At 43.5% G+C, this 72,089-nt stretch overlaps 2 protein-coding genes and 1 long non-coding RNA gene across 4 annotated transcripts; all 3 read left to right on the forward strand.

Annotated features, from left to right (window-relative positions):
- Positions 1-5,623: 5,623 nt before the first annotated feature.
- On the forward strand, positions 5,624-13,720 carry snip1 (Smad nuclear interacting protein). Of its 2 annotated transcripts, XR_005946108.1 has the most exons (4): positions 5,624-5,900; positions 7,832-8,439; positions 10,990-12,303; positions 12,912-13,720. XR_005946108.1 is itself a non-coding variant. In XM_041213537.1 (3 exons), exons 1-3 carry the CDS (start codon positions 5,688-5,690, stop codon positions 11,246-11,248), a joined length of 1,080 nt encoding a protein of 359 aa, XP_041069471.1. In that variant the 5' UTR covers positions 5,624-5,687; the 3' UTR covers positions 11,249-13,720. The 2 variants fall into 2 exon arrangements, 1 of the variants encoding a protein (XP_041069471.1); XM_041213537.1 differs by having other exon boundaries at positions 10,990-13,720.
- Positions 13,721-15,300: 1,580 nt separating this feature from the next.
- meaf6 (MYST/Esa1-associated factor 6) lies at positions 15,301-27,724 on the forward strand. Its single transcript, XM_041213314.1, has 7 exons — positions 15,301-15,477; positions 20,892-21,007; positions 22,415-22,502; positions 22,599-22,644; positions 23,252-23,447; positions 25,853-25,886; positions 26,823-27,724. Exons 1-7 carry the CDS (start codon positions 15,388-15,390, stop codon positions 26,829-26,831), a joined length of 579 nt encoding a protein of 192 aa, XP_041069248.1. The 5' UTR covers positions 15,301-15,387; the 3' UTR covers positions 26,832-27,724.
- Positions 27,725-42,184: 14,460 nt separating this feature from the next.
- Positions 42,185-53,693, forward strand: LOC121291415. Its single transcript, XR_005945998.1, has 3 exons — positions 42,185-42,312; positions 51,296-51,386; positions 53,641-53,693. It is a non-coding gene; the product is annotated as an uncharacterized LOC121291415 (long non-coding RNA).
- The last annotated feature ends 18,396 nt before the right edge of the window (positions 53,694-72,089 follow it).

The following is a 72,089-nucleotide window of genomic DNA, read 5'->3' on the forward strand; positions in this document are numbered from 1 at the left end:
CCCAAAGAAGTGAGCATGGAGACGAAGGCGGCTGAAGGAGAGTTCAGCATTGTGCTGAGCCTGAAATTCATTGAGATTAGGGCACAAGGGTATGAAACTAAGTCCTTTGCTGAGCACTGAATGTTCAGCATCAGAGAGGGGAAGGTCAGGGGGTATGGTGAATACACAGCCGGGGCTGGGATTGGAAAACGGGATGGGGACAGAGGGACAGGCAGAGCTGGAGGGTACTGGATGGGCATTGATGTCGATGAGTTGTTGGAGCTTGCGTTCTTTTGCACCTGAAAGAAAGAGACAAAGTTTCTTGTTGAGGCGTCGGATGAGACGAAAAATATAATGAAACTGGGGGCACGGGCAGCTTAGAAAAAGGGTGCGGCGGTGCTGCTGGAGGGAGAGGTTGAGGGTGTTCATATGGCTGCGCATGGCACTGATTGTGGATCTTAGGATGCGAAGAGAACAGCAGTCCAAGGAGCGCTGTATGTCTCGGAGATACCTGTAATCCTTGGTGGGTTGGAAACATGAGGGATGGAACTTCAATTGAAATCCATGTGGGGTAAGTCGGAGATGGAGACAGTCACTGAGGAAGGAAATTTGGCTGTGAAAGTGAGGTTTAGCAAACACCTTGTCAAACATCAGGAGAGAAATGGAAAGCAATGAAGGTGAACAAGGCAAAATAGAGAGACCGAAATCCTATAGGAGAGAAGAGCAATACTTCTTCAAGGTAGGACCTAACCCAGCCCTGTTGACCCTGCAAAGTCCTCCTCACTAACATCTGGGGCTTGTGCCAAAACTGGGAGAGCTCTCCCACAGACTAGTCAAGCAACAGCCTGACATAATCATACTCTTGGAATCATACCTTACAGACAATGTCCCAGACACCACCATCACCATCCCTAGGTATATCCTGTCCCACCCATCAGACTCACCCACCAGAGGTGGCGGCACAGTGGTATTCAGTCAGGAGGGAGTTGCCTTGGGAATTCTCAACACTGATTCTGGGCCCTATGAAGTCACAAAAATGGGCAAGGAAACATTACCACATAGTTCCCCACCATCAACCCCTGCCGTCGCCACTCCTCCATACTCCTCAAGATGAATTCTGCTTGGAGGAAGCACTGTGGGTGGCAAGAACACAGAATGTATGCTGGGTGGATTTTAATGTCCATCACCAAGAATAGCTTAGTAGCACCACTAATCTTGGACGTTTACAGCACAGGAGGCCATTCGGCCCATTGTGTCCATGCCGGTCAACAAAGATCTGACTAATCCCATTTTCCAGCGCTTGGCCCATAGCCCTGGAGGCTATGGCACCGCAAGTGAATATCTAAATACTGAATGAGCTGGCCGAATCCTAATAGACATAGCTGCTAGTGTCGGTCTGTGTCAGTTGGTAAGGGAACAAACAAGAGGGAAAAACCTACTTGACCTCATCCTCACCAATCTACCTGTCACAGATGCATCTGTTCATGACAATATTGGTAGGAGTGACCACCGCACAGTCCTGAGGAGACAAAGTCCCATTTTGACATTGAGGATATCCTCCATCATATTGTGTGGCCCTACAACCATGCTAAATGGGGTAGATTTCAAACAGATCTAGCAACTCAAAACTAGGCAAACATGAAGCACTGTGGCCCATCAGCAGCAGCAGAATTGTATACAACTACAACCTGTAACCTCATGGCCCGGTATATCCCCCACTCTACCATTACCATCAGGCTGGGAGATCAACTCTGACTCAATGAAGAGTGCAGGAGAGCATGCCAGGAGCAGCACCATGCATACTCAAACTGAGGTGTCAACATGGTGAAGCTATAATTCAGGACTACTTGTATGCCAAACAGCAGAAGCAGCATGCGATAAACAGAGCTAAGTGATCCACAGCCAATGGATCAGACCTGAGCTCTGCAGTCCTGCCACATTGTGAATGGTGATGGATAATTAAACAACTAACACGAGGAGGAGGCTTCACAAATAACCCCAAACCTTAATGATGGGGGAGCCCAGCACATCAGTGCAAAAGATAAGGCTGAAGCATTTGTAACAATCTTCAGGCAATGTGTCGAGTGGACGATCAATCTCGGCCTCCTCCTGCCATCCCCAGCATCACAGATGCCAGTCTTCAGCCAATTTTATTCACTCCATGTGCTATCAAGAAATGGCTGCAAGCAATAGATACTGCAAAGGCTATGGGTCCTGACAACATTCCAGCAATTGTACTGAAGACTCGTGCTCCAGAACTAGCTGCACCCTTAGCAGAGCTGTTCCAGTCCAGCTACAACACTGACATCTACCTGGCAACGTGGAAACCTGCCCAAGTATGTCCTTTCCACAAAAAGCAGGAAAGCCCATCTGGCCAATTACCGCCCCATCAGTCTACTCTCGATCATCAACAAAGTGGTCGACAGTGTTATGAGTGGCACTTACTCAGCAATATCCTGCTCACTGATGCCCAGTTTGGGTTCTGCCAGGGCCACTGAGCTCCTGACCTCATTACAGACTTGGTCCAAATATAAACAAAAGAGCTGAACTCAAGAGGTGAGCTGAGAGTGACTGTCCTTGACATCAAGGCAGCATTGGACCAAGTGTGGCATCAAGGACCCTGAGCAAAACTGGAGTTAATGGGAATCAGGGGGAAAACTCTCCACTGGTTGGAACCATATCTAGGAAGATGGTTGTGGTTGCTGGAAGTCATCATCTCAGTCCCAGGACATCATTGCAGGAATAGGCCCAACTATCTTCAACCACTTCATCAATAACCTTCCCTTCATCATAAGGTTAGAAGTGGGGATGTTCGCTGATGATTGCACAATGTTCAGTACCATTTGTAACTCCTCACAGCCTGAAGCTGTCCATGTCCAAATGCAATAAAATCTGGACAACATTTAGGCTTAGGCTGATTAGTGGCAAATAACATTTGCACCACACAAGTGCCAGGCAATGACCATCTCCAACAAGAGAGAATCCAACTGAATCCCCCACTATCAACATCCTGCGGGTTAGCACTGACCAGAAACTGAATTGAACCAGCCATATAAATACTGTGGCTACAAGCAAGTCAGAGGCTGGGAATTCTATGAAGAGTAACCTCTTGACTCCCCAAAGCCTGTCCCCATCTACGAGTGTGATGGAATACTCTTCCACATGCCTGGATGAGTGCAGCTCCAACACTTGAGAAGCTCGACACCATCCAGGACAAAGCAGCCCACATGATTAGCACCCCATCCGCCACCTCAAACATCCATTCCCTCCACCACAGATGCACATTGGGAGCAGTCTGTACCATCCACAAGGGACATGGCAGCAACTCACCAAACAGCACCTTACAAATCAGCGAGCTCTACCTATCTAGAAGGACAAGGGCACCATCTGCAGGTTCCCCTCCAAGCCACACACCATCCTGACTTGGAACTATATCACCATTCTTTAATTCTCACTGGATCAAAATCCCTTGAAAGAATAAAAAGATCCAGGCAGCAGGTAGTTGAGGGAGTTGTTCTGCCTTCCTCTTCCACCGCTTTGTCCGCACAAAGGTGTTCGTGGATACGGGCCACACAGTGTCCACCAGTAGGCTTCAGGTCTTTCGTGACTAGAGTGCATCATCACCCCCAGAATGTCATCTTGGTTGGCTAAGTTTCCTTTAAAGTTTTTGTATTTATCGCAGTCTATTATTGTAAAAGGGGCACTGAATTCCTCTTTATTGGGAACCTTTGGTTGGATTAGAATTATCCAGTTATCCAATTAGAATTAGAATTGGTTTGGAAGAATAACAAAAAGAAATGGGCTGAAACTGTGATGGTTGGGTGAGGAGTTACATGCTTGTAATGTGTAAATCTGTAAATAAATGCTTATAAAAGAAAAAAGAAGACTGCTTCTTCTAAATCTTTTATTCATCTAATCAGACATTTCTAAAAGGGGCACACACAAGTGAACCATAATGAAAAAACAAAAGTTTAAAGGAAACTTAAATTAAATTAAAATGGCATTCCTCGCATTGATGATGCATTCCAGTCATCCATTGCCCACCAGTCACGGAAGGCTTCAAGCGTACCGGCAGACACCACGTGCACCCTCTCCAGGGCCACCCAGGCACGGACATAGCACAAATGAGGCAGGCAATCCCCTTGACCACCTGTTTCCTGGTCCTGTTAATGACCACCTTGGCCAGGTCCAGAAGCAGTCGAATGCGGAGGTCTTCTGATATACCACTGCTCTCTGCACCAAGTGGTCAAAGATCAGCAGAGTGGGATTGAAATGCAGTCAAAAATTGAGGAGCATTCCCTTCAAGTAATTTAAGAGGGGCTATTAGCTCTCACACTCTACACAAGCATGAAACACGGACTCCTTCAGATTGCAGAAATTACAGGTGGCTTGGGAATCCGTGAATCAACTTCAAAATCTATTGCATGGGGCTGTCTGGGGAGAAGGCTCCCACGTAATGAGACCCCCGCTGGGTATCGTCTCCTCCACCAGACAGCAGGATGGAATCCCACAGCACAGACAAAAGATGATGTTAGGGGAGAGTGTGCAGGAGCAGCCTATACAGCAAACCCCTCCATGCAGATCAAAATGGCAGGGAGGGAATTTTTGAGAGACAGTTTACGTTGCGAGATGCTGGCACTCCAACTGCCTCTTCTACTTCTGTCATGAACAACATTCTCTTGGTGCAGCCCAATTCTATAGCTCACAAAAGGTGCCAGTGCTAACCCTGAGGCCACACAGTAGGGAATCACCTTGGTCGAGATGTAAAACACAGGTGACCTCTTGCATAGAGAAATAGAGAACAATTTGCATTTATAGCAACAAGAACATTGGAAGAGACATTTTAGTCCAAAAATATATTTTATTCATAACATTTCTAAAAGTACATGACTTTAACAGCTGAAATGTGACATTAAATAAAACATGATATAGTTTAATATATTTCATTACAGCATGTGGCACTCAGGATGTCTCACTACACTTAGGGTTGCCAACCCTCCAGGATTGGCCTGGAGTCTCCAGGAATTGAAGATCAAGCTCCAGGACACAGGTGTGTGTAACCCTAGGGGCATTCAGAAAGATTGTTTTTTGATGTCATTTTATTTCAACATTTCTCTTTACCGGATAAAAATATTGAAAATGGGGGGGGGGGAGGTGGGCGGGGTGTGAGGGTCTGTTGTTTGGCTGACAGTCAAGCATCATCCAATTGGGTAGTGAGTCCTTTTGCTTTCCAACTGGTGCGGGAAGGCAGTCGGTCACCAGGGTGGCCAGCAAGGCATATGATGAAACTTCCAGGAATACATTGAGTCACAGTTGGCAACCCTACACATGTTTACATTGACAGTGAACATGTCATGCCAAACATTCCAGGGGGTTTGACAAGGTTTCCAGCCTCTCTCTCTCAGTGTGAAGCACCTGGGGCAGTAGTTGAGTCTCAAGTCTCTCCACAAGTTGCCCTGGAGCTCAGAAAGTGCTAGTTTACGGCGCTCGGCCACCAGCAGCTCTTCACCAACGAGCTTCGGGCAAAGCAGCAACATTGAAAGAGAAGGTGATGCAGCCAATGGAGAGGGACGAGCTCATTGGACTCTTGGCCACTTGGAGCCAGGCCTGACCTCTCACCTTCGCTGCCCTCGGAAGTGTTCTTTCGCCCCGCCCCCGGTCCCCAGTGTTGTTCCGGTTCAGTGTCTGGGCTGTTCACTGCCGGAAAGATGGAGGCTCCGGGCCGCCGTAGGCCCCAGCACAGCCCCGAGCCTGAGCCTGAGCGTCACCGACTGAGGATCAAAAGGGAGGGGGCGGCCTCCAAGCACCGGCCCTCGAGTTCGGGCTCCTCCGGGGGCAGCGTGTCTCCACCCGGGCACTGGCAGAGCCGCTCCCCTGGCCGGAGGAAGCAGCGTTCGCGGCCGGAGGGCAAGTGGAAGCGGGTGAGTGACCAAGTAAATAATAAATAATCAAAAGTAATAGAACAGTCTACATTTCAGAGCCAGGAACAACCCATGGCCCAAATCACAGCAGCTCCTGAATTCAGTCACCTTAGAACCATGAAAGGTTTTAACCCTCACAAGTGTCATTGCTAAAGAAAAGGAATGAAATTTCCATCCATTAGTAAGGATTTAACACCAGGAATGAGGGGGATTTGGTGCAATGAGGAGGGCGGTGAAGGATTATAGAGAGTTTTGTTCAAGTGAATGAGAAACTGTTAATAGCAGTGGATGAGACAGGAACCATAGGAGACAGATTTAAGATACAAAAACAAAAATACCTGGAAAAAGTCAGCAGGTCTGGCAGCATCTGCGGAGGGGAATACAGTTAACGTTTCGAGTCCGAATGACCCTTCAACAGAACTAAGTAAAATTAGAAAAGAGGTGAAATGTAAGCTGGTTTAGGGGTGGGGGGGGGGGGGGTGGCGCAGTGTGGTGGGACAAGTAGGGCTGGATAGAGGGCCAGTGATAGGTGGCGATAACCAAAAGATGTCACAGACAAAAGGACAAAGAGGTGTTGACGGTGGTGATATTAGCATAAGGAATGTGATAATAGGTGACATTAAGGGTAGGAAGCAGGACGAGCAAGGTACAGATAGCCCTAGTGGGGGTGGGGTGGGGTGAAGGAATCAAAAAAGGTTAAAAGGTAGAAATAAAACAATGGATGGAATTACATTTCAAAATAATGGAAATGGGTGGGAAAAGAAAAATCTATATAAATTAGCATTACCCAGACCTCCCTGTCACGTGCCATTTCAACACTCCACCCTGCTCTCATGCCCACATGGCAGTCCTTAGCCTGCTGCATTGTTCCAGTGAAGCTCAACGCAAACTGGAGGAACAGCACCTCATCTTCCGACTAGGCACTTTACAGCCTTCCGGACTGAATATTGAGTTCAACAATTTTAGATCATGACCTCTCTCCTCCATCCCCACCCCCTTTCCGACTCCCCCCCCCTTTTTTTGTCCAATAATTTATATAGATTTTTCTTTTCCCTCCTATTTCCATTATTTTGACATGTATTTCCGTCCATTGTTTTATCTCTACCTTTTAGCCTTTTTTGATTCCTTCACCACACCCCACCCCCACTAGGGCTATCTGTACCTTGCTCGTCCTGCTTTCTATCCTTAATTAGCACATTCCTTAGATAATATCACCACCTTCAACACCTCTTTGTCCTTTTGTCTGTGACATCTTTTGGTTATCTCCACCTATCCCTCTATCCAGCTCTACTTGTCCCACCCCCGCTTAAACCAGATTATATTTCACCACTCTTCTATTTTTACTTAGTTCTGTTGAAGGGTCATTCGGACTCGAAACGTTAACTGTGTTCCTCTGCGCAGATGCTGCCAGACCTGCTGAGCTTTTCCAGCTATTTTTGAGATAATTAAGATGATTGGCAAAAGAACCAGAGGCCAGATGAGAATTTACTTTACCCGGTGAGATGTCGTGATCTGCAATGGACTGCCTGAAAGTGTGGGGTGGGTGGGGGCAGAAGCAGACTTGATAGTTATTTTATAAGGGGGATTGAATAAAAGGAAAAAAAATGCAGCACTATGATCAAAGATTAGAGCAACACTTTCAATAGGTCAAATGGCCTCCTGTAAAATTTTATCTTTATTCCTTTTATGAAATATCAAATGATCAGCCTGGAAGTGAGTTTAATTCTGTTCTGGAGCCAATAAATTTATCACGATGGCTAAACTTAATTATTTTATAGTGGTATTCCGGTTCATATATCTCAGAAATAAATGAGTTTGCTGATGAAACCATACTCTCCAACAGTTGAGTTATGAGGATTTTAGACCAATGGTCTTTTAACTCCTGGCTGTGATTTGGCTTGCAAAGTTAAGATTTTTCTCATTGTGTTCAGGAACGGCATGACCATCCACGACGGGACCATGCTGAGAGACGCCACCGAGACCGCTCTGAGGGAGATGAACACCGACGCAAGAAGAACGGTGACCGAGAGCGACACAAAGAGTGGTCGGATCGGGGGCGGGCCCACAGCAAAAGGAATGGCGGGTCTCACGCAGAAGCTGGCATAAGTGGCCGTGACAGGGAGGCTCAATTGCTCAGCGCCCAGCAGGCTGAGAGAGAGTATTACAACGAGAGAAGGCGTCAGAACCGCAATCAGTGCCAGATGCTCAGTGATGAGAATCATGAGTCTGAGTCGAATGACAGTCAAGCTAACAGCGGCAATCCAGCCCAGGTGAAAGAGGAGCCAAATTTTGAGTTATCTGGTGCCCTTGTGGAAGATACTAACACCTTTCGTGGGGTGGTGATAAAATACAATGAACCTCCTGAATCTCGGATCCCAAGGAAACGATGGCGTCTTTACCCGTTCAAGAATGACGAGCCTCTTCCAGTCATGCATATTCATCGTCAGAGTGCCTATCTCTTGGGTCGGCAGCGTAGGGTAGTGGATATCCCAATTGACCATCCTTCCTGCTCCAAGCAACATGCAGTGCTGCAGTACAGGTTGGTGTTTAGAAAGATGTTATTGTAATCTTCTTGTAGTTTTTTTGATATACACCTAAAACAATTAAAGGAGCTAAACTTGAGAAGCCTATTCTTAAAGTTCTATGCATTACTTTTAAGTATAATCTTTTAAGTATAAGCTTTATAATGGATTGACAGAAATTAATAACTCCTAGTGGTGTTGTACCATCATTTTGAAATTGATGGAAAGTGACGTCCAGTGTTGACGGACATGAAAGTAATTCAGAAATTGGGTTCCACTCTGACCACCAACTGTGGTGAAGCCAGGAAGTGTGAAACCACCTTTGTTAAACAATCTTCTGCCACTTTAGTATTGCTGAAAAAAGAGACATGCTGTGTAAGCTTTCGCCTTGTACTCATCAGGACAGATCGCAAGATAACCAACAGTAAAGGAAACAACAATTTGTACTGCATGAGAAGAGAGTGCTGATTTTCTGGCAAGTGGAATCTGAACAGCACACGCTTCTCATGCAGTATAAATTGTTGCTCCTTTTGCTGTTGGTAATCTTGCGATCAGTCCTGATCACTGCAAGACGAAAAGCTTAGACAGCATGTCTCTTTTATTTTGGCAATCCTACACCACTTGAGCTCTGTATTAACCTGGTATAACTCAAGCTGATTCAAATCCCATTGGATTTCCTGGCTCTTCCTTTGCATTTCTCCTGCCCTTGCGTTATTGGCGTCCTTTTATCCCCTTCCTACATTTTCTCTCTCTCCCAATATGCATAACAGTAAGTGTAGAGATTATAAAATTATTTTTCTTTTCCTCAGTGGACAGTGGTTAACATAGTACAGGCTTCCCAGGGATGCCAGATAATCTTGAGTGCTTTTTTTAAACAAACATCAAGTTAAAAACAGAGCTGGTGTTTACAGTGATACTTCCCTGCCTGAGCAATAACTCTAAAGGACTTGATGTTTCCTGGGACAGGGAAGTTGAATTTTCTGGGGAACAGCTAACTAGATATTCTGGTGCTGGTGGAACTTGTCGTAAAAACCCAAATGTCCTTTAGGGAAGGAAATCTGCCACCTTTACCTGGTCTACATGTGATTCCAGACCCACAGCAATGCAGTTGACTCTTAATTGCCCTCTGAAATGGCCTCGCAAGCCACTCAGTTCATGTGTAATGAGGGTTGGGTAACAAATGCTGACGATGCCAGCGACGCCCACACCCCATGAAAGAATAAAGAAGTTAAAGAAGGAACTTGAGTTTCCAAAGAAGCTTTCCATGACCTCAGGACATCGCAAAGCGTTTCACAGCCAATGGAGTTGTTTGAAGTGTCGTCACTGTTGTATTTTTGGAAATGTGGCAACCAATTTTTGGGCACAGCTTTTATAAATACGTTTGAGGTGGGGGCAATATTTATGGAAAAGTTTGTCTTGGGGTAGTCAACAGGTGGGAAGTACTTTGCCTTAGTCGGTTTTACAAACTTTGGGTTTGACGGGTCAAATGGTTTTGTCTGATTCCACACGTGAGTCCTATCAGTGTATTTGTTTCAGCAGTCTTGCCATTTTCTGTCTCTCAATCCCTATTTAAACATTGCTGCTACCCCTTGGCTGCTTTTTGAGGGATAGCATCAGGGTGTGTGCACGATCGTGGGTTTTGTTTTTAACATGCTTGGACCTCCCCAACCCCAGTCAATGAATTCAGCGAGGTTAATGAGTAGTTTTGCATAAGTCTTCATGTTAAGAGAGGCTTTGCCATGATTAATTTTATAAAAACTCCAATGCTTCTAGTTCTTACTATTAATTACTCCAGATGTTATTTTTCAGTCATAGTCATTATGGAGCAGAGGGTGGCCATTCAGCCTGCCAGGTCCATGCCAGCTCTCTGTAGAGCAATCTAATTAGTCCCCCACTCTATCCCTGTAGCCCTGCAAGTTTACTTCCCCCAATTGCCATTCAATACTCCCAAAGTGAATGGCCTTCTCATCCTGTGTAGGTCTATTTTGTCGAGAGTAATTTTAGAGGGTGTTTGAGGCATCTCCTCTGCTGCAGAAGTATTTTTGCCCCATTTGCACTTTTTATCTCATTCTGCTGCATTTGGGGTTCTTGTCCCAGCCAAGAAGACAATGATGTAAGCTTACCTGCAAGCAGATGCACAACAACAGTTCATGGTTAGTTTACTGCAGGTTCTTTTCTCCTTCCCTTCCCCATGTCCTTGCCTCCTTCCTTGTGTGTCCCAATGCACTGCCTCCCTGAGCAATTTTGAAAAATGTAGGAGTTTATTGTATCCATATCCGATGTCTGGGCATCCACTATTGATACTGTTAGATGAGGGGCCTGGGGGGCTCATAGAGAATCTTTAGAATACCATTCAGTGGTCAATGGTGAAGCATCTGTCTGCATGTCTCTGACCCTTTCTAGTGAGGTAACTTTTCATTGCAGCTGTTGACTTGTTTAACTTCCCTTGTTGCGTAAAACGTCTGTATAATTCTTCACATATTAATGAGGCTGGAGCAGAAATGCAAAGCTTGTAATGTTCAGGATATGGTGTACCACATAACTGGCTGTCCATTTTCTCCCCATAGACTTGTGGAGTTCACACGGAGTGATGGCACACCAGGCAGGAGGGTGAGGCCATATATCATCGACCTGGGTTCTGCCAACGGCACGTACCTTAACAATCAGCGCATTGAATCGCAGCGATACTACGAACTCAGAGAAAAGGATCTGCTGAAATTTGGTTTCAGCAGCAGGGAGTATGTCATTCTGCACGATTGCTCAGATACTGCTGAGGTGGATGCAAAAGAAGGGCAACATGAGGAGGATGAGGGAGTTGAAAGTTAATGTAAAACCTTCCCCAGTGTTCCTTTTGAAATTGGCACTGCAGTTTTACTTTCCTTTTCAAACATGCAGGTAAATAGTTATGCTAGAATTCCGAGGACCAGGGGACAGCTGACCAGTTTCATATTTTTCTGTCCAGGCCAAGTCAATCGATAGCACATCTTGACTCTCTCCCAAATTGTCGGTGTTCCATTCTAAGCCAATGCGACAATTCAAAGAACAAAATGTGGCCTGGCAAACAGGATTGAACAGTATAATCCCTCCAGACCAAATGTTTAGTGTTTTGTTTTGCAATTGAATTTCAGGTTTCATAACCTGGCCTGTTTGCCTCCAGTCTTGTGCTCAGGAAGAGGCCTGCTAAAACCACGGAGTTTACTCAAGTGAATTTACCAGAGCAGCTACTAGACTGTAGCATTGTCAATGATGTCAGAGAATGTGATGCTTTTAATTATATTTTTGATTCTTTTTTGGCTCTAAGTTATTAGGTAAAGGATATAAACTTCATAAACAAACTATTCTACTGGACTCTTTGGTCTGGGGATGTCACCAAACAACAGCATTTTGTTGCTTCAGCTCCTTTCATTTTCTGGTTGGCTTTTACAGAGTTTGAGAAATTGTATTGAAGCCTTGAAATACTTTCTTTTCCTGAGGCCGATTGTGGACAAGTTGTGTGTGTTTCCTAATTCAAAACCTGTCTTCTATACACGAGTTCTGGCAATGGACCTTTCAGAATCCCTCTTGTATTTGTATGGTGGATTAAGAAAATGTTAAAAACAGCCAAGAATTTGTCATTTTTGCCTAAAAATATTTTTCGGTGAATCCTTTTATGAAAAAAATATAGGATTTTTTTCCCACCTAGGAGGAGTTTCTGCCTCTGAGTTTGATTTCTTTTCATTCCTCTTTTGGTTAAAAAGGAGAAGATAGTGATGATCTTGTTTCCTGACAGTGCACTCCAAACAATTACCTTTTGCCCCGGCCAGCTATGAGTTGATGTTTTGTGTCACCATATGCAGCAGGAAGCAAGAGGACCGTCAACAAAATGCAATGAACCCCCATAGGTAGGTATATCTGAGTGTTTATCTTCAGGTTTGATTTGGATCCAGTCACAAATGCAGCTGTATATATTAGTGAAGGCAACACTCAAATGGCAGCAGCTGGTGGAAACTTTAGTTAGGAATATCCAATCTAAAATGGGATTTCAGACCTCTATTTTTCCCTGTACCTACATGATGGATGTGCTTGCCACTGAAAGTTATCCCTCTCTTCCTTTATGGAACCAATTAAATTCCTGGGATGTTACTGGTTCAAATCCAACTCATTACGATAGAAAAGTTGATCGGAAGCTTGGCTTGGGATTGTTTGTTCGTTAGTTTAAATCCCTACACTACCTGCCACTAAGATTAAAAGTGTCAATTTGTAGCCCTGTTGGATTCTTTGAACTGTCAGCATGATCTGATCCTGGTCTCTTAATATTTAGGAGTCTGTTGTTGGATTTAAGCAAGAAATATTTGGAGTAATTGTATTCTGCAAAAACATGTGTACACGTTATATTCCTGACTCTACTGGTTCGGACATGGATATTCCAACAGCACTTGTTTAAATTTTTAGCAGCTGTACAGAAGGTCATGGAACTGAAACAATAATCTTAATGCTTCTCTCTCCACAGATGCTGCCTGACATGCTGAATGTTTTTCAGCCTTTTCTGTTTTTGAGTAACTTTTGTGTCATGGATGGATTTTCCAGTTAAGATGCCTGAATGTCGTAGACAAGCAGCTGCATCTAACACTACCTCCATAACAGCTTGGAGTGAAGATAGCAATTTAAAGGGGACAGGGAAGAGAACTGGTGTCAGGCAGCTTGCTTGATTTGTGCGTCACGCTGACTTGCTCCATTGATGGAGGTCTGGACCATTCAGCTCACCTGACTTGAAAGAGTTTGATGTTGAGCAGCCTGCATGAGAGGGGTAGAGAATGCAGTTGTACTTGTTAAATATGGCAACCATGGAGTTTTATTTTAGAACAGGAAAGCGGGTAAGATTTTTTTTTTTAAAGCTTTAGTGTAATTGCGCACACCTAACATGTGCAGGCCTTGAAAACAACCAGTCAGGAAAAAAAACCTGACTATTTATTTTCTACTTACAAAATTGTTTTCTTAACAAATGCATCTGGTAAAATGTTAATAGATTTTCATACCAAAGGGCTCAAGTTTACCCGTTCCCCAATGCAGTCATCCAGCAAAGAAGTGAAGCCAGGTTGTTGCTGAGCAACAGGAGAGCGATAATGAACAGTGACACACGCCTACCTTTCAACATGTTTTGTTATTAAATGAAAATCTGTTTTAAAATACTGCTCAAAATTATATTTTGTTGTATAAAGAAAACTGGCGTTCTTGTAGATTGTAATGTTGAATTTGTTACAATCGCTCTTATGTTTTTGGCAGTCTGTGTCATTTTTAGTAAAGTAGATTTCAACAATATTTTTCATGTGTTGGAGTGCCTTTGTTCCACAATCAAATATGATATTACATGCCTCTGGGGGAAAAAGGCTCACTTTGAAAATAAACTTAATCATCCATCTGATTTCCTGTGGCATTGATAACAGTCTGTGGCAGAAACATGGCAGTAATGCTGTAGCTGCTAAGATGGAGCCGAGAATAAGCTACTTTGTCCTTTTAAAGTACTGATTGGGTACGTGTCACGGGGATGTGTCCTAAGTGGACACATCCTAAAATAGTTTAGAGGCTAATTGTTGGAAGTTTCTGTTGATTGGCAGCTATTTACAAACCCTCAATGTAAAATAGTGCTTTGTCTACTAACTTGATTTTTAAAATGTTTTCCTTTGTGTATTTTACAAATAATTGTGTTGGTTCCATAAAAGTCCCAGTGACCATGTATTAAGACTAAATAATATTGGTCATTTATCCATCATATTGATGCACATGGTGCACTTTCCAACACATAACAGGATAATGAAATTGCGTGGTCTGAATATTTTTCTCTTCAAGCCAGGGAAAAGAGCTGACCAACAAATATAACTAAAGTAATAAAATGTTTCAGTGTATTTATAAATGCGAATTATAGCAGTTCCAACTTGCTTATTCAAAATAAAATACTTGCACTATAACTTTTTTATTTGAGAAAGCTGGCCGAAAATTTTTGTTGCTACTGAATGTACAGTTGTCAATAGAATCAGAATTACCTGGAAAAACTCAGCAGGTCTGGCCGCATCGGCGGAGAAGAAAAGAGTTGACGTTTCGAGTCCTCATGACCCTTCAGCAGAACTGGTTGAATCCAAGGAGAGGGGTGAAATATAAGGAGGGGGGGAGAGAGAGAAGTGGAGGGCTGTGGTGTGGTTGTAGAGACAAGCACACCACCCCCCTCCACTTATCTTCCCAGCCCCCCACCCCCCCCCCAAACCAGCTTATATTTCACCCCTCTCCTTGGATTCAACCAGTTCTGCTGAAGGGTCATGAGGACTCGAAACGTCAACTCCTTTCTTCTCCGCCGATGCTGCCAGACCACCTGAGTTTTTCCAGGTAATTCTGTTTTTGTTTTGGATTGCCAGCATCCGCAGTTTTTTGTTTTTGTCAATAGAATCATACTGTTAGGAGAGAGATTTAAACTCATTTGTCTATTATCAACCCATGGTTATATTGTAGAGGTATTATTTAAGCGCAGACCTTCTCCTTAGTCTGCTCAAACTCTACATCACTCATGAATCCTCTCACAACACAGACTACCTTGGATGAAGTCATTGAAGATTTTGTGTAACTGACCATACAATGCTCTGTTGGTGTTGGGTGTAATGTACCCTCCAGACCTGAAGGTGGCGGTGTTGCTATTAAGTGCCCTCCAGCCCGCGAGGTGACGGCGTGTTGGGTGTAATACACTCTCCAGTCCTCTAGGTGGCGGTGTTTTGGTATAATTTGCCCTCCAGTCCACTAGGTGGCGGTGTGTTGGGTATAATACACTCCAGTCCTCTAGGTGGCGGTGTATTATGTGTAATGCATCCTCCAATCCCGCAGGTGGCGTTCCTCTCCGCAGCGCCCCCTAGTGGTCGGAGGTCCACGGAGGCTCCGCCCCTCCCGCCTGCGGCCTGAAGAAGCGGTTTGAACTCCGGCGCTTCTCGCTCGCCGCCTCCAATATGGCGATGCATAACAAGGCGCAGACCCCACAGATTCCGGACACTCGGCGGGAGCTGGCCGAGCTGGTGAAGAGGAAGCAGGAGCTGGCGGTACGTGAGTGCCGGGAGGAGGGGAGTTTCTGTGGCTCGGAAAACAGGGAGTCGGCGGGAAGTTTTTGGAAAGAGGCGGGAGCCTGTGGCAGTGGCCGGGCCCGTGCAGGCGAAAACAGGAAAGGCCGGTGAGAGCCTGGGCCTGAGGGGAGGAATAAGCATTGACCCCCTGCGGTGAGCGGGCGGCCCGGGCCTGGGGCATTGCTTAAAGGGGATGTCAGCACTGTCGGCCGGTCTAGGGTCTTAGACCTTGTTTACATGGGGCTGGATTGCCGCCTCTTGGCCACATGCTGATCACCCTGAGGCAGAATGAATCTAGAGACCACTCCAGCCCCCAACCCTTCGGCTAATGTACAGTGGGCTAGGACCATGGAGTTGGCATTCTGCTCTCTCACTGCTGCCAGTGTGACTGGTACTCTGGGCAGACACTGGGGCATCACCACTCCCCCCAACAACATCAACACATTGATGGACTTGTGTAACATTGGAGGGGAACCAGACTGAATTGCAGGGGTGATGTTCACATACTTGTTATTCAATCCCCTACCCAGGAACACTGTACATGTTGGCATTATCTGTGTTAATATTGTTGTTATTGTCATCTTATTACCCAAAAGGGCTTTGTCTTTCGGGGTTTTCTTGAGCCGAGTGGATCTAGCCCCTCTCCCTAGCCCCATAATTGCCACCCTGGCTTACTAAATTCATCAATAAACCCGTGGAGTCCTGCAGAACCTCCTCAGCCCCATTGCTGGAAGATTGTCAGAACTCAAAGCCTTTGCAGTATTCAGTAAGAGAACCGCCAGGGTTTAGTGCATTAAATTGAGGACAGATTGCATAAACCAGGTTTATATTCCCTTCAGTATAGAAGATAGATCAAATTGAGATGTTTTAAAATAATTAACAAATTTGTTAGCATAGGGAGGGACAAGTGATGGAGTCCGAAACAAGTGGGCAACCTTAAAGTAACATAACATAAACCTTAAAGTTAAAATTTGGCCACTTAAGAGGGAAATTAAGAAGCATTTTGTTCACAGAAGTTGGTGTCTTTCCCAAATTGCTGTGGACTCTGTGTCAATTGAAACTTTCAAGATGAGATTCATAAGTTTGTGTAAGGTAAGGGTATCCAGGAATATAGAGCCAAGTTGGGTAAATGAGGTTGAGGCACAGATAAGGCATGATCTAACCGAGTGGTAGAGCAGACTCCAGGGGCTGAATGACCTACTCCTGCTCCTATGTCTTTTGGGCAAACATTCGTTGCTTAACTCCCCACATGACTCCCCCATGCCTGTCCACCATCTGCAAGGCATAAGCCAGGAGTGTGATGGAATACTCTCCGCTTGCCTGGACGAGGGCAGTTCCAACAACACTAAAGAAGCTCGACACCATCCAGAACAAAGCAGCTCACTTGATTGGTACCCCATCCACCACCTTCAACATTGACTCCCTCCACACCGATGAACAATGCCAGCAGTGTGTACCGTAACCAAGATGAATTGCAGCGATTCACCAAGGCTCCTTTGACAGCACCTTCCAAACCCTCAACTTCTACCACCTAGAAGGACAAGGGCAGCAGATGCATGCAAACACCTCCACCTGGAAGTTTCCCTTCAAGCCACTCACCATTCTTTTTTGGAACTATATTGGCGTTCATGTTGCTGGGTGGCTCACCACCACCTTCTCGAGGACAATTCAGGATGGACAATAAACCCTGGCCTAGCTAGTGATGCCCACGTCCTGCGAGAAGAATGAAAAAGAAAGAATCTGTACTGCACCTCCTTCAGGGCCAAAACATAATTCATGAGGTGTGGGTGACATGTTAACCATCTTGATGTTCTTCATATCCAAGTGTTATACCAGGCCTACTTGGTTAATCTGCATCTGGGTGAGCGACTTTGTCAAAGATGTACCCTTGCAAAACTTCTGACTTTCCCATTTATGATGCTCATTGATGGGTTTGTGTAGTGCCTTGTGTATTGTCATGTATTTGTCATGCATCATATGTTTGCAGGAGCAGAGTTTAGTGTGTGTGAGAATTTGGGCTTGTTACTGCCTGTTTTGTGGGTGCTCCAAGTGTCCTTAGAGCTCCAAAATGGCATCCATGGCACATGCACATACTTTGGCAAATCAGACGCCATCTTGCAAATGCATTCACTACGAGATATTCCATTCCACTGACAAGCTATTGTGACCATAGGCTGAAAACTGTAAAGGTCAAACCCATTCTGGCAGCAGTCAAGCTGCCTTCATTATGCGCAGTCCGCTGTACCAACTGCATACAAACCGCAAAGGCCAACCATTGGGTGGCTATGGGCAGCAAGGGCTATTTGCTGATGTGTGACTTGTGTACGCTGGTTGTGTACCGGGGTCATGTATACAGCATCATACAATAAAAGCCATACAGCCATGCTAAATGTGTCAGACTAGACCATTGGAGTGCGGAAACAACACTTCTGCCGCCTGGACCATCTCTGGAGCCCTATAGTACTCAGCAAAACGGGTGCCAAGATTCACTGTGGCCTGCATTCTGCAGAAGCTTGCTGTCATGAACAGATATCCCTTGCAAGCCGCTCAGGGGGAAGAGGAGGTGGCAACCTAAACAGCTCCTGTCTGCTAGGGCTGCCTGTGCCGAACTCGTCCCGAGTGTGAGATGAGGAAACCGCAACCTCAGTTCCCCATTTGCCAACAGTCCCACATCTTACCTTCCTTCTGTTACTAATAATTACACTGCCTATTTGACCACAAAAATAAAATCCAATGCAAAATATACATTCCAGACCAAATTTATAAATTAAATCATGCCATATTGCGTACAAAAGTCAACTGATCACCCTTGTGCATTCCCTTAGTGTCTGCCATGTGCCTTTGCCTGCCCTGTGTAGTGCCTGTAGCATGGCTGGTGGAAGTCTGCTGACTTTCGGTGGAGGAGATTTCAGACGACCTTGGAGGACAACCTTGAGCAGCTCTGGACCTGGAAGGCCTGGCTGTGGACTGCGCCATCTCGATCTGCGCAGCAGCAGTATAAGCTGGCTGGCTGTCTGATCAGCAACAACAAGAGAATTGACAGATTGACAGGTGAGCCAGAAACTTAGGGTAGTGGCCCAGCAGTTCCAGTGATCTGTTGGAGGACAGTTTGCTGGATTGCAGTACTCCATTATCGTGATGACACCAGCCTGTGCTTACACGGCAGCATGCTGACCTTGGATGACAACAGCCTGAGCCTCCAATGCAGCACTTAGGCATTGGGCGCCTCCTGCTTGTGCTGCAGTGGAAGCTGTGACATCAGTCATCAGATACTGCATCATGTTTGGGTCCACAAGTGTATAGACTTCACTCCCAGCAAACCAGTGCTTTGATTTTAAAATTCCCACCTTGTTTTCCAATCCCTCCAAGGCCTCACCTCCCCCCCCCCAAATCTATGTAAATCCCCTTCAGTCCTATGACCCGCCACCCTAGATCTCTGCCCTCTGGCAGTTCTGGCTCCCTGATCATTTCCAGTTTTGGTGGTGGCCAAGCATTCAACTACCTAAGCTCTGGAATTCCCTCCCTTAATTTCAACGTCTCTCTTTCCTCCTCCAGTACGCTCCCACCTCTCTGGCCATCTGGTGTAATATCTCCTTATGTGGCTCTTGTTGCATGATGCTCCTGTAAAGCATCTTGAGATGTTTTATTACTTCAAAAGTGCCTTTATGAATACAAGTTCTCGTACGCACATCATTTCCCTGCTGGAAAGGATGGGCTCCAAACTTTGTGCAAAACCCTGTATCAATTTGGTACTGGACTCCTCTCTGCTCCTTGACGTTGACTGAAGGCCTGCAAGTGCACCAAGCGTTTTGTTGTGCTTGCCCATCAGCGTGATTCTGTACACTGCTCCTTTGAAGTCCTCATCTCACTCCTCTGCAAAGGAGCCCATGTGCAGCCTCACCCTTTGGTGAGCTGGCACCAGTGCTATTCTTGCCCCCTGCTTTCTCTGAATGCCACTTGTGCGCAATGTTTCACCCATGTGTGGATCCCACCTCAAATATGAGCGGAGTCATTATCTGAACTGATAGCCGCAAGAGTGAAATCAATCAGCGGTGCCGTGTCTTCATTACCGCTGTATTCTTGCTGTTCCTCCATTGCCCTTCATTGCAGCTTTTGGGTATCTGAAAGAAAAAAGCTGATTGTGGTGCAGGGGGAGAGGAGAAAGTAAGAGGTGCATGCTTACACCATCTACAGCTTGTAAATCAGAAGAAAGTGTGGACTGATGGATAAGTGGGATGTGAGGAAGATTAGGTTATAAGGAGACCAGTAACTTTGGTTTCAACTTTGTGGCCATTTCAGTAATGGCCAGTATCTTCTCTTCCATGGGCTTAAGGATTTGCAGACACCCCTGTCGCCCTCTCCGGTTGTGTGTCACATTGTCTTGCAAGAGAAAGTGAAGAGTGTCAGTGAGTTTCATGCAGCCTGTTGGCCCATTTTTACCAGTTTGCCATGATTAAATAGCTGGCAGTGTATGCAAGCTGGTAGATCTGGCTGTGAGACTTGCAGCAGTGTTAAGTGTGTGGCAGTGAGGTGAAGTTTTGAATGTTTGATATGAATTGTAATTGATCATAGGTGAGTGATGATTTGCGCAGTGTGAGGCTACTGTTGTATTTGCTGGATATGGCATTTGAGGATACATTCACTAACCATGACCACTTGTGTGAGGTCGTTGAACTTCTTCTGGGACTGTATCCAGGCCCTTGGGGGTTGATTCGTTGCATGGAACTCCACAGTTTTCTGCCTTTAACTGTGTGTCTGACGGCGGGGGTGAGGTGGGGGGTTGGGGCTGGTGAGGAGGGTGGTGGTGGCGGGAGGGGGGGGGGTTGCTGCTCTTAGCCCCCTGTGGATTCACAGCATCTCTTCCCCCTCTCCACCTCTTCCATAAAGACCTCCAATGAAGCCCTGTATCTCCTTTGTTATGCTATTTCTCACTCTTTTCCAGGTCAGCTTCTCGTCAACCATGACATCTGCTCCAGCAATGGTGCACCTCCCCCTTAAGCAGTTCAACACTAGCTTTAAGTGATGCTAGCCACTCCTAATATTGACTCCCTCTGATGTACAGTGTACAAAACGGTTAGCATTGGTTACTTGCAGGGGTCTTTCAAATGAGCGAGCAGCATGAAGTTTGCATCCTGCTTGCATTGCAATCATTGGGTACTTGCTAATTGCGCATCCCGATCCTGAGACACATTTGCAGGAACTATCCAGTTTAGCGCCCATTGTATGATGATAGAAAGTACTTTTTTCTTTCCAAGTACCATAAATTGACTTTTTGTTGCCCCTTTTTCCATGATTGTTTGTAATGATAAACTGGTTGGAACACTACTTCACAGCAGATCATTTTTCTTTCGTGACTGTTTGACAAATATTTTTGTAACTTACCCTTTTTACAGGAGACTTTGGCAAACTTGGAACGACAGATTTATGCTTTTGAAGGCAGTTATTTGGAAGATACCCAGATGTATGGGAATATCATTCGTGGATGGGATCGTTACTTGACCAATCAGAAGTATGTGTAACAGCAAAAGCCCTTGTACTTAGCACTTTCAAAGTGACTCCTCCTTGCACCCCTCCCTTCAAAACATTGGCAAATATTAAAACCTGATTCCTGAAAACCCTGCATAATTTCACTGGGGGTATCTTTTTTTTTTAAGTCTTACTTCATGTTGTGATTAGAAAGTTAGACATCTAGAATGACCAAATTGGTTATATACTTCTCAAACAAAATGAGACAAAAATTTATGTTACACTATTTTAGAGGAGTTTTGTATTACTTTCCTAGGCCTGGTTTTGGACACAACTTTATTGAATCTGGAATCTGAATATAGACAGTTCTGTATGTTCAAAAAATTTGTAATGAGTTCTCCTGGATGGCCTTTCCAATAGGAACAGTTAATAAAAACTCTCTCTAGTGTATAACTGAACCATGAAGGCCTCTGGGTTGACCTCTGATCTAGGCTGATCAAGCTGGACCACTACTGTTGGCCTCACCATCTCTGCATGAAGGCCTGGAAATTATGCATTAGGGCTTCTGTTGCTGATCACCATGCAATGGCTGTTGCTGGAATGTAAGCGTGTATATGTCTGGATGTTGGGTGTGGGCAGGATTTAGATTGACTGATAATCCCATTGTTGAATGATTGCCAACGTTGACTTCCTTAGTTGGCAAGTGAAGAATGGCCACATGACCAGATGAGAGGGTAGTGGGCCCTGTGGAATTGTACCCAAACAGTAGTAAACACCTTCAAGAGAAGGGTGAAGATTGCTGCAGGGTGAGAGAGTTTCTCTGTGAGAAGCATAGGTAGTTTGTTGTCAGCTTTGTGCCATCGTCATGTGTGAAAGGATCATGCAATTAGTCAACAGAGGTTGCTGACTCATTAATTAGAGGAGTTGGGAAGGGAGTGGGATTTCTGTGAAGACCAATTTATATTTTTGAGAATGTTGGTCCATAAGCTAAAGTTAGCACTGTGTTCCAAATATAGGACATTTCACAAGAAATTGTTTAGTGCAGCAGTACAACAGGTTTTGCCGTTGCAGAAAATTGACTTTATGGTTGCTCTTTTAGTTTAAAGTTACGAGTTTTGGGGAGTAAAAATGTTTGCAAAAGGCAAAAACAATTGTTTTTTCTCCTTCTTCTCTCGTTGGCTCACTTCATCCTGCTATGCTGGAATAAAGTGGACAGCACCTTACTTCTGAAGGCCTGCCAGTGCTTCCATGTGACGAGTTACACAGCTGACAGAGGGTGACATACGCTTCGATTTTTTTTTCCAACCCTGTTAACAGTAGCCTGGGCTGTATCTAACACCTATCCTGGTTAGAAAAGCTGCAGTCGCAGTATCAGCACAGGGGGAGCTGTATACGATTGAATGGTAAATACTTGGGCATTTCACCTATTAATGGCTGTGTTGTGTTTCAGAAACACCAACAGTAAGAACGATCGAAGGAACAGAAAGTTTAAAGAAGCAGAACGTCTCTTTAGCAAATCCTCTGTTACTTCAGTAGCAGTGAGTAAAATAACTTTGCCTGATTATAGAATGCTTATAGCTTGCATGCATAATTTAAGTGCTATACATTTAACAGTGATGTAACTTCTTTTGTAGGCAGTGAGTGCTTTGACTGGTGTCCAAGACCAGATGGTAGAAAAACGTAAGTCTTAGAAATAAGTACCACTTCTTGTTGAATTTAATATATACTTTTCCACGTAAAAGTGTCTTGAGCAGGCAAGTAATTCGCAGTTTGATTGAAAGTAGCGTTTGTACTGAGACATTCTCTTCTGAAATGTTTGCTTTAGCAGGTGTGGGGGGGGGCACAGAAGAGCACAAGTGCTCAGATTAACTTTGTTGAATTGGTTTCTTCCATGTTCTGCATCAAATTTATCAGAAGTGTAATACCCTCACATCTCTTGAAATTAATTTTAATCTAACAAGTATTTTGTGTTGCTTTGCTATTTTCATTAGTGTCAGTGAAATCAAAATTCATACATCAAACTGATAACAGCAAGAGTATAAAAATAATATCAAAAACATTACATGGTTATAATATCGATAGTACAGCACATCCACCATGGCTCACAACATTTTAGTGCGTGTATACTTTAAAACTGAAGCTTCGCAGCAATAATTTTTAATTTGGATAATTATAGGTTATTGCTATATATGCAGTTTGTTGATTGTACTTCTCATTCTTTGTGCTGGGGTGGGATAAGCAAACCTTCTCTTTAAATCTGCTATATCTTGTGTGTGAAATGTATTAGGTGAACCAGGTAGTGGAACAGAAAGCGACAATTCACCAGACTTCCAGAATCAGGAGAATGAGCCAAACCAGGAGGACACCGAGGAACTGGATGGGTCACACCTGCAGGGAGTGAAGCCACAGAAAGCAGCCTCCTCCACATCGTCCGGCAGTCACCACGGGAGTCACAAGAAAAGGAAAAACAAAAACCGACACAGGTAATTTTGTATAGAAGCAGGTCACGAGATTCCAAGATGTCTGAGCTAAGGTGAAGGAGCCATGTCTGACTTTGTCCCTCGGAAGCCCATGTGTGGGATTTCTACTGGTAGCCCTTTTCAACCATGAAAGTAGAATAGCGGCCTATTAGTAGTAGAGTTAAATGTGCAGTATTTTATTTTTTTGGTATATATTTGTGGGGCACTGCTCCTTATACGTCAACTCTGCTACACACTGCTCACTGCTGAGTTGCTTTTGAATTAAAGTGGTTAGACTGAATGAATGGCTTTATTGTTCCATGTAATAACTCGTGTGAAAAACATTCATTATTTTCAAGAACTTGTACCTATTGAGTGAAAAATAACTATTTTTGGATATATTCATTTCTCCTTTAAGATCATCAAAGTGCCAGTGGTCTCTTGCCTTTTTGTTTAAAAATTTTAGTGTTCCAACAAGTTTGAGACTTTGGTTTGGATAACTGGTATGTTAACTTGTGTTGCTTTCTTTCTTCTTTTATGCTGCCATCCAGCCCATCTGGCATGTTTGATTATGACTTTGAGTAAGTTTGCTTTCTATCAGTATACGTACTGTGTCTTTTCCAGTATTCCCCTGTACTGTGATGTGTAGACTGTAGACCTTTCTGGAATTACTTTATACCTTTTTCCAGTAACTGCTGTAAGTTTGAATATTTGCTTATACATGTTAGGGTAGCATATATTTAAAAATCGGCATTGATTATCAAACACTAAATCTAGTTTGTGTTTAGGATATGTTCTCAACAGAAGGATGCAGTCATAGTGCAACAATACTTCATTAAATTTTGTGTTAACTCTAATAAATAGTTCTCAGGCAGCAGAGCTCTCTATTTGCATATGAGCCTTCATGTGTAATGGTCTCTTGTGGCAAGCGGGGAGTCTGTCCAAACCAAGTAGAGTTCACTGTATGCCTCCAACCTTGTTGGCTGACCTTTGCACTTCACGGCCGTTCAGTCTCACACCAGTAATGTATTACAAGCACAGCATCAATTTATAATAATTCTGCAGTTCTGAATTTCTGCCACAAGAGACCCTCAAAACACTAAATAAAAAGACTTCCAAATGTCAAATAGATGACTACATTTCTACAGTTTACAAGGCAGACAGGACTTTGGGAATTGATAATTCTGCACAGGTTCTCAACTATAACCCCAAGGTCTCTTCCAACATTATCAAAGCTCAACACCTTTCAGTGCTAATGCTCAGAGTGCAAAGAGACAAAAAATCCATAGATGTTGAATGGATTACTAAAGAATTTGGTTTCTAATGTCACTTTTTTGTCACTTAATCTTCTTTGTATTTTAAACAAAAGTATGTGAAGTTTATAAGTAGTGGGCTTAACGTCAGGATAAGTGGATTAACACAAAATTACATTTCATCGTCATGCATTTACAGTTGTCATCAGCTGTCGTCATTTTTAGTGGACTCATTAATGAGAGGGATGGGCATCAAAGATGCTCTGAGATGAGATCTGTAAGACTGGAGCTGCTAGAGATAGAAATGGGGTGATTTAGCAAGTCACCATTTTGAAGTACTACAGGAAAATTTTACCAGCCTCATGCACTCTGCTCACCTCTTGAACCAAATCTAGCCCAGACTAATGAAATGGAAAGATCCTTTCTCCACCAGCAGTGAGTAAAATGGGGTTGAGCCAATCGTGACCCATTTCCTGTTGGATACCTGTTCACAGCCCATAATTTAGCACCAAATAAACATTCACTCTAAACCTGTAAATTGGTCATTAAGGAACCTGTAGTGGTGATTCTCTCCTGTAGCAACAACATAGCTTCCTTTCTGTTCACAATGTCTTCCCCCTACTCCGAGGTTCAGCTAGCTTGTCGCACAAGGTGTAAACAGGAGGACAACACCCTCTGGACCCCAGTTGAGTACTTAATCATGGTGATTGGCATAGGAACCATAAAACTCTCCTCTTCCATGTTGGGGCACATAAATTTCAATTTGGAAAGCAGCCTCAATGAAATGTTTTTCAGCATCAGTTTGTGCAGGGTTCCTTTTAGTGTTGGTAAGTTGAACAGTGGGAAGTTTTTTTTTTCATGGGATGTGGGCATCGCTGGCAAGGCCAGTATTTATTACCTGTCCTTAAGATGGCAGCGAGTCGCTTACTTGAACAGTTACTGTTGACATGTTGTCAGTGCGCACACACAGTGCTGTTAAGTGGGGAAATAAAGCAAGCAGTTGCAGAAAAGTGACTAATCTTCATTTAGTTAGCGAAGACAGAAAAATAAGCTCCTGAAGCTTAAATGGTTTGTTGTTTTTGGTGCTGCTGTTCCATATCAATAGATGGTGAGTGTTGTGACTTTAAATAAGCTATAGCTGGTTTCTAAGGTCAAATTCTTCTGTTTAAACTACAGGATTGATATCAAGCTGAATAAAAAACCAAGAACTGTGAGTATAACTTGTAATTTTTTTCTTGCTGTACTCTTTACACTGTTGTAAAATAACAGTAAGTACTGGGGAAAAACTCAGCCAGTCTGGCAGCAGCATTTGAGGAGAAGAAACAATTGACGTTACTCTCTGTTTCTCCACAGATGCTGCCAGACCTGCTGATATTTTCCAGCACTTATTTCCAGCATCTGCAGTATTTTGCTTTTATTTGTTTTAATCGAGTCAGTGAAGCTGACTTCAAATAGAACAGCTTGGCGTAGATATTGAAGTGTGATCTTGATTGTAACGGTTGTAATTTGAGACTAGAAGAGCTAATCCCAAATGCTATTGTAATGGGGAGACCTGGCATTCTGTCATGATAAGCAAAGAAAAAGACACTTTATATAGAAAAATTCTTTGCAACAGGTCTCTGTGACCAGCAGAGAGAGATCTATGTTCTGTGGAGTTGGTGAGTTGAAGACTCCTCTGGAAGGAAAGAATAATTGTTTTAAGTTTCGATGTTATTGTTTCAATGTCCTGACCTTTATCTAAACTGCATTGCATAAAGTAGTGAATGCTGTTCTACATGTTCCATTGTTGAAATATGTTAATGTAACAAATTTTACACCCAGACTAATGTGTGTGAATTGAAAATAGCATATACACAGGTGAGATTTTCTTGCTTTAACACTAAAATGTAAATGGGGTCAACACAGAGAAATCTAATTTAGACTATATTTAATAAAATTGGATACCTCATCCTGGAATTAGTCTTCAGCTTAGTAATATAGACAAGGTATTGACAATTTTAGAATAATATTGAATCTTCATCTTTTAGCAGTGCTTCATTATAAAATTGTTGAACCCTAAATCTAGCCTGCACTTAACTGCCCTGTTGTGACACTAGGACGCTTCTTTAATTTTTGATGTAATTTGACTTTTTTTTATTATTTACAGGACTATTGAAGAACCTTTGCCCGTTGCAGTTGTCAAGACCAGGGTTTCAAGAACATGGACATAGAGCATTAAAACCAGTTTGCTCCAGACATTCACAGTAATTTTTTTTACAAGACCCAATTCTACAGCAGAGCAGCTGTGCCTGATCCCGGTGTTTGAGGCCACCTTGCATTTTTACAAGCTGCATTTGATCTGTGTTCAACTGAATGTTGCTGTATGGTTACGGTCCAATAGTTTGTTATTTGTACAAGTACAGCACAACACACACTGGGTTTTATAGTCGGTTTAAACCATCGTGGGGGGTGGGCAGGGAGAATTAATTGGTCACTTTTAAGTCTGTTGTGACTCAGTTTGACCATTTGATGTTACTAGTGGCATTACGTGCGATTATATCCTGCATAAAACGTGAAGTGTTTTTCATTTGGTAAAATTCGACTTTAAATCTCTTGTTGGAAGTTCCTAAAATGCAAATGATGCCATTACTGTTTCACTCTTTGAGTACGAATGGCAGTTCTTTTTTCCTTGTCCTGAACTTCATTGAAAGTGTTTTCTTCTTCTGTGTGGGATTGTGTCTTGACCAATTTGATATGCAAGCAGAATGCACTCATTTGGTGTCAAAGCCTTGTGCAGTTCTGAGAGAAAGTGTGAGAAAAGATCAGAAAGCTGTATTCTCCAGATATTTCTAAATGGACTCAATGGAGTTAGATTTAATAGCAACATGTGGTTTTATTTTTTTGAACCCATTATATTTTGTTGTGCTTTCATTATTGTATGTATAAATATTACCTTTTAACTTGTACAATTATGACTTTTTTGTTTTTTTGGACAAATGGCTTTATTTTTTTTTTAAAAGAGGAAAAATTGATTTGTGACCATTTTGTATTAAAAACAATGAACTATAATTAGCTGTATGTAGAGTTATTGAACAGACCTGCTTTTAAGCAAAAGTACCAAAATTATCCAACATGAGACACCTTTCATATTTGTCACAAAATGTCAACTCTAATATTAAAGCACAACTGAAGCTTCACTGCTTTGTATAGCCCAAAAGCTCAATGTGTTTAACTTGAGCTCTCTCCAGAACTGGTGGCAGCCTTGGCACAATGTCAGCACCCTCACCTCTTGAGTTTGAAGGTCAAGCAATCAAGATCGACTTCAAGACTTGAGTATATAAACTCAGTGATGCTTTAGTACAGTACTGAAGGAGTTCTGCATTGTAAAAAGTGTGATCTTTAGATGAAATATTAAACCGAGATATTATTGGGCGATTCAGGGGATGTAAAAAGCCCCGTGGTTATACTGGAGGAGAGTTCTGCCAGTGCCCTGATCAACATCCATCCTTCAATTAATGCCACCAAAATAGCTTAGGCGGTCATTCCTCTCACTGCTGTTTGTGGTCCCTTGCTGCGTGCAAGTTGTCTGCTGGGTTTGCCTGCATAAATATTGATTGCATTCTGAAGTAACTATTTGAATACGAAGTGCTTTGCAACATGCTGTAAAATCAAGTTTGTTAAAACATTTAAAATGGAGAGCATAGAATTGTTTTCCACCACCAAATGCCACTAAATGTTACTGCTACTTGCCTGTGTCAAGTGGTTAGGGGATGGGGGTCAGTAATTTTTTCCAAGAATCGAAAGCTTTGTGTAGCAATATATTGTTTCAATAGCAACTAACCCTCCAGTACATATTGTGTAATACACAGAGCTTTGCTGGTGAATGATATAGTTCTTCTTTCTTTGAAAACATCACAGGGTTGGAATACTTTACAAGAAGTAACATATAGGAGGAAGAACCAAATTTTTTACGAGTGTTATTTGAACCTTGTCTGTGAAATTTACTCTGACCTGTTCTATTTAGTCTATAAGTAGATAGTAAGGGAAGTTTATTTTTCTGCAAAGTTTTATTGCCTTTGATGGAAACAGGCTCCCATGATAAAATTGTATTGAGAGTTGAAAGTGGAGTGAAAATGCATCTTATTTGAATTATGAAGGATAGCAGACTCTGTACTGCACAGTAACGCTATTTTCTTTAGAGTCAGCACCTGTATATGTTACAATAGACAGTGCTAACAAATTATAGCAGGTAGATTGATGTTGAGGTAACTGGTCGGCGGACAGTAGAACCAGAAAGGTCATTTAAAACAAAACAGGAAATCTGGTTTGTATTCCGAATCGTATCACTTTAATGACGTGCAAGCAACTGATTGAATCTGCTTTAAGACCCAATTGTGGCTGAAATCAATCAGGTATTTTAAATGGGCAAGTGCTAAGTAAGAACTTAGATGAATTGGCCAAAATATTCAGTGCCTTTATTAGCGGAGCCTTTGTAATTGGCACCTATGGCAATGGCAAATGGTTGGCACTTTTTTGCCCAGTTTAGTCTGCTGCCCTTGCCAAGTGGGAATGATGAATTCCTACTGCAACATTCTCCACAACACATCAATGATTGCACTTCAGAAGCACTTAGTCGGTCTTAATACTTTGGGACGTCCTGAGGTCATGAAAGATGTGATATAAATCCTGATTCTTACTTTATAACTTTCTCCAGTTAATTCAGAACTTTCAGAAAGACATTGAACAGAACTGTGTGCTATTTACTGTATAATGTAATGCTAGAGTCCCAAGTAATTTCCGTGAGGAGATATTGACAGCCATTAGAAAATTCTAAATGCATTGACCAAATTCTCTCACTTTTTCAACAAATTCCATGTAGTCTATTGCATTGGGTTTTCAGCTCCTTTGTAATTTTTAAGCAAAATGCCTCATATTTCCATGTAATCTAGTGTAAAAGTCATTAAAATTGTGAAGAGAATAGCAATAATTATTTAAGTGAATAGTATATTTTATAATTGTGATTATCCAAATTGAATGTTGCAAGTTTCAGTACAACAAATGTCTGCATGCATGAGAGATTATGGCTCTCAATCAGTGCGCAAATATGTATACAGCCTGTCACTACTGGTATCCCCACAGCTACAGAATTCATCAGGAGTGGTGACCAAAGGCTCAGGGGATGATGGTTCAGTTAGTGGGTTTTGTCATTGGCTAAGTTGTTCACTGTGTTGCTCCTGTTTGCTACATCATTATCACCATAGTTTGTACCCTATCTACATAAACATATGTTTACTTAGCAGTTATACTACCAGTTCATGTCTGAACCTGATACAGTTCTAAACTTTTTCTACTACATTTTATGCAGGTTGTAACTGGGACGTGTGCAGTAGTAAATGTGTTCAGATATCTATTGTAGAAGAAAGAAAGCATTTATGTAGTGCCTTTCGTGACCTCTGGATGTCCCAAAGTTTTCAAATGTAGTAGCTGTTGTAGGAAACGTGCAGCGTGATAACAAGATTAACTGTTTTAATGATGTTAGTTGAGGGATCAATATTGGCCAGGACACCGGGGGGATCTCCCCTGCTCCTCTTCGAAATAATGCTCTGGGATCTTTAACCCCCACTCAGGAAAACATACGGGGCCTTAGCTTAATATCTCATCAGAAACACGTTACCTCTGACAATGTAGCACTCCCTCAGGAGTGCAGTGGAGTGCCAGGCTAGGTTATGTGCTCATGTTTTTCTGCAGTAAGTAACTCCATTTCTTGACTCCCCAAAGCTGGTGCACCACCCACAAGGCACAAGTCAGGATTGTGATGGAATACTTTCCACTTGCCTGGATGAATGCAGCTCCAACAACACTCAAGAAGCTTGACACCATCCAGGACAAAGCAGCCCACATGATGGCAGTCTATCCACTACCGACGCACAGTTGAAGTAGTGTAGGCAGTAGTATCTACAAGATGCACTGCAGCAACTCACCAAAGCTCATTCAATAGCACCTTGCAAACCTGTGACCTCCACCACCCAGAGGTACAAGGGCAGCAGATGCATGGGAACACCACCATAAAGATCCCCTGTAAGCCACAAAAATCCTGACTTGGAACTATATCGGTGGCCCTTCACTGTCGCCAGGTCAAAATCCAAGAACTCTCCCTGACAGCACTGTGGGTGTACCTACACCACGTGGACTGCAGCATTTCAAGAAGGCAGCTCACCACCGCCTCCAGGGCAATTTGGAATGGGGAATAAATGCTGGCCTGGACAGTGATGCCTACAACCTGTGAAGGAGTGAAGGAAATGTCTCTGAACTGCTGATTGAACTCATGACTGACAAAAGTGACTACCACTGAAACATGACCACAATGTATATACATTTTCCACAAAGATGCACAAAGTTGAAGTTTGTTCCTGCAGACTTAAAAAATCTTTTTTTAAAAACAACTTTGTTTATCCCACTTTAGAACTAGTTTTATACTGTACTAGTTTTATACTGTGCTTGTAGTTAGTTCCCCCTCCCCTCCCCACCAGTAGTAAGCTGTATAAATCTATATTTATATTCAGTGACCAGGAACATAGAAAATATTTAATGTCTAGGTCACTGTGTCTTTAAACACTAGAAAAATTCCACAGTTAAATGTAATTTGATTTAAAAACTCAACAAGGTTGTAGTTACTAGTTAATGCAAAATTTGCCCTTAAAGTGCCCTACTCCTGGCTGAATTGCACTGGCTTAAAACAAGGAAATGCAGATTTCTGCAACATTAACTCGTGATCATGCTGGCATGTTAACTGTTTTCCGAAACTGACAATTTTCTGTTATTTCACTATTTCCCATGTTCAGTTATCTCCCATGTGTTTAGAGAATACACATATTCCATTCCAGTGTTTAAAAAGCCCCACTGCCAGCTCCAGAATAGCATGACAGAAAGTTTATGCTTAAGCTGTCTTGTGAGGAGAAATTTCTTCAGACAGCGTTGTTTTGATCTCGAAGGCGTTACAGTACAGTGTGGAGCAAATTTCCATTGTAATTTTCTAAAGGCAATTGTCTAGGCACTTGAAGAGAACTAAATTGAAGGGTTGAGGGATACAGCTAGGGCGTGGGACTAAATTGGGCAACTGTCAAACAACAGGCTGAATGGCCTGTGCTGTAAGATTCTATGACTTTAACTAGCTGTTAATAAGGAACAAGACAGAGGAGTCATGCATCAATCGTGTTTCCCCTATGAGCCTAGTGATTGTAATATTTTCCTCTTTCCGTGTCTCTAACCATGCACTTATAATCATTGGTTCTGAGATCTGTGACAGCAGGTTTTCCCCTCCCTGTTGCTCACTGTATGAAAGGACTTTGTTTTGCTTTGCTTCATTCTGTGCTGGTAAAAAGGTGAGATTTCACTGCTGTGAAACTACATTGATGTAGTGTGTCCAAGTACACAAATAGATTTCTACCATAGACAATGATTGTATGTCTGTCCCGATAACTCAGTGGGTTAAAGCGCTTGTGGGTTTATGCCCCTCTCCTGAGAATTGTGCAGATCATCAAGGCTCCAGGGAGTGCTGCACTGTTGCAGCTGCTGATTTTCAGATAGGATGTTAAACTGTCAAACTATTTTGCTCTCTCAGCTGGACATAAAACATCCAATTTTGAAGAAGAATAGGGGAGTTCTCCCCAATGCCTTGGCCAATATTTATCCCTCAACTATCATCACTAAAAACCAGATGATCTGGACATTATCACTTTGCTCTTTGTGGCACCTTGCCATGTGCAAATTGGTTGCCACATTTCCACCACTACAACAGTGACTGCACGTCAAAAGTACTTCATTGACTGTAAAGCTCTTTGGGATGTTCTGAGGGTGTGAAAAGTGTGATATAAGACTTCTTTGCCTAAATCAAGGAAGAACCTGATTTGTAACTGGAGAAGAGGAGTTAACTGGGTTGAGATGGGAATGTTCCAATTGACCCCAGTACTCTAGGCTACGAAAGTGAGAACCAGTCAGGGTGGTATACCTGATTAATAGTCAGTGACTCCTGAGAAGTAGACATGAATGGAAATTGGATGAGGACTGACTGAACTTCAGTATGATTCACCAGATGATTATTTATCTCGCTGGTATTCAATGGCTTGTGCCCATGGTGAAGACTGTCACTTAAGTGAGATATTGCGGGCCAGCCCCATGTTAGTCGACTTGTCAAGATGTGAGGGAAAATATTTGGAGTGGGAAATGTTGAAAGTGGTTGGTGAGGCGGAGATTTGTATTAAGATGCATGCTATATAAAGTGTAAATATTTCCAAATTCACACAGGCAAAATGAGTTATATTCCTTTTCTTTAATAACTTTGAACGAAACAGAGCATTTATGAACTATATTATAACAATTGCAATTTCTTACATTGGATGGGGTGTTAAAAGGTAGGTCCAAATAGGAATTCCATGTATAAGTAAACTTTGACCATCTTTCAGTTTTTTTTTTAAGAAGCGAACAGATTGGATCTATATTTAGAATAAAGGCTACGATTGTGCTCCTAATATTGCTCTTTCTTTCCTTGTTTGTTCTCCAGTTTACAAACACTGACCCCTCTGTGGGATTATTTGCGTCAAGTTAAGTTTCTTGTAAGTTATGAACGATGTTTAAATTAATGCAAAAATGGACGTGCCAATTCTATGAGCTGGTTTGTAGTTGCATATCTGTGTTTCAATTGTCATGTTAACCAAAGGGGTGATTAGCTTTAAAAAAAACCTCTGCAGTTCCTGTTAGAAAACAGTGGTGGGGCAGTTTAATGGCCAACTTATTGAAACTCTTAAACCTCATCAAAATAAGACACTGCAATTGAACAACTAATTCAGGCACTGCAATATTTAGAAATAAAGGAAACAATACATATTTTTAATTTGTAAGGCCTTTTTAAAAAATGCTAAGACTTAAGATGTGTGAAAATGACAGATTTTTGCAATTTGCCTGGTTAGCAAAGCAATGCTTTCATGCAATTAAAGCTATCGAGATGTAGAAGATGGATTAAAATGATGTGCAATTATGAAGCCCTGGATTATGCTCTGTTTCCTCCTGTGTTTGTTTACACATCAGATCAACCACACAGTTACTAAGAGTGACATGGCAACATTAGGTGGTATGTGTACACGCTTGGAATTCTCACATGATTAACAGATTGAGAGCTGGAGTACTGCTGCTCAGAATGACCATGTATCAGAAAACCAGGCTGAAAAGGAAATTTAAGTAATCTGTACAGGATTCTTACACTTCTTTGAATGAACGGACAAGATTTGCTCAGATAAGATCGTTGCTTTTCTATTCAACTCTGACATACAAAGGTAGGATTTTACATAATGCATGCTGTGCATATTTTTTTAGGAGATTGCATTACTGCACATGCACAGCATTTATTGCTGGATGAAGGTTGAGGTCATTGGTGTAAATGTAGCTTTGATCACTTCCTTGTCCTCAGTTGTGCCTGTTCACAGTGATGTGTCACACTGTACCTGTTGGCATCCTCCTATACTGGTATTGTGCTGCTTACTGTACCAGTCAGCAACAGGGCAGGAGCAGTAATTGAGCTAGCTACCCCAGCACCCACCACCCTGATGCCCCTTGTCAAGCTCAGGTCGGGCAGAAAAGGACAGTGATATTTGTTGCTGCTATCCTATCTGAGATATGCTGAAAGCGTGAAGCCAGGCAGCCATATGTTCTAAACAAAGCAAAAATACATTAAATGTTAAAAATCCTGTACACACATTGCACACATACACATCTAGTTAATGAGTGAAAACGATTAGACGGTAAATATTGCTTTCTTTACAAATTATGGTAGTCACAGAAGCCTTGAAGTTATTGAGCAGCTTTTATTGATCGTTGGTCACTACACCATATGTTTCCATTAAGTCCCAAAGTTATCGCATTGCAGGTTATGGTAGCATAGTGGTTATGTTACTGAACTGATAATCCAGAGACCTGGTGATATAAATTCAAATACTGCCATGACAGCTGGAGAATTTAAATTCAATGAATTAAATAAATCTGAAATAAAAAGCCAATATTAGTAATGGTGAATATGAAACTACTAGATCATTGTAAAAGCCCATCTGGTTCACTCATGTCCTTGAGGAAAAGAAATCTACCCCCTTTAATCCAGTCTGGCTGTTCTGTGACTCCACACCCAATATAATGTGGTAGACTCTTAACCATCCACTGAAATGATCTAAGAAGTCACCCAGATTTATTCAAGAAGGCAGCTCGCTACCATCTTTTCAGGGGAAATCAGGGCTGGACTATAATTGCTGCCCTAGCCAGTGATGCTCACACCCCCATGAATGATTGAAAAAAAACACTGCACAAGAATCAGTTTAACAAAGGCTCCAGGATTTTACAACTGCAATGTCAAATCTGATCAAATAAGCTTTAGTCAGAATTTTCTATTTATCTTCCTTGTGAAGCAGTGATGATTTTCTTGTTTGTCTGTAAGCATAAATTGTATTATTTCAATTTAGTGTCATTACCACTGTTTTCCCTTTTAGATTTTTTTCTGCTATATAAACCATCATTTAACCTGAAATATGCTTATTACAAGAAAAAAGAACCAAAATGGACCAGGATTAGTAATATGCAGTGTAAATTTAACACTGCCAATGCAGCATAGAAAGGTTACAGACACGGATTGATTGGAGAAGGTTATGGGTTGATCAAGGACGATCATCCCATCATTTTAAACTTGAGAGAAAGCTGGCAAAATTGAAGGAGTGGCTCGGGGCCTGGAGTGAGGGAGGGGATAAGTCCTTCTCCCCGCACGCCCCCATCCCACCCCACGCCCCCTGGTATTTTACCCATTGCTTCCACCCACTCAGTTATTGCTAGCTTGTTTGCCATGAAGTTGAAAGCAGCTGTAAAACACAAGGAGGGGGGCACATTTCATCTAAAAACAAGAGCAGATTCCTATATCGAGACTGTTATATAAAAAGGAAGAATGTGCAGGGTTACGGGGGAAAAGGCAGGGGAATGGTACGAGATGAGTTGCTCATTCGGAAGACTGGTGCTTACGCGATGGGCCAAATGGCCACCTTCTGCATTGTAACAATCCTGTGATTCTAAATGAGGAGATCCAAACTCTTCCGCAAATCTTTGAAAGTAGTGAAGACTCATTATATATAATTTTAAAAAGAATTGAACACAGCAGCTGATAGTACACTCTTGGACAGAAGCACCTTTGCTTTTACCACGCATTGACGTTTAACTTGGCAGCAGATGTCAACCAATATTCCACAAATGTTGTAACATCCTCTGGCCAGCAGAGGATGCAAAATAGCTTGCAGAGTATTTGCCATTATACCATCAAACAGTAACAGCATTATCACCTGCTCAAAGTGAACATTTTGTTGCATATTTCAATCAACCTGCAATATTATTACAGATACCTTGTATCTGACATACAATTTGGCCATCGCTCTTTGGTATCATGTATGACACACGGAAATTTGTGACACATTTGTGTGTGATTGTCTTGAATTGTATTTTCATTAAACAGGTAGAGCATATGCTAATACCAAGCAGGAAAACATGAAATGGAATGATCGATCCTAATGTTAAAATATAAACATCAAAAATGAGCAATTACCAATCAGTCATAAACAGAACCAATGAAATCATACTATATATACATTTCCTTTAACTATCAATTTTTCCAAATATTGTAATTTTCAACTACTTTGGATCAGTAGCTCATTATATACATCACCTGAATTTTCCTCCTGGCAGTGTAGCACTGCTTCAGTTCTGCATTAAATTGCAGCTTTGACTATATGGTCAAGTCTCTGGAGTAAGGCTTGAACCCACAAACTTCTGACACAGAGGCAAGCATATTACCAACTGAGCCACACCTGAAATGGGTCTCTTACCTGTGACACCCATCAACTTTAGTTTTCAAAACAGCCTTTCATGTGGCACTTTATCAAAGGCCTCCTGAGGTCTCAGGCTGTGAATTTATGTCCTGTCCTTTGAATTGGCATGCCACCACTTCAAATGTTGATGAGGTGAAATCTAATTTTCAGAAGCCATTTTTCCTGTTATTTATTAAAGCATTTTCATTTGGATTCGGAAATACTTTTTCCAGCATTGACAGTTTTTCTTTATCCATTATCCATTTCTGTGTGGTTGAGTGGAATTGGCATTCTTCAGCTCTGGCATCTTGTGCGTGTGAAATCACAAAGGAGAAAATTGCCTCCCACAAATAATCCATGTGTTTTTGACACATTCCATTCATAGTCCGGCCCTTCAATCCTGTTATTCATGTCTGAGTCTACAAGTTCATAGGTTTATGGGGGAGGGAAAAAAAGAGTATTTCTGCACTGCTTTTGCAGTTACCTAGTTACTGGTAACTACAACAGTGGAGTGATGGACACCCAGCAGTTGAGAGAATTGTGCTCAAATTCCAGTCTCCAGTGACAGCCACATTAAAGCTTCCTTTTGCAATTAAACGCCAGCAGCTTTTGGTTAGGGTAAGTGGGAAGGGTATTGATGTCAGCAAGGGCTTAGGGGGAAGAAGTGAACACAAGGCTCTCATCAATTGAGTAGTAACTACATGAAGGATAAGATACAGAATCTCCTGGCTGAGCGCAAGAGCATTATCGATGTCCCAATTTTGACCAAATGGTCTGAATTCCCCAGAACGTTAATATATGGTTTGGAAAACATTTAATGGCTGTCTACCCACCATGTGTTCTGGTCTACTAAATATAAATATGTTCAATGTGATCACATTGTCGGGTTGTTTGGGGGTGGGGGGTGGTGGGGGGGTGCTCTTTAAAGAGGCAGAAGATACCAGAACTTTTAGTCAATCCCAAAAGATACAGAGAATTGAACAATCTGAACACCTTGACTCTAGATGTTCTGAAGCTTCAACTCTGCTTCTCTCTCCACGGATCTGCTGAGAATCTCCAGCATTTTCTATTTTCATTTCAGATTCCCAGTATGTTTTGCTTTTGGCCTTGATTAAACCCTTGTGTTCACTCCGGGGTATCTGTTTCTCAGCATACACCTAATTCATATACTTCAGTTGGTCCACATAATTTGCATCATTAGACTGGGACACTGATACAGTATTGAATATCAAACTTGGGTCAGACACGATTGAACCTGGACCTTCCTTGTCCATGGGGAGAATTTTCTCCCTGTCGGGTGGGCGCGGCTGGGCGCAGAGCTGATCTCAGCCTGTGATTGGCTCCGCGCCTCCATTTTACGTGGGTGGGCCAATTAAGGCCCGCCTTGCGTGAATCGCGGCTTCCGAGGGCAGCAGGAGTGGGCGGGTGGCAGCGGGACTGCAATGACCACCGGGTCCAATGGCGACCCGGCGGCCTGTTTAAAGAGCGCGCAGGCAGCCTTGCAAAGGCTGTTAACCATGGCCAGCAGAAGGGCTCCCAAGGCTGCTACTGGTGAGCAGGCCAGGCAGGAGGGCAGGTCAGCGGGGCATTGTGCCCCTCGCTTCTCAGGCGAGTGCCTTGCTGCCCTCCCCGATGAGGTGGCAGCACGGTGGGAGATCCTCTTTCTGAGGGACAGGAGGAGGAGGCGGCCCACATGACCAAACGTGGGAGGAGGTGGCGGAGATAGTGACCTTCCGCGATGTACCTGGGTTCAGTGCTGCAAGTGTTTCAATGACCTGTTGTATTCAGAAGGATGAGCATCGTGTTGGCATGGGGTCACTTAACACAGCAGCTAGGTTCCCCCACTGCCACCCCCCCAAACTCTGAATGTAGCTACTGCACTGAATCATTCACAGCATGTGACCTTTGTGGGCTAGCTGATAATGCCCATGCCTAGATCACCCTAAGAGGGTTGTGCTGAGCTGGGTTCTGCACCTGCTGCATGTGGTAGACTGACACCCAGAGTTACTGTTTTGGGGGCAACCTCAAGGATCTGCACCTAGGCGCAGTGCTGGAACTCCAAAACATGTCAAAAGTCAGGCTGCTGACATACTGGAAGGGGAGAAGACCACACACAATAATGCGGAGCGGATGCAGACTGGCGGAGGCCAGGCACAGTTTGCCATTATAATCAGATATGAGTAGGAGACTTTGGAGATGGAGCAGCACCATGCACCCAGGTCCACTGGTGGCGGTGAGAGTTCCTGGGGGAGGTAAGAGTGCCGTGCACTGAGGTCACCATGTCTGTCCTTGCAACCATTCCACTGTTGACTGTTTAGTGATTTAAGCTTCCAACACAGGTTTACCATTGATTATGGAAGGAGGAGCGCATACTGATCCGAGGGCCAGGCATGCACATTAACAGTGTTACAACATCAACTAATCTAATGTCCTTGTTCTTCCTTCCTGCATCACTGGAACAGGGCCAGGAGGAGGAGGCAGAGGGGCCGCCACTAACACCTGAGGGCCCAGAGCAATTAGAAGCACCAGCGTCACCCCATCTGTGCCAGACAGGCACCAATGCAGATACTAGCACCTCGGTGAGGATAAGATCGTCAGCTAGTGTCCCAGTGCACGGTGGTGAGGGCACTTCACACTCAATTGAGGCACAGGCGGAGACAGAGAGTGCCCATGGCACTGGCAGTCAGAGGACTGCAGGGGACCAGGTACATGCACAGTCGGTGGCTGATGATGTGCCTCTGGAGTTGTCCCTGAGACAGCAGATGCTGGAAATCCAACAGGGTGTGCAGGAGGATCTGGCGGAGTTACATGAGGCTATCTGTGATAAGGTCTGCATAATGGAGGTCCATGTGGAGCATCAGCAATGCATTGACCCTCATGGCCGAGTGCAACTCCTCCCCCATTGAGAGAGTGGCGACTCTCATAGACAGGCTCCTCCAGGAGAACAATCAGGGCTTCCTGGGGATGTGCTTAGACCTGCAAACCCTCACAGTGACTATGAACTCAGCTGGTCAGTGTCAGTATGGGAAATGGATTGGGCACCAAGTATCCAAGCTCGGTGCCCTTCCATCAATGGTGAGCAGGGAGGTTTGAAGCGACCTCACATTGGCGCAGTAGCTGCCTGTCATCTCTGCGGGCTCATTTCAGGGTGCTCCAGATGAGGGTAGCAGCTTCTCTGCCCCCCTACCAGTGACAGTGGCATCCGATGAGGCTGCGGCGACTGGGGAGATGCCAGCTGTTAAACTGGTCACTCCCTCCCAAACGCAGCCAGCATAGGCTCCACAGGCCAGAGGACACCCGCCAAGGTCATCGAGGCCAACAGGACAGCACAGTGCAGGCTGTCTCAAATGCCAGTGCCAGCGAGGGGGGAGCACCTTGACGTTGCACCCGAAAAAGTAAACTTAGGGCACTTTAGGCACACCACGGGCTTCTCACTGGTGGTTTTATGTTGCCCCACTATTAGCTGATTATAATTTGGTATGCTGCTCAACACCTTTGAACTAAGTCTCTTTTCTGTTTTATTTGTTACACTCATTAAATGCTTCATATGTGAACATGGCTCAGAGTGATTCCTTACTTCTGCAAGTGGACGGGAACCCATGATGTTATGAGTGTCTTGTTTGTCATTGAGCTTTATTGACAAGGCACATAGTTAATGTTCCTAACCAGGCAGATGTTGCTCTCAGGAATCGAAGACGGAGTCTGTAGCCCTGGCGTGTATTGGAGGTCCATCTGTGGTGGGCTAGCTGAAGGTTCATTGGATTAAAGCCTCCCAGGTGTCCCTGCCTCCCTGGAGGTTGCCTGGGTCAGTCTCTACCCCCTCAGCATTCTCCTGACCTTGCTTGTCCTCGGACTCACCACTGGAGTCATCTGAGTCACTGCTGGTGCCTTGATGGCCACATGTGTACAGTCTATAGCACCCTGGACACGGGGGAAGCTAGCAATGGCCGCGAAGCCTCTAGTTCGCTGTGTCTGGCTGGCCTCATCCGTGCGGTAGTGAATGAAAGTCAATGCATGCCTGAACAGAGCGTCTGTCACCAGCTTGGAACAACCTGACTGGGAGACCCCACAAAGATCACACACTGACCCCTGGAAAGAGCTGGAGGCATTGAAGTTGAGGGCAGCCGTGACCTTCAATGCCACTGGCATGGGGTGCCCACCCACACAGTTGGTGCATACTTCAGGGCCTATCATCTGTCAGATGAAGGTCACTGTCTCCCTTGCGAGATGGAGCCTCCTTCGGCACTGCACCTCTGACATATTGAGGTAGAGGCTTTGCCGTCTGTATACCCTGGCAGCAGGATAGTGGTCTTTTCTGTGGCCCCTTCCGCCTTGCACTTCCTGTTGGCCCTGCACCCCTTGTGCCTGCGCCTGTCCTCCCAAAGGTGGCTCCCCTAGAGGCTGAATATGAACTCCTGGCCTCTTCCTCCTTCTGACCCTCCCTTCCTCAGAGGAGGAGGTGCCTTCAGTAGAGAGCACAACTCCCATTCCCAAGGTAAGGGAAGGCTTCCTGAAACCAGCAAGGCCCCAAGAATGACGTTTACTCCAGAGTCCTGATCTGAAGCCTGTTATCCCTGTCCAAGATATTTGAAGTTGTCCTGCTCACACAGGCAAGTTTAAACATTAAATATCTACCAAAGACCACTCGCGACCCCACTCAACCCTCTTATACTGCCCGTGGATGAGGTTTTTAAAAATGCGGCCTATCCACCTACCCATGCGATCTGAAGATCACACAGGCCCCGAAAAATCGCTGTCTATTAGTGGCTCAAGGGCCTTAACTGGCCCGTTAATTAATGGCGGGCGCGCATCAGAGATCAATGCGTGCCCACCCACTGAAATATTGCGATGGCGCACAGTGACATTGGGATGCATGCCCAACGTTACCACGAGCCAGTTTACACATTGGCATGTGGGACCCACTCCCACACACCGATGTCAAAATTCTGCCCCATATAATTTACTGCCCCACTCAGTGCAGCCATCCACTGTGGTTTTATGGGACTGTATTCTTGCACCTTAGCCAGAATCATATGAGTTCAATCCCACTCCAATAATTTGGGAGCATAATCCAGGCTGGCAGGGCTGAAGGAGAAATGTGCTATCTTTCAGATGAGATGTTAGACTAAGGTCTTATCTGCCTTTTTGGGTGTGTATAAAAAGTATGAGCCACTGAGATGCTGCATACTTGTACTTAAACTGGCTTATAATAAATAACCCTGTTATCTTAAGAAATTAATTGATCTGGCATGCTGTACATTATGCAAGGAAGAAAGTTGCTTATTTAAAATAGAGATGAGGTGAAATTTTTTCATTCAGGGTCGTGAGTCTTTGGAACTCTCTTTCTGGAAATGTGGTGGAAGCAGAGTCTTTGAATATTTTGAAGGCATAGATTCTCGGTAAGCAAGGGGGTGATAGGTTATCAGGGGTAGGTGGGATGCAGATTTCAGGTTACTATCAGATCTTACTATCTTACTATCAGCCATGATCTTACAAAATGGTGGAGCAGCTCAAGGGGCTGAATGGCCTACTCCTGCTCCTTGTTCGTATGTTTGTAATTTGTGTTTCACTCTCTTTCAGCCTCATCACAAAGGTGGATGACCACTGTTACCTCATTGTGTAAACTACCTTGTGACATCCAGCAAGCCAGTAGCAAAAGTACAACTGTTTGACACAAAAGGCCGCCAAATAGACATGGTCCTGCAGTACACTCGCTCTGTCTTAAAGAAGATTCTCAGTGGGGTTTTAAACTGGTGGAGACTGATGTTGATGGTACTGACTTCCATTACCCTTCCAATTTTTAGCACTTAATATTGTCACAAGATAATTTATTAAAATAGATTTTATCTCCATCTATCTATCTATCTGTCTCTGTTGAGCTAGCCAGTTATTTGCTTATCTCAAGCTGGTAATGCACCTGCATTTATGTGTGCAGAATGCTAATATAGTAATATTACAAAATGTTGTATGTATTTTATTGAAATGCAGATAGAAATGTGTTTCATTAAATAGCAGATACATAACATGACCTCAAGCGATTGTCTAACTCAGTTCCCTCTACACCTGATACGAATTGAAAGTCCTCCAGGGAACTATACTGGGTCCTCAGTTTTTCACTATATTTGTAGATGACTTGGAAGAAGGTATGGAGAGCTGTATCACTAAGTTTGCTAACAGTACTCAGTTAGGTGGTACAGTAACTATGTAGATGGGTGAGAAAACTTTAATGGGATATTGATGATTAAGCAAGTAGGCAAAACTGTAGCAGATAGAGTTCAATTTGGGAAAGTGTGAGGTCATCCATTTTCAACTTAAGACAAATAGATCATGCTATTTTCCAAACGGCTAGAAACTAGGAATTTTGGAGAGATTTGGATGTCCAAACACAGAAATTACTAAAAGCCAGTGAGCAGGTAAGCACAAAGTAATTAAAAAGGTTAATGAAATGTTTGCTTTTTTCTCAAAAGGACTGGATTACAAAGGAGTGGAGATTATGTTCCAGCTGTAGAGAGCTCTAGTTAAACTCCATCTGGAGCACTGTATTCAGTATTGGGCACTGTATCTTCGGAAGGGTATATTGACCTTGGAGCAGATGCAGTGCATATTCATCAGAATGATACCTCGACAGATTGCATAGACTGGGCTTGTGTTCCCTTGAATTTATAAGATTAATGGCCGATCGAATTGAAGCATTTAATCAAAATAGTTGATAGGAATAGAGAGGAACATTTTCCTCTGGTGGGGAAGTTCAGAACAGGGGGGCATAACCTTATGATCAACATTAAGTTGTTCTGGGATGATGTCAAAAAGCATTTCTGCACATATAAGACAGAATTTTCCCCCCGTTGGGGGGAAGTTGATGGGCGGGCGCGTGCAGGCGTGCTTCCAATCAGCGCCCCTGATCGGAGGCACGGCGCCATTTTATGTGGGTGGACCAATTAAAGCCTGCCCAGCGTGATGTCCGCAGGGAAGCGCTATGCGCTCCCTGTGCGGGCGGGGGGGGGGGGGTGGTGGAATCCCTAAACTCGAAAGTGCACTGTTTCGCGCATGCGCACGAAAGAGCACAATCATCTCCCTGAGGCTAAGTGCAGACTCAGGGAGATCGCCTCTACTTTCAAAAATATTAAAAATAGAAAAAAAAAATTCCCTTACATGTCCCCTTATGTGATACTGTCACATGAGTTGGGACATGTTCATAATTTTCAAAAAAACTTTATTAAAATTTTTAAAACCCTACCTGAAACTTCATCCCGCCCATGGATGAGGTTTCATGTCTTTTCTACCTCCCCCTGAGGCTCCTGGCCTGCCCGCCAACCTTAAGGTTGGAGGGCACGTCCACTAATGACTTTAATTGATCTGCCAATGGCCTCAATTGGCCATTGACAGGTCAGCGGGCGTGCAGCTGATTTTGCTGAGCCCCCGCCTACCTGAAAATTTAAATGGAGCGGGGTGACGTCGGGAGTTCCCCACGACATCATTCCATGTCGTTTTACGTGTCAGCAAGCGGCCCCCGCCCCCACTCACTGACAGTAAAATCCTGCCCGTAGGGGAGTGGAAATCTTGAACTTTTCCTTCCAAAAAGCTGAGATGGATAGATTTTTGTTAGGTCAGGGTATTAAAAGGTATAGAACTAAGGTGGGTAGGATGGGTTAGTTCACAGAACAGCCACGGTCTAATTGAATGGCAGAACAAGCTTGAGGGGTTGAATAGCCTACTCCTGTTCCCTTTGAATGTCTTTAACTGTTAATTCTCTTCCACCATACACACAGCCCAAACTGCACTTAACCAGATTTAGGATTGAGCCTTTTTCCTACTTGACAGCAGCAGTAAGTATTATTTTCTCTTGATAAGGCAGGTTAATGTAAATTAATAATTGTGTTGAGCATTTTACATTTTATAACTTGCGGTTAGATGGTAATGATAAAGATCAAAAGAAGCGAGCATCTCCTCATTGACATTGTGATGTGAATGACCTGGCAACAAGGTCACCAACTATTCACTCAGTTTGAGCTGTCTGTCACAGCACAGTCCATTAGGACTTCAACCAATTTACAGGGGGTGGAATGTGTGGGTGGTGGGGTTCTCAGTTGAAACATCTCAAAATTGTTGCTGTGCAAGCTCCTTCAATGGTAATGTGTGTAGACATATTGTGTGTAGATGTAGATATATTGTGTGGTACTGTGTATCAAACAAAACAGATGGACTGGGTGGAAGAGAGCTACTGGTATCTATAGAATGACACCCTGACAAGTGTCAACAACCTTCCGCAGACAGGTGAAAAAATGATGATTGACATCTGAGATGGTCAATGAGCATAACCTGGGCACAGGGAAGGGAAGAGGCAAGAAATTCAAGAAATAAGGACATCAATTAAGAACATAAGACAAAGAGGCAGGAGTAGGCCTTCGAGCCTGCCCACCATTAAATAAATCTTCTATCTCAGCTCTACTTTCTTGCCCTATTCCCATAATTCTTAATTTCCTCAGTAACCAAAAATCTATTGACCTCTTGAAGTATCAACGTAAACCATTCTCTTGCAAATGTTTGCATTTACTTGTTTCACTTCAGACAATAGCCATTGTTTTAAATTGCTAATGCCTGCACCAATGGAAATAGAGAACTTTCCTATTTCTGAAACAAGTTAATGTGGCTCCCCATTGAGTTTTGTCTGGTAACACATCAGTGAAGTGAAATGTATCTTAGTTTTGACAGGAATCTGTGTTTACTTAAATAGAACAGAAGATGTAATATTATGCATCGTCTCAAAGCATAGTACAAACACAGATTCTAATAATGAAAAGCAATGTCAGATGCTAACTGGGTATAATTGGTCTTTGTTTGCATTTGTCACTAAGATAACTATCTGGAATTTCCCTAGACTTATGGCTCTGAGACCTAACACATTAAAAAGTGAAGGACCATAAAACACAATGATAGAATTGTTTAAAATTATGGAAAGACAGGGTAAGTAGAAGCAGCCTTTTTCCAGCATTTGAGTGGTCGAGGACAAGAGACAATTACGCTTCAGATTAAATATAAGAAATTTAGAGCAGCGAGAGGAGAAACTTCTTCACACAGGGAGGTTGAGAATTCAATTCCAGGGTCATTAGTTGACACAGAAACTTTATCCACATTCAGAATTAGATTGTATTGATGGTTGAAGAAAAAGATGAAATAGACATATGGGCACAGGCCAGGTAGATGTGATTAAGAGTATTTTCTTGTGTGGAGGGTAAATGCTAATGGAGACTGGTTGGGCTGAATTGGCTGTCTCTGTGCTCTAACTTCTGTGTATGAAATAATTCTTTCTGAACCCTAACATTCAGTCAACCACAACGTAAAACTTGCATCACATGCATCACATCACAATTCGATTCAGCTCATCCTGAGTCTGAAAGAGGACGAGAGGTTGAACACAGGTAGAATTTGCCAATCCAGGGACTCTGTTATTGTCCAGAATCATTACTTGAAATAGGTAAGGACTCTATGGTCTCTGCCCATTATATTTAACTTAAATATTTATGCTCATAAGATTTGTCAGATTACTTTATGCATCACAGTTCCATTGAACTGTACATAAATAGTTACTGTAGCTGCAAATTTTCTGGTCTGCTTTAATATTCTTTCATTTCTGACGGTAGTGTGAAATATTGCACATCACTAATCCAGTAATCAGAGTGCCACAGAAAGTAATTTTTGGGGTCATTGAATCCTACAAGAGCTGATTACTGAAATAATGCAACTTTCAGACTGTAGAGTCATGATTTAATTATGGCAACTGCTAAGAAATGGCTAAAAGAGGAGATGGCTCCATAAAATACCCCAAATTTATAACAAATAGCAAAAATTCATGTACAAATGCTTTTTGAAAAAATTGTGAATGTGGTTTCCTCCTTGTAAAAGATTTTATTATGACACCTGAGGACACTTATTTTGCATGTTTCATCTGAATATGAAACCTCAATAATATACGAAAGCTACCAAGAATAAAACACGACTAGCCAAAATTAACTGAGATCTTTTAGGACTAAACAGCCATGTGACACTGTCACTAGTTTTTAAACAGTTTAAATAGATGTTGTCACTAAAAATAGTAGAAGAAAAACTATTTTTTACAACATTAACTCTGAACATTTCTGATGTCAATAACTCAATGTCATGTTTTACTCAGCAAGCAATGAATCAAAGGCAAGGACATGTGCCTTATAGATCAGTAAAGGACAAGAAATGCTTCCCTAGTCTAGCATCCAACTGTTTTGGAAACCCCGAGCACTATATCCCTAGTGAGTTTGTTGCGGATATTGCAGTACCTTTTTTCTTTAGCCAGAATATAGCTTCTGCCATCTATCCTAACTTTATAATTCATGGTTTATATTTATGACCTTTGGTTCAATATTTAAAAAGAAATATGGAAGATTTGCCTTTTCTAAGCCATTTAACATTTTCTAAATAACATTTTATACATACTTTACATTGGTTAGTTGAGGGAAGATGAATTTATTTTCTGAGGAACTGATTAAGATGTAAATATTTACCAAACCTGACCCACCCATCAATGAAATGACATCAATGGAGACTAATATTGGGCTGGTGTAAAACGAGTATTTTTGTGGGTTTCCTTCCCAGTGAGTTAAGTTACAATTGCTCCATTGTGTGTATTCAATTTCTCATTTGAATATTGGATTTTAATTGCACTCGGGAGCTCTGGATTATGATTCTAATTGGTGAACAACAGCTCTGCCAGTTGATCTGTGACAAGCCACTTAGTTAGAGAAGCTGCACATCTTACAACAAGAATTGAATTGTGTTGTAAGAGCTGGATTTAGAACTGCAGATGTTGCATAAACATAATGCACCTAAAATGAAGTCCGAATATTCGGTCCTAATACTTTATTCGTCTAATGGCTAATGGCTGTACAGACTTCAGCAAAAGAGACCACTTTCCTTGGCCATTGCTGTAGAAGTGTGCTACAACTGTAGCATTTGCATCTCCTTTTCCACTGATTATAGAAGCATGATACAACTGCTCAGTTTTATTGCTGAAAAAAAGACATGTCCAAGCTTTTCATCTTGCACTCATCAGGACACTTCAGAAGAATACCAATATAAGGGGAAAACAACAATTTGTACTGTATGTGAAGAGAGTGCTGATTGGTTGGTAAGTGGACTCTGATTGGTATTGGCGTTTCCATGGAGAATGTACCAGTGATGGTGACTGACAGTTAACTGCCAAGCATTGTTTGAAATTTAAACCAGGCAGCTTGACTCTAATTGGTCAAGGTATTGCCCTGAGGAATGTGTCAGCGAATGGCTGTCACTTATTCTGTTTAGCTGAAACAGGTGCAATGCATGAACATGTTCTTGATGTCTGCATTAAGAACAAGGCCTTGTGCCTTGATATATGTAGCTTCCAGTACATGCAAATGCTTAATTTTACTGCATTGCTCATTACACAAAGTATAATAAATCATTGACAGGCATGCAGCTTACTCTTTCTTAGCCATCAGTACTTACCCCTTCTCTCCCGTGCACTGTGACTTAGTCAATGCTAGCTCATCAGGCTCACTAACTGCATTATCTGGAGCGTTAGAAGGTGTGAAGTTCAAGCCTTTAGTGAGAGGCTGCCATCCATTTCTACTCCTGTCAATACTCTCAGACCTACATATGGCAAACAAGGAACAAACGTGAGAGCGTAGGCTCCAGAACATATCTTCAGCTAGAGCTTGTACTACACTTTGCTAAGTGTGTTATGTTTGTGTGGGTACGTGTGGCAGTAATTCAGAAGCAGGTCAAGATGCAAGGGCCTAAATATTACTTTCCTTGAATGTTATTAAGGTATGTTGCTTTTCCTATCCCTAATGCTCTTGAAAAGATGGATATTCATGACGTAAGGAAGTCACAGGCTTGAAACCTTTGAACCCTCCTTTAGTTCAGGGTAGCTTCCTTACATGTACAATCTTAATGTGTTAGCAAAGAGCAGACTTGACATCTTGTAACTTAAAGGAACATGTACACTGGTTCAGATATGTGCCCAACCTGCAGATTATAGTTAGTTTATGCACAAAGCCTTTGAAGATATGTCACAACTGTAAGTTGTAACTTCTATTTATGCCCAGCTGGACTATATATTATAAGCAATGAGAGAGCTATAAGATTGAGGGAGCATTTGCAGTAAATATGTAACAGATTCATGGGTAAGACTTTATGGCATGCAGACTTGGGCTATCTGCCGAAAATTGTATGCTTGGATAGTCCTAACATAACGGCTTCCTTAAGGTATGTCATCCTATGCGTCTGATTCCCAGTCCTTTGGAAAGAGTTGAGTCTTGGCCATCTTCTGCCTGGTGTGCTGTGCTTTCATGTGGAATGGCAAACAGGACAATCCTCAGCAACTCCATTTTGCCAATCATTAAACAGGAGATTCTGATGCTGCACTCTGCTGCCATTCACTCACCTGCTGACTCAGTTTCCTGGTTTCGTGTATGTTTACCCATAGATTTTTCAGCCATTTTGATTTTTTCCCTTTTGAAAGGATTTGGAGAGGCTAAAAAATGACGTTTAAATCTTTGGGGGGAATTTTCCGCTTCTGTTGGTGTCGGGCGTGTTTGGCGGCATGAGCGGACAATATGGCGAGGTCAAAAATTGGTTTTACACCGTTGTGAAACCAATTAGCAATTGTCCGTGGTACCCATCAATGGCAGGCCGCATTTCCCACTGCTGTACTTCAGAAACCTAATTTCAATACTTCAGCATCTCATTATAAGCCCTGCTCACCGGAACCATCCCCCCCACACTGGATCATCTGGGCACATCAGCGTTTCACAACTGTACATAAGTGAGGTGCACTGAGCGAGCTGCACTTCATTTGGGACTTCGAGGTTTATTTGGCTACCTTGTTTCGGGCAGCACTCGCGGTCATCGGTGCCAGGCTTCGCAGGCAGCACCACATCACTTTTAGGGGGGCTCATGGGCAGACCTCCACCTACCAGACCAGCCAAAAGGCAGGGGTAGCTTTTCAATGGCTGGAGGGCTAGGGCTCGCTTGGGGAAGGGGGGAGAAGTGAGGAAAGAGGCTGCAGGATGAGGGCTGTATTGGGGAAGGGGGTATCCCAAGGTGTGTGTGGGGGCACATGTTGATCTGTGCAAGTGGCCTCAAGATGGCGATGGCTGAGGAAGCAGTCTCCAGAGGAGATGAGGCCAGATGGAGATGTGATGGTGTGTGTGAGAGGGTGAGTGGTGCTGTCCCTTGAGCTGGCAGTGAGTGAGATACCAGTGAATATGTGATGGGCTTGTGAGTGTGTGAGTTTAGAGTGATAAGATGGTTGCCTTACCCTGGTGGCACAGATGAGATCATTCATCCAGTTTCTGCACTGGATGGCCAAGCTCTTCTATGCAGCATTGGCACTGACCACCACTGCCACCACCTTCTAATGTGCATTGCCTGCCCTCCTCCTTCCTTCTATTTTTTTCTCCCTTCTCTCCACTCCTTCTTTAACACTGAGACAAAACTTAAACCTTTTGCTTATTGACTGATCTGTGTTAACTTATATTCTCCAGTATTCTGAAAGCAATTTACAATTCATGAGATTTTGACAGAATGCCAAATAATTCTTCCCTTGTTGGAATAGAACTGCAAATTTACAATAATATTCCAAAAAGCTCAAGATTGCCTGGTAACAGCACACTGTTAATGCTAACAATAATAAGGGAATTCAGGCATATCCTGTGTCTTGTCTGATGGTGAGTAGTTAAAGTATGTACATTGGAATTTAAAACCAATTAGAGACATTGTCTGTAATGGAAACACATAATTCATTCTACAATTAATAGAATAGATAATGACAAAATTAATATAGCAAGAATTTGCTTTTTAAAAGTCACTTATTTAACCGACATATACTGCAGTGCAATCAACTGAACAAACAGAGCAAGATATGTTTTCAATTTGAGTTCAGTGGCATAATTTACAGTCACACCCTATTAAATAGTGTACAAGCCAGTTTAAAAGCATGCTTTTCATCTCAATCTAATCCGCTGAACAGTTCCACACTGCATACTACTGCACAATATTATTCCTGTTTCTTTAATGTAACACAGGTATCATTTCATGTCATCAGATTGGCTTTATAAATCATCTATCTACTTCATGTTCAATCTCAAAGTTACACACGCTAATAATTTTGAAGTGACAAGGAAGTCTTCATATGTTGATTGCTTTTAACAAACAAAAGCAGATCTAGCACTGGGATATTTTGCATAAACTAAGATATGTTTAATCAGGTAGCATACCTGTATAAAAGCAAAATACTGTGGATGGTGGAAATCTGAAATAAACAGAAAATGCTGGAAAACCTCAGCAGGTCTGACAGCATCTGTCGAGAGAGAAACAGAGTTAACATTTTGAGTCCGTATGACTCTGTTTCAGGGATAAAGAGAAGTAGAATGGTTGTAAATCAGATGAGTTTAGATTTTAATGAAGAAATAGTAATCCATCTTGGATTTACACCTTTTAAATGTGTGCATATGTAGACATAAGGAGCAGAAAATAAATAATAGAAGAACATATAACAGAAATTCTTTCAGAACTCAGCTTAAAGAAAAATTATCTTCCATCTCTTATCAGGCTATAATCTAATGGACAGATCTCTCAATCTCTGAAATGAATGAGGTTTCTTCCTGTGCTCATTGATTGTTGGCATGTGTTGGTGAAAAGTGTTACTCATTGTTTGCATTCTTGACAACTGCTTTGCCTAAAGGTCAAGTTTCAAGAGCCAACTCCAAATGCAGCAACAAGGCAACTATGTGCAAGCCTCACGGTCCCCTTGGAATCTCAGCGTGAACAAACAGGTCTGTTTCTCGTGAGAAAAATACCAACAGAAACCAATAACCCCAGTTAACAAGGTCAACATTAGGTTTGCTGGGACTAACAACCTTTCCATGTTCTTTGACATCAGGTCACATTAGACTTTGTTGCAGAATAGATCCTGAAGTGAGGAGTTGAAAGTGGAGCTACTGTCAATTGAATCCATTTATTACTTTTAACAATCTGCAGCATTAACTCTAACAGTTAAAAGCAAAATCTAAAGACAATTTAGAGGCTGCATACTGGCACAAGGACCCCCAAAGGGAGCACGAGCCATAGAATTGGCACTTTAGACCTATTTCTGATCCACACTCTCATGAACATGTCCTCCCAGCTGGGAGAACAAGTTCAGCTATTTTACTTAAAATGTCAAGATTTCAACCTCACGGTGCAAAAGCAAAATACTGCGGATGCTGGAAATCTGAAATGTAAGCAGAAAATGCTAGAAACACTCAGTGGGTCACATAGCATCTGTGGAGGAAGGAACAGAGTCACATATGCTGCCTGACCTGCGGAGTATTTACAGCATATTCTGCTCACATATATAAAGTTTGATAGATAATTGATCCCTTCCTTCCTGTGGGGCTCGTATGCAGCCTGTTTGTTGCCTTCCCATGACAGCACGTAGTGTTACAATGTTAATCATTTGAAATTCTTGAACGTTACTTTTAAAAATATAGCTTCGCATTGCTTGTTTCATATGCTGTATTCTGAGAAGGGCAAAACTTTTATATCCATCACCATTAGTATTCAGGCATACATGTATTTGTACATATTATTAAATCTCCGCTTCATGTATAGTGATCCCTTGCTATCAGGCCACAGTTCCAACAAAAGACTGAGTCTGCATATAGAAAGCACATTTCGCATTTTCAAAGTCCTTAAAAGCCAATGAGGCATGTTCTAAATTAATTTACTGTTATAAAGTAGGAAAACGTGGCCAGCAATTTGTGCACAGCAAGTTCCCACAAATAGCAAATGAGAGAAACGACCAGATGACCTGTTTTGAGTGGTGTTTGGTTGGAGGGGAAGTGTTGGCCTGGATACTGGAAGGAATGACCCAGGATCTTTAACATCCACCAGACAGGACCTTGGTTTAATGCCTCAGCTGAAAGATAGAACCTCTGGCTGTGCAGCACTCCCTCTGTAGCAAACTTGAGTGTCTTTTTTTATATACTCGTTCATGGGAAGTGGAGGTATCTGGCAAGGCCAGCATTTATTGCCCATCCCTAATTGCCCTTGAGAAGGTGGTGGTGAGTGCCTTCTTGAACTACTGCAGTCTGGATAGGATTTAATCCTGCAATTCATAGATGTTGCATGAATTAATCTATTAATATACTGAGGCCACATGTTAGAAACCACACTGCACAAAACATAATATGATAAGGATGACCTGCCCAATGTCTGTAAAACCTGTATGAATAATTTCAAACCATTGTCTATCAAAATATATAGTTGGACAATGAGCTTAGTGCAACATTACTTGCATTGTCTATCAGGACCAATATTGTTTCTTTTCTATTCATTCATGGAATATGGGCATCACTGGCAAGGCCCTCTTTTTTGGTCCTTACCTAATTGTCTTTAAGAAGATTGTGGTGAGCCACCTTCTTAACTACAACTAAATTGCTGGCTTGCTACACCATTTCAGAGGGCAACTAAGAGCCAATCTCTGTGGGTCTGGAGTCACATATAGGCCAGATGAGGTAAGGATGGCAGATTACCTTTCCAAAAGGACATTAGTGAGCCAGATGGGTTTTTATGACAATCTGATTGTTTTACAAATTATTTAATTAATTGAATTTAAATTCTATTGTGGTGAGATTTGTATTAACCAGTGTGTCCATCTAATTACTAAAGTAAAATACTACAGCTACTAGAAAGCTGAACTAAAAACATAAAATGTTGGAAAGACTCAACAAGTCAGGCAGTGTCCATGGAGAGAAACAGAGTTAACATCTCAAGTCAAATCATAGCTGAGGGACCTTGAAACATTAACTCTGTTTCTCTCCATAGATGCTGCCTGACCAGCTGAGCACTTCCATCATTTTCTGTTTTTTTCTCTGGATCATTAGCCCAGGCCTCTAGCCCAGTACATAACCACTAGCTACCATTAGTCCAGTACATAACCACTAGCTACCATTAGTCCAGTACATAACCACTAGCTACCATACCCACTGCCTCGTTGCTTTTGCCAGTCTCTTCCCTTCACTTATGTTTGATTTAATGTATCTACAGATGGGGTGATTCCGGAGTTCATTAGTCTGCAAGAGGAGTGTAAAGAGTCAAGGAAGAGAATTGTGAGGATTGAAAATGACATTGAGTATATTAGATCAGAACTAGCCAAACTGCAGATGGAGTGGGAATACAGGCAGCACCACTTACTGACAGAGTGGAGTGACTGCAAGGAACAGGTAAACAAACCATTTCTCCTCTCCTCCTTTAAACATTTTTCCTTCAATTGAAAGTTATAATCAACATTAATGGCCAATGAAACACAGATATGGTAGTCTGTCAGATGTGCATATGCGATGGGTAACAGTGAGTGAACTTCATCATACTCTGAACTAGCAATTTGCAATTCTTCCCTCCGCATACATTTCATCTACGTCCACAAACATGGACCCACACAACTCCTCATCTACAACAAAAACAGAATTACCTGGAAAAACTCAGCAGGTCTGGCAGCATCGGCGGAGAAGAAAAGAGTTGACGTTTCGAGTCCTCATGACCCTCCTCATCTACATATGTATACACACACAAGCCACACACCTCACACAGATTCTCCCTCTCCTACACACATTGCATGCAGATCTCAAATGCTATCACTAAGAGCATAAATTTTCCCAAAGGGTCGGTGTCCTCTCAGTGGTTGGAAACTTGTGTGGTTAAAATGCGTAGCTGGCCAGTGGGACCTCTGCTTTGATTTTAAGGGCAACAGGTCATGAGTAAGCTGCCGCCGGGGTTGCTGTCCAGTGTAGGATGTCCACCCATTCCCAAGAGCGACTGGTTGACCAGAGGGTCAGCAGCCTCACCAGCGCCATCAGGAATGGTGGCCACTGCTGAGGAAGTCAGCGGTCCTGTAGCCTACACCAGTTAGGCTAAAGACATTTTTTAAAAAACATAAAAATTATATGGTGGTGTAACAACTCGTATCGTGAGTTGGAGAATTGTTGTTTTAGAACAATAATAGTGTTAGCAACTTAGTGTGATGGGGGAAGTGTTACAGAAAGCATGCATAAAAATATAGGAACAGGAATAGGCCATTTAGCCCCGCAAGCCTATTCTATCATTCAGTTAGATCATGGTTGACCTAAACCTTAACTCCAATTATGCATCTTGGTTACACATCCCTTATCTAATAAAAATTAATCAATCTCAGTGCCATAATATGCAAAGCTTTTAGTAGAGAATGGACATTTTATTCTACTATTTATTTGCCAGCTGCAGTTATTACATGGAGTGGTATTAGCCAGCTTTAAGCTGATGATGTGTGACAGATTTCACACTTAAGCTTTACAAATTAAAGATTTAAAAAAAGTGCACTGGAAATTTCAAATTAAAATTGGAACTGCTAGAAATTTAGATCAATTAGCATTTAAAAGGAAAAGATTACTTAATATTTCTAGTGATAAATGATCTCTATCACATCTCACCCAAATCATTTATCAATCTTTTTCTTCCAAATGCTGAATGACCTTTTTTTTCTGCCTTTATTAATAATGATGTGATGGTATGATCCAATAAACATTACATTAAGAATAGTGGATTACTAGGAAATAACAAAAGAAAGCTGATAGTAAAACTAACAAAAATCTGCTGTTACTAATTGTATTCTTCAGATATGTGTTGAATGCAGTGAGCAGACACTGGAGAGAAAGGATTTGGAGCATCAGTTGAAGTACAAGATGCCAAAAGTAGTAATCCAGGCTCAGCATGTCACATGCCGACAGAGGAAAGATTATACAATGAGGGATGAAGTGGACCAGGCCTGCAGTGAACAGGTTACACAGACAGGTAGTTCTCAGTTAAAAGATAATGACAGGGGCTTCCTCATTTCTGTACGTTTGTAGAAAACCCACACTGGTCCCAACATGTATTCCAATGCAAACATACTGAACTAACACTTCCCTTGAATAAAGTGATGCATCTGAGTCATAAGTAGGTAGATCTTTAACATTATTTTTATGCAAACACATAGTATGAGAGAGTAAGCGAAGAATGTTGAATTCAATTTGACCATTAATATGCAAACATTAACTGCAATATTTCTTCAATGCTCTGATCTTGTGTTGTTAGATTGGCTATGCATATCTCACCTCATAATTTTATACTCAGGCAGAGCTTTTGTTGAATGAATCTGAGATCCTTGTGGTTCTTGTTTGAGAAGCCAGAGTGCCTCTCTAGTTTTATATGCTGGTATGTATGGACCGAGTCAATACTTTAAACAATCAGCATTTCCTGTTTCAGGACTGTTCAATAGTAACACTGGTTTCTCAAAAAATTCAATGACCGGAATCTTATGTCAACTGGGGGAGCATGTGCCTGACCCGAACGCATGTTAAATTGTGCGAAATGGCGTCGGGTGTGCATCCCAACATCATTGCGCATGCGAGCAGTATTGAGGTCGGCCGACATTCACGGGTATCAGAACTGTGCCTGCTGACAATTAAAGGGTCAATTAAAGCCATTAAAAACCCTATTGTTCACGATTTTATGTTGCCCGTGTGATTTTGCGCTTGTCGCATGAGCAAAACAGGCAGGCGGGCAGCCCCCATGCAAGGATGAGATGAAATAATTGGGTTGAAATATAATACAAAAAGATATCTGGGGACAGCACATGGATTCCAACTGAAGTTCAACCCCTCATGTTTTGAACCTACCCAGAATTACAGGTATCTCTGGGACATACAGCACTCCTCGGACTGCTGTTCTCGTCACATCCTGAGATCCATACTCAGTGCCATGCGTCGCCATATGAACACACTCAACCTCTCCCTCCAGAAGCACCGACGCAACCTATTTCTAATCTGTTCTTGCCCCCAGTTTCATTTTATTCTTCGTCTCATCCAATGTCTCAACAAGAAACTTTGTCTCTTTCTACAAATATATTTTTCTTTTCCCACCTATTTTTAAATTTATTTTGATCTATTGTTTCATCTCCACCTTTTAGCCCATTTCGGTCCCTTCCCCCCACCCCACCCCCACTAGGGCCATCTGCCACTAGCTTGTCCTGCTTGCTACCCTTAATGTCCCCATTAGCACATCCTTTAGATAATATCACCACCGACAACACCTCTTTGTCATTTTGTCTATGACATATTTGGCAGTCTCTTCTTGGTCTCCACCTATCGCTGGCCCCCTATCGAGCTCTACCTGTCCCACCCCCATTAACCAGCTTATATTTCATCTCATTTCTATATGTTTTAGTTCTGATGAAGGGTCATACGGACTCAAAACGTCAACTGTATCTCTCTCCGGAGATGCTGTCAGACCTGCTGAGTTTTTCCAGGTATTTTTGTTTTAGATTTCCAGCATCCGCAGTATTTTGCTTTTATCCTGTTTTTTTATTATTCATGTGTGGGGTGTGGGCATCACTGGAAAGGCCAGTATTTATTGCTCATCCCTGGTTGCCCTTGAGAGGGTGGTGGCGCTGCAGTCCATGTGGTGTAGGTACACCCACAGTGCTGTTAGGGAGGGAATTCCAGGATTTTGACCTAGCGACAGCGAAGGAACGGCAGTATATTTCCAAGCCAGGATGGTGAGTGACTTGGAGGGGATCTTTCTGGCAGTGATGTTCCCATGTGTCTGCTGCCCTTTTCCTTCTAGATGGTAGCGGTCATGGGTTTGGAAACTGCTGTCACTGTTCATCGGTGAATGTTTGTGGAAGGGGTGCCAATCAAGTGGGCTGCATTCTCCTGGATGGTGTTGAGCTTCTTGAGTGTTGTGGGAGCTGCACTCATCCAGGCAACTGGAGAGTATTCCATCACACTCCTGACTTGCGACTTGTAGATGGTGGACAGGCTTTGGGGAGTCAGAAGGTGAGTTACTCATGCAGAACTCCTAGCCTCTGATCTGCTCTTGTAGCCACAGTATTTATGTGGCTAGTCCAGTTCAGCTTGTGGTCAATGGTAACCCCAGGGTGTTGATAGTGGGGGATTCTGCGATGTTAATGCCATTGAATGTCAAGGGGCGATGGCTAGATTCTCCCTTGTTGGAGATGGTCACTGCCTGGCACTTGAGTGTCACAAGTGTTACTTGCCACTTGTTGGCTCAAGCCTGGATATTATCCAGGTCTTGCTGCATTTGGATATTGAAGGCTTCAGTATCGGCGGAACCTCGAATGGTGCTGAACATTATGCAATCATCCCCAATTTTGACCTTGCGATGAAGGGAAGGTCATTGTTGAAGCAGCTGAAGATGTTTGGGCCTAGGACAATACTCTGAGGAACTCTTGCAGTGATGTCCTGGAACTGAGATGATTGACTTTCCACAATCACAACCATCTTCCTTTGTGCTATTCATGACTCCAACCAGTAGAGAGTTTTCCCCTTGATTTCCATTGACTCCAGTTATGCTAGAGCTCCTTGATGCCACACTCAGTAAAATGCTGCCCTAATGTCAAGGGCAATCACTCTCACCTCACCTCGGGAGTCCAGCTCTTTTGTCCATGTTTGAACCAAGGCTGTAATGAGGTCAGAAGCTGAGTGACCCTCGTGGAACCAAACTGAGCGTCAGTGAGCAGGTTAGTGCTAAGCAAGTGCCACTTGATAGCACCATTGATGACCCCTTCCATTACTTTACTGATGATGGAGAGTAGGCTGATGGGGCAGTAATTGGCTGGGTTGGATTTGTCCTGCTTTTTGTGTACAGGACATACCTGGGCAATTTTTCACATAACTGGGTAGATGCCACTGTTGTAGTTGTACTGGAACAGCTTGGCTCGGGGTGCGGCAAGTTCTGGAGCACAAGTCTTCAGTACTATTGCCAGAATATTGTCAGGGCCGATAGCTTTGCAATATCCAGTACCTTCAGCCATTTATTGATATCATGTGAAGTGAATCAAATTGGCTGAAGACTAGCATCTGTGATGCTGGGGACCTCCAGAGGAGGCCAAGATGGATCATCCACTTGGGCACTACTGTTTCAAGATTTTAGCAAATGCTTCAGCCTTACCTTTTTCACTGATGAGCTGGTCTCTCCCATCATTGAGGATGGTGATATTTGTGGAGCCTCCTCCTCCAGTGAGTTGGTTAATTGTCCACCACCATTCACAGCTGGATGTGGCAGGACTTAGGTCTGATCCATTGGTTGTGGGATTGCTTAGCTTTGTCTATCACTTGCTGCTTATGCTGTTTGGCACGCAAATCGTCCTGAGTTAGAGCTTCACCAGGTTGACATCTCATTTTTAGGAATGCCTGATGCTGCTCTTGGCATGCTCCCCTGCACTCTTCATTGAACCAGGGTTGATCCCCTGGCTTGGTGGTAATGATAGAGTGGGGGATATGCCAGGCAATGAGGTTACAGATTGAGTTTGAGTATAATTCTGCTGCTGTTGATGGCCCACGGCACCTCATGGATGCCCAATCCTGAGTTGTTAGATCTGTTTGAAATTTATCCCATTTAGCATGATGGTAGTGCTACATAACACAATGGAGGGTATCCTCAATCTTAAGACGGGACTTTGTCTCTGGACTCTGCAGTGGTCACTCCTACCGATACTGTCATGAACAGATGCATCAGTGGCAGGCAGGTCAGTAAAGATGAGGTCAAGTATGTTTTTCCCTCTTGTCAGCTCCCTCACCAACTGCTGCAGACCCAGTCTACCAGCAATGTCACTTAGGATTCAGCCAGCTTGATCTCTGGTGATGCTACCGAGCCACTCTTGATGATGAACTCTGAAGTCTCCTACCCAGAGTATGTTCTGTGCCTTTGCCACCCTCACTGCTTGAGCAGCTGAAGGGGAGGGCGGTGGGTGCAGTACATGGTAATCAGCAGGAGGTTTCCTTGCCCACGTTTGGCCTGATGCCATGAGACTTCATGGAGGCCAGAGTCAATGTCTCAGGATAACTCCCTCCCAATTGTGTACTGGTGGGACAGGATATACCCCAGGACGATGATGGTAGTGTCCGTTACAATGTCTTTAAGGTATAATTGTGTGAGGATGACGATGTAAGGCTGTTGCTTGAGTAATCTGTGACATTCTCTCCCAATTTTGGTACAAGTCGCCAGATGTTAGTAAGGAGGACTTTGTGGGCTCAACAGGGTTGGGTTTGCCACAGTCACTTCCGATGCCTAGTTTGATGCCGGGTGGTTGTCCAGTTTCATTCCTTTTTATTGGCTTTTTACTGGTTAGATAAAACCAAGTGACTTGCTAGGCCATTTCAGAGAGCATTTAAGAGTCAACCACAGTCACATGTAGGCCAGACCAGGTGAAGACAGCAGATTTCCGTCAATTGACAATTTCTAGAGTACATTCTGCACCCTTGCCACCCTCAGGGCTTCCTCCAAGTGGTGTTCAACATGGAGAAGCACTGATTATAGGAGGCAATGTGCAGCAGGGCTTATTCACGATCATAACTGTGTCTGTCAGCAAGAGGAGAGGGTGTTGTGAATTTCTATCCTGGACTGACAGGGATAGATTTTGGAAACTCCTTTTACAAGGGGTTAGAAGGAAAGGATTTGCAGATGGTAAATGTTTCTAAGCTCTGCCTCACTATCCCAATAATGTAAGTGGATAAAAGCAAAATACTGCGGATAATGGAAATCTAAAATAAAAACAGAAAATGTTGGAAAATCTCAGCAGGTCTGAAAGAGAAACTGAGTTAAGTGGATTGTGGGTTTCTCTGAGTGTTAGATTATATTGCCTCTCCTCATTCTTCCCCCTTCTGCCACTCTACAGGCTCCAGTAGTGACACCATTGGATGTCTGTATCTGCTGACTGCAGTGCGCATGTGCAGAAGTTATCAGTGGCCATCTTGTGGAGCCATTTTGCATTGGCAAGAGACACAGTGAATGTAGGAAACACAGCAGCAAACAGCAAGTGTTAGTGATCAGATAATCTGCTTTTTGTGATGTTCATTGAGCAACAAATATTGGCCAGGACATTAGGGATAATCGAAATAGTGCCATCGATCTTTTACATCCACTTTTACATCCACCCAAGCAGGCAGTCAAGGTCTTGGTTTGACACCTTGTCCAAAATACAACAGCTTTGACAGTGCAGGAACTCGCACTGGAGTGTCAACCTTGATTTTTGTGTTCAAGCCCTGGAGTGGGACTGGAACCTGGAACCTCATGAAATCAGAGGCAGCATGCTACCAACTGAACCATAGCTGGCATTTCAGTGCAATGTTGAGGGAGCCCTGCACTGCCAGGGGGTACCATCTTTTGGGTGAGATATTAAACCAAAGTTCCATCTAGCCCCTCAATTGGATGGAAAAGATTGCATGGGACAATTTTAAAGAAGCATAGAGGGATTCTCCCCAGTGCTGTGGCCAATGTTTATCCCTCAATCAACATCGCAAATATAGATTATCTGGCCACTATCACATGCTGTTGGCGGGAGTTTACTGTGTACAAATTGACTGCTGCGTTTCCTACCCTGCAACAGTGACCATTCTATTTAGCTGGAACATCCTGAAGCTATGGTAGATGCTATATAAATGCAAGTTCCTTCTTTCAGTTATTGAGTGGCAAAGGGTCAACTTTGCATGCTTTCAGAAGCCAAATGATGCACAAAAAGCTGGAGGCAGGTGAAATCTGAAATAAGTGGAAAGTAATGTTCAGAAAAAGAGACAAAATTAAATGTAAACGGTTGATGGAACAACAGTCTTTCTTCCATCAAACAAATTTGTAGAATGTGTAGTATTTTTGTCTGCTATGTTTAATGTAAAGAGGCACCAACTCTATGCCGGAACATTTAGAAAATAATAATAGTTGGAAATTGTATTGGAGTACATCGTCTTATTCTTCATTTTACCAACGGTCACTTGAGTCAGACTGCCCTGATGAAAATGACCCTCTTTAGGCACTTAACCTAATTCAGCAAACACTTTGCCTGACACACTTTCATGAAGAAAATGCTCTTTAACCTCTAGGCACCGAGATGTTGATCAAAACAGTCCAATGTTAGTAAGAAGTAGAAGTTACAAAAATTCGAGGCTGTGTTAAAACCCTTGTAAATTTAAATAGTAGATTTACTGTGGCTTTACACGGGAAGGATCAAAGCCAAATATAGTTTTTCGGTAAAGTGGATTTTGAAGGAGGGGATAATTGGGCTACAGAATTCAATCCCCATTTTGAAGTTATATTCTTTTTTTCCCTCATGGGATGCGGGCATCAGTGGCAAGGCCAGCATTTGATGCCCAGCCCTAATTGCCTTGAACCAAATGGCTTGCTAGGCCATTTCAGAGGGCATTTAAGAGTCAACCACATTGCTATGGGTCTGGAGTCACGCATAGGCTAGACCAGGTAAGGATGGCAGATTTCCTTCCCTAGCGGGCAATAGTGAAACAGATGGGTTTTTATAACAATCAACAGTGGTTTCATGGTTATAATTACTGAGGCAAGTTTTTTTTCTAAATTCTAGATTTTATTAATTGAATTTAAATTCCATCAGCTCCCATTTGAACCCATGACCTCAGCACATTAGCCTGGGCCAGTGGATTATTAGTCCAGTGACATTACTACTACACCACCATCTCCTCATCTTCTCTACCCTTTACTTTTATATAATACCTGTACTTTGACTTTTTATTATTAGATTTACATGACACAATTTATAGCATTCTGGAAAGCAGAGTTGGATGGAACACAGGAGTTGCTTTTTGCAGTACAAACTAAGATCCTGGGAGATGCAGAACTGGGTCTTTACAGTACCACCACTGTTGGAGGATGTAATTCCAGTGTGACAAGTTTACATAGGCAGTTTCCACTGTAAAAGTGGACATGGGAATTTATATTGGAAAAAATAAACAGAAGTGTAACAAAAATGTAATAATAGGAACTGCATGCAGATGTAAGATTTTTAATATATTATAGATTGCTTATTAAAAGTGTCCATTTTTCCTTAATTGGTAAAGAAGCAGTTTCATTAATGCAAGAAATATTCTGCTTTGCTCATGTTTTCTTTGACAGATTTCTTATCACAGTTTGATGAAAGTGACCAAGCAGAGATGTTGTCATGTAGAAGTGAGCCTCATGTCAAGCACTATATCACGGCAATGCCTTTGCACAGCTTTCAACATGGGCCCACCTCTCTTACCTCGTCTGTGGCAACTTACAGCAACACCAGACCTGGAATCAGCGTATCTCTCCCGTACAGGTCAGTTGTCAGAGATGTAGGAACAGAGGAATTGGTGATAAATAGAGGCCAACCTGCTACTACCTTCCTGGTAGTCATGTGATATAATGACTAATCAATCTCTATCAATTAGTCTGCATCAGACCTGTACAAGACAAAAACAACAATAACTTATATTTATAAGCACATTAACATTGTACAACAATCCTAAGGTGCTTCACAGGAGCATTATCAAACACATTTTGGCACCAAGTCATATAGTTGTACATAGGAGGTGATCAACAGAGGTAGAGAAGTTTATGGAAGAAATTCCGGAATCTAGGGCCTTGGCAGATGAAGGCAAGGCTGCCAAATGTGAAAGAATTAAAATTGGGGCTGCTCAGGAGGTTCAAAGCAGAGGAGCACAGGTATCTGTTATAGGGCTGGAGATGATGACAGAGGTGGGGAGAGGTGAGACCATGAATGAGTTTGAAAATAAGGGTATGGGTTTAAAACTAAGGTGTGGCTTAGCCAGGAGCCAACGTAGGTCAGTGAGTACAGGGATAATGGACGAACGGAACTTGGTGAGTGTTAGGACAAGCAGTTTTGGATGACCTCAGGTCTGCGGAGAATGGGAGGCCGGGCAGGAATGTACTGGAGCAGGCAAGATTAGAGGTAGCAAAGAGACTGAAAGACTAGTGTTTCTTGCAAATTAACTGAGGTAGGGGTGGTGTAGGGCAATATTACAGAGATGGAAATGGCACAGTTATGTAGTCAGAAGCTTATCTCATGGTCAAATGTGAAACCAGGGTTGCAGACAGTTTAGTTCAGCCTTAGACAATTGACAAGGAGAGTTTAGACTTGGTGGCTAGGTAACAGAGTTTGTGGCAGGATTCCCAGTATTTATTTGGAGGAAATTTCTGCTAATCCATTGCAGGATGCCGGACAAGCAGCGTGACCATGTAGAGATAGTAGAGGCATCAAGAGACTGATGATGAAGTAGAGCTGGGCGTTGCCATTGTACATGTGCAAATTGATGCCGTGTGTTCTTGAATTATTTCACAAAAGGGGCAGCATGTAGTTGAGAACTAGGAGAGGCCAAGGATAGATCCTTAGCGGACACTAGAGGTAATAGTTCAGGAACAGAAAGAGAAGCTGCTGCAGTGGCTACAAGTGTGTAGATAAGAATGAAACCAGTTGAGTGCAGTTTCACGCAGCTTTGCAATAATGGAGAGGTTTAGGAAGATGGTGATTTGGTCAAGCATGTCAAAGGCTGTAGCTAGGTGTTGGAAGCCAGGAAGGGAAATTAGGTGATCAGCAGTTTTGTGGGAATAAAGTTGAGGGAACAGGAGATGGATCTCAAGGATGAGATGGGCTTGGAGAGGGCATGAGCAAAAATAGAGAAGAATGTGAGTTCAGGGCTGGAATGGGTTCAAGTCTTAGAGGAAATTTGGCTAGGGAAAGGGAGGGAATTAGCAGAGGCAGCCAGTCGGATGGTTGCAAGCTTGGACATGAGGAAACCTATATGTGTTGCAGGACTTTGGGGAACTGTGGCCTAGAAATTCTGGTTTGAATGATGAGCCCCTGAGGCACCTTCAATATGGTGGCTTGGGCCTCATTTCCATTGAGCTGGTAAACTGTGGTGAGTAACAGACTGCCCTCCAGTGTAGCATGAAAGAAGACGGGGGCAGTGTGACACCTGCAGTGGCCCTCATGCAAATCAGGAAGGTAGGGTTGACTGAGGCTGGAGGAAGCTGCGTTGGAGGGATGACGTGATAAACCAGCCATACTTCAGGGCACTACATTACAAATGGCTGTGAAGGGATCACTGCCTCCATGAACTATGTTCTCTCAGGTTTTTGCTAAGCTGGCCAGAGAGCTGGTCTCAAGAAACTATCTTTTATTTTTCTCAAGGTTGACGGACAAAATCATAACTTGAATGAGTCTGGGATGAGTCAACTGATTCTCACTGTCCCAGTTTGCAACAAGTGGCTTGGCTGACTTTAATGTACATCTTTGTAGGTGGTCCCTTAACAAATAAGCCTTTGGGGGGAATTTTAATTCTGGGAGCCACCAGGAACAGGGGAGACCAGTATCACATGCGAAACCCAGATGCCGAGGCCATCCCACCCACTGTGGAATTGCAACCCTGCAGCATGTGCATGCAATGCCAAAGTCATGTTCCCTGACTATTTGCGGAGTGGGGGGTGGGGGGTCTGATACTGGATGTAAGGGGGCAATTTGCATGGGGGAAGGTTCTGGTTCTGAGGGGAAGGGGAAGTTACGCCTGAGCGGCTGTGTAGATGCACTCCTGGTTCTCCAGGCTCCCTGTAGCTGTCAGGTTTCCCAAGGCCCAGCTTCCCAACACAGTTTCATTTTTTGGGAATTTAACTCCTCAAGTGACCCCCCCCCCCCCCACCCCCCACCCCTCGCACACCCAGTTCCACCATTCCCCTATGTTAAAGTTCCCCACTTTGGGTGGGATTTTTCAGCCCTGACACCATCGTCACAGGTAGGACAGGAAAATTTGGAGACCTATCGTCTTTTAATGGCTCTCCAAATTTTCTTGCCACGTCCTCGACGATGTCCGCCGGTGTCAGGGCCAGAAAATTCTGCCCTTTGTCTCAGCAGCACATTGCTCCAAAACCAAGTTTAGAATCTGTGCAAACCCAATTTTGTTTAAAACATGCCTCTCGAATAAAACTTGCTTTAAAATTGTATCTGGTGTCAGCCATGGCACAGTGGTAACACTCAGGAGTCTGTCAGTTCAAGAGACTTAAGTGTAACTTTTTTTATTCGTTCACAGGATTAGGGCATCACTGGCTAGGCTAGCATTTATTGCCCATCCTTAATTGCCCTTGAGAAGATGCTGGTGAGCCACCTTCTTGAACCACTGCAGTCCATGACATGTAGGTACACCCACAGTGCTGTTAAGAAGGGAGTTCCAGGATTTTGACCTAGCGACAGTGAAGGAATGGCAATATAGTTTCAAGTCAGGTTAGCATGTTTGACTTGGAGGGGAACTTGCATGTGACGGTGTTCCCATGCATCTGCTGCCCTGGTCCTTCTAGGTAGTAGAGGTCGTGGTTCTGGAATGCAAGGATGGCAATGCTAGTACTGAGGGAATGCTGTACTGTCAGAGATGTCACCTTTTAGATGGGATATTCATCCGAGGAATATATCTGAGGAGCATAACCTGAAATATATCTTCCCTCTGAGTTGGGTGCAATATTTCAAGTGGGGGTGGGGAGTTTTCCCTGGAATTCTGGGCAATATTTATCCCTTAGCCAACATTACTAATACAGCCCATCTGCTCATTATTGCAATGCTGTTTGTGGGACCTTACTGAGGGCAAATTGGCAGATGCATACCCTACGGTATAACAACCGAACTGCACTTCAAAAAGTTCTTAATTGTCTATACAGTGCTTTGAGGCATCCTGAGGTCATGAAGGCACAAGTCTCTTTAAAAGGAAAGGTGACCGATATATTCCTGATCTTACATGTTGGGATGGTAGTTTTTGTTGAGGTATGTTATTTTAAAAGAGCCCACTTGAAACTTGTCATTTTGTACAAGAATATGAATCTCAATTATTTCTACAGGCAGTTGAATGAAGCCAGAAAATGAAACTGTATTTGTTTTCACTCTATCTCAGTATTATTAATTGAGTTTAAATTCTACCAGCTGTCATGAGGGGATTATGAACCTACATCCCCAGAGCATTAGCCTGGATTAGTAGCCCAGTGACATTATCACTATGTCACTGTCTCTCCCCACCATTTACCAAAGGGAAACAGATATCAATTGCTTAGTCTACAGCGAAGGAGCTGAACAGAATTCCCATCTCCTTTAATTGTTTCATACACCTTCTGGCATCACAGACTGTCATGGAGCTGCCTTTGCACAGGGCTGTGAACAGGTCCCTGGTTATTCTCTAGGTTTGGAACGTTGTGTGGCTTGGGAGAGTGTTGCAGGGGGATGCAGAAAAATAAAATGCTACTTGCTTCACTCAGGTTCCTATTATGATAGAAAAATGCTGCCTTAAGGGTGTTAATCTAATCCAATTTCATGGCACATTTGCTGGGAAAGAATGTTTCCCATGTATTTGTATGAATTAATTAGTTTCATGGAATTCCAATGAAGAGCCTGTTTATGGAACCGAAGTGCACTTAATGGTAGCAAACTCTGCTCTTAAATCTGATGCTTTAAAATGGCTGCCAGATCGTGGTGCACACTTTACTCTTCCACAATGTTTGGTTGTGTGGTCAGAAACCGAGCAGAATTCAGGCACTGAACAGAGGCCCAACAGATCTGCACACTAGTGTTGCCAACTGTGATTAAATGTATTCCTGGAGGTTTCATCACATGATTTGCTCCAGCCATTCTTCAGACAACTCATCCATCTTTGTTCCACACTGCCTTCCTATGCCAACTGGAAAGCAAAAAGACTCATTACCCAATTGGATGATGATTGACTACTGCTAGCCAAAGAGGCTTTTCTCACCCCATCCCACCCGCCCTTTTCAATATCTTTATATCTGGCTAAGAGAAATGTTCAAAGAAAATGATAAAAAAAACAATCTTTTTTAATGTCCTGATAATATTTTTCCAGGGTTGCACACAGCAGTGACGTGGAGATTGATCTTCAATTCCTGGAGATTCCAGGCCAATCCAAAAGTGTTGGCAGCCCTACCCCACAGAGAAAGAAAGTAAGAAGTACATCAGTTGAAAGCAGAAGAATGGGTGGAATCGTCCGTGCCCACTGGCGTCGGGCGAGTGGACTATATGGCGAGAAAGCCAAAGATTGGTTTTCACGACATCATGAAACCAATTTGCAATCACCTGCTCAGCCTGTCGATGGCGGGTTGTGTTCCCCATCATCAGATGTCGGGAACCTCATTATAATACATCAGCATATCATTACAAGGCCAGCCTGCTGGACTCATCTCCCCCCACTGGATTGTCTGCCCATGTCGGCGGGAAAACACGCCAGTGCAGAACACTTCTTGACAACTGTGATGTGCAGAAGTCAGGACTTAACTACTAGGGCCTTGCTCACATCGTGGACATCCGAAAAGCAGTAGATGCTGGAGCCCGACAGGATCCTAGAGGAATGTCCATGGCATACTGGGTGGATTCTCATGGACATGGCTCTGCTGTGAAGCAGCTCATGGAAGTTGGAAAGCTACGGTTGATAGTCAGAACGGATAATGGTTGAGAGGGTGGGAAAGGAAGGTCTAGGGTTGATTGGGAGAGGAAGAGGTGTTGGGGGCTGAGGTTGGGGTGGGGGGGGGAATGAAGGTGCCGGAGGGGACAGTTGGGATGAGGGAGGGAGTACGGGGGGCAGAGGGGGTAACGGGGAAGAAGATGGCAACTGGGGAGGTAGGTGTAAGAAGGCTGGAAGATGTAAGGGAAGGAGTTCAAAGTGGGGGGAAGGATTACGGAGAGGGAAGGGAGTCCAGGGGAGGAAGCGAGTAAGGGTTGGAAAGGGGGAGGGAGTAAAACTGGAGGAAGAAGTAAGGGTGTCTGAGGGTGTTGGGAAAGGGGAGGGATGAAGTGGAGGATGGCAGGGCAGGGAGTGTGGGGGATGGTGGGGGGACTAAGGGTGGGGGAGGAAGGGGTTCTGGGAGGAAGAGGCCTGGAGAAGGGAGAGGGATCCAGGGTGGAAGGGGTGCCAGGGAGGGAAGGGGGACAGAGGGGGAAAACAGGTTCTGGGGTGGAAGGGATACGAAAGGGGGAGGTGGGAAGGAGTTCCAGGGGGTTGGGATTCTGGGGGTGGGGGGCGAGGGGTTTGGAGATGTCCAGGTGCACGTGTAAGGAAGGAGTCTGATGGGTCCATCAATCCATGGAGTGAACTGATAGTCGGCGTGGAACGAGGGAATGTGGTGGGGTGGGGCGGTGTGGGGGTGTGTGTTGTGGGTGGGTGTGAGGGGGGTGGGGAGAGTGGTGGGGTGGGGGTGGGGAAGGTGGGGGTGGGGGGTGTGGAGGGTTGGTTGGGGTAGTGGGGGAGGTTGGGGAAGGTGGGGGTGGAAATGGGGTGAGGGTGTGTGGTGGGGGAAGATGGTGGAATTGACGAAGAAGCGAATCCAGACCAATTGAAAGTGAAATGAGAGTGGTGGTGGGCGAGATGAGGTGCTGTATAGGAGTGTGGGCGGAGATGCAGGTCAGCTCAGATGGACAACTGAAAGCGAACCCCCAGCATGCAGCATTCAAAATGCTCAGAATGTTGAGGTGAGTGATACGTAAGGATCCGTGTGGGTGGGAGAGTGCTTGGACGAGGCTCCGATAGTTCCTGTCACACACACACACACACACACACACACACACACACACACACGCTTCTCCCTCCAGGATGACTCGTTGACCAGCTGCTCTTTCTGCAGTGACAGAGGACACGGTTGAGGGGCTCACAAGCAAAGGGGACTCAGAGGGAAAGGACAGCCTCTGAGATTCCTCAGTGGATGACTCAGGGGTGTCCAGCTACCACTCCTCTTCCCTTCGGGTGCCTAGGGGCCCTGGCCTGATTCCTTGAGGGGAAGGAGCACTTTGAGGGACGTCAAGATGCCCCGTTTCCCTCTCGCGTTGCCACTGCAGGAACTCACCCATGGCTCCTGCGATGGAGTGCAGGTCTGTGCACATCTCCTTGTCCTGCTAGACAGGATCTGCATGGCGTCTGCCATCCTCCTCTTAGAGACCTCTATACATGCACATGGGCACCACTTCATCAGAGAGCAGGTGGACGCACTCCTCTGACTCGTGTGCCACTCTGTTGAGGGCATCCAACAGCTCTGCATGATGTTCCCCGCCTTCTGCTGACCCTCCACAATGAGTTGGAAGGCCAAATATAGAAGCTTGTCATCTGACTTGGACCTCACAGATGCCTGTTCCCCAGCAGTCCTCCAAGCAGTGGGGAACTCGCATGAACCTGCCTTCTCTTGCTGTGGACATGTGTCCATGTAGTGACCACCGGATTGCGAACCTGAGCCTGCTCTAGATCTAGGTCCCACCGAGGTGTGTGTCTCTGTGCTGGTGCAGGGTGTGGGTAAGTGCTGTGATAGACACTCCAGGCTGCTTATTTCCAGCTCTTCCATGGAGGAGGTGCCCTCTTGGCTGGGGGTGAGGACCTGGATAGAGCTGAGGGACTCACTGGCTGAGGGTGTCAGGTGCTCAACTGAGCTCTCAGTGAACCAAAGTAGAAATAATTACTGCATGGCAGCAGAGTCAAAAGGAGAGAGAGGGATGATGTGGCGCAGGATCCTCACTAGAGTGTTCTCTGCTGACCTCGCTGTCGCCACAGGCATGGTCCATGTCCTCACCTGTCAGCACGATGAAATGCTCCTCAAATTGAGTAGGGGCCTAATGTGGGCCACTCCACCCCCCGTCTGGGGCCTCTCCCTGCAGATGTGAGCAGGCTTCTCCTGCATGGAAACAGATGAAGAGAGTGTGAGCAGGATACATGACACTGTGGGATTTTTGTGTGGTGAGCGGAGCCATGGACGGGATGAAGATGCGAGCTCGACAGGGTATGAGCCTGTTAGAAATGTGAGGGTGTGTGTGAGAGTTAGTGGTGTGGCCCCTTTAAGTGTGAGATCCCTGTGGATGTGTGATGAGTTTGTGAGTGTGTGAGTTGAGAGTGACGAGAAGAGTGACTTACCCTAGTGGAACGATTGAGACCATTCATCCTGTAGCGGCACTAGGTGGCTGTCCTCTTTTGCAGGGCATTGGCGCTGACCACCGCTGCCACCACCTCCCATGCTGGATTGGTGATGTCGCTGCCCCTCCGGCGGGGCTAAAGGACATTATGGCGGGCCTCCATGGCGCCCAAAAGGTGCTTGAGGGACATGTCATCAAACCTGGGGGCTGCAGTCTTTTCGCCTTTCAGGGCCACCCTGTCTCCCATGCTGCAGTCCTTGCTGGAAGCACTGAGAGGTGTGTCCATGGCTGGACTTTAAATATGGCAGCCAGTGTGATGAAGCAGTGGGGTGATGGCATGGCAGGCAAATGGGAGCCCACCTGCCATGGAAATGGTGTGTTTCTCAGGAATGCATAGCTAATGTAGCGGGCATGGGACGATACAGCGTGAAAACCCGCTATTGCGGCCGGTGAGAAAAACATCATTTTACCCGCCCACTACTGCTCTTAGTGTAAATCTGGGACGATTCTGCCCTATAATTGCAGCTTGAAAATAGTTATAGAATGACCACCAGAAGGTGCTGGTAGATCTTGTGAGACAGTTACTGAACCTTGAGCTAATGAAGGTAACAGCAGTCACGATTATTCAGAAATTGGGCTGTGACATCCAACTCAATTGTGACACACAGTTAACTCAGGAACTTTCCATCCAAGGGCTTCCTGAAAATGGCAGCTTACATTCTGGCTCCCCACTCTAATGCATTGAACACCATGAAGCTCCTGTGTTTATGTCGTATATACCTAATGAATTCACCAGAACAAGTTAATATGATTTATTTCCAATTTAAGTACCCTTTTTGCCATGTGATAAATGCTAAATACTGCCAAACAACCTCCTGAGCACTGGAAATAAAATTTTACAATTGTAGAGTCACATTCCTCCAGATTTAAATTCTGGTTGGAAATTTAAATATTCAAAAAGTTCTTGCATTTTCTTTCTGTCTCTTTTCTTCCTCTCTCTATTAATCCAATATTTGTTTCGCTCTTTCTGTTTTGCTTTTTCTATCTTATTTGACATTGAATCCGTTATTAATTAAACTTCCTGTTTCAGACTCAATGCTGATCAGTAACAATCCTTCAATCTGATTCGTTAAGGAGACACAGGTCCCAGGTGTGCTGTAGAAAGCACTTTGCTTTTGCGGCTAGTTGGCTGACGTCTAATGCAGGAAGTCTTTGAGCAAGTGCAAGTGCAAGCGTGATGAATGGCTAGCCAGGAGCTTCATAGTGTTCAGTGCATTAGAATGGGGAGCCAGAATGTAAGCTGCCATTTTCAGGAAGCTTTTGAAGGTGTAGGCACCTTGGATGGCCTTATTTAACTGTGTGTCACAATTGAGTTGGATATCACAGCCCAATTTCTGAATAATGGTGACTGCTGTTGCCTTCATTATTTCTAATACAAAATCTGGCCCCTCATGCATGAGCCACAATGGACATCTGCTCTCAAAGCCCCCCAGAGTTGATTTATCCTGTTTACTACAAACAGAGGTCAGTTTAGACTCCAAATCAGCTGAAACAAAATACCAGATATAGCAACATTAATGGAATGTACGAAGAGAGCATTAACTGGATGGATAACTTTTATTCCAGTGATGCCTTTAGACTGATAAACCACTGGTAACCTGATATCAGAATTCTTCTCTCCTCTTCAGTATTCCTTGTAACATCTGTTCTAGTTGCAGTTGCTATTAACAGAACTGTTTTTGTTATTTTA

This window comes from Carcharodon carcharias, chromosome 19, assembly GCF_017639515.1.
Source record: "Carcharodon carcharias isolate sCarCar2 chromosome 19, sCarCar2.pri, whole genome shotgun sequence".
NCBI classification, from domain to species: Eukaryota; Metazoa; Chordata; class Chondrichthyes; order Lamniformes; family Lamnidae; genus Carcharodon; species Carcharodon carcharias.

What these genes read in the sequence shown, in the direction of transcription:
- snip1 (XM_041213537.1), top strand. Translation starts at nt 5,688, where the DNA reads ATGGAGGCTCCGGGCCGCCGTAGGCCCCAGCACAGCCCCGAGCCTGAG. An exon ending in CGGAGGGCAAGTGGAAGCGG is followed by an intron (nt 5,901 to 7,831) that starts GTGAGTGACCAA and finishes CATTGTGTTCAG; the next exon opens with GAACGGCATGACCATCCACG. An exon ending in CATGCAGTGCTGCAGTACAG is followed by an intron (nt 8,440 to 10,989) that starts GTTGGTGTTTAG and finishes TTCTCCCCATAG; the next exon opens with ACTTGTGGAGTTCACACGGA.
- meaf6 (XM_041213314.1), top strand. Translation starts at nt 15,388, where the DNA reads ATGGCGATGCATAACAAGGCGCAGACCCCACAGATTCCGGACACTCGG. An exon ending in CGTTACTTGACCAATCAGAA is followed by an intron (nt 21,008 to 22,414) that starts GTATGTGTAACA and finishes GTTGTGTTTCAG; the next exon opens with AAACACCAACAGTAAGAACG. An exon ending in CCTCTGTTACTTCAGTAGCA is followed by an intron (nt 22,503 to 22,598) that starts GTGAGTAAAATA and finishes CTTCTTTTGTAG; the next exon opens with GCAGTGAGTGCTTTGACTGG.